General features: G+C 36.7%; 2 protein-coding genes across 4 annotated transcripts in view; one reads left to right on the forward strand and one right to left on the reverse strand.

The window, feature by feature from the left end:
- The first annotated feature begins 7,527 nt into the window (after positions 1-7,527).
- Positions 7,528-58,138, forward strand: srgap1b (SLIT-ROBO Rho GTPase activating protein 1b). 3 transcript variants are annotated; one of them, XM_048154905.1, is made up of 22 exons: positions 7,528-8,198; positions 25,541-25,736; positions 29,589-29,751; positions 32,475-32,537; positions 35,732-35,911; positions 37,217-37,345; positions 40,267-40,488; positions 42,932-43,033; positions 46,130-46,327; positions 46,628-46,712; positions 47,089-47,116; positions 47,275-47,305; positions 47,414-47,474; positions 47,565-47,642; positions 49,921-50,055; positions 50,316-50,421; positions 52,662-52,886; positions 52,972-53,051; positions 53,135-53,312; positions 53,496-53,630; positions 53,731-54,079; positions 55,871-58,138. In XM_048154905.1, exons 1-22 carry the CDS (start codon positions 8,132-8,134, stop codon positions 56,285-56,287), a joined length of 3,228 nt encoding a protein of 1,075 aa, XP_048010862.1. In that variant the 5' UTR covers positions 7,528-8,131; the 3' UTR covers positions 56,288-58,138. The 3 variants fall into 3 exon arrangements, with proteins under 3 accessions (XP_048010862.1, XP_048010864.1, XP_048010863.1); XM_048154907.1 differs by having other exon boundaries at positions 55,851-56,068; XM_048154906.1 differs by lacking the exon at positions 37,217-37,345.
- A 6,826-nt stretch (positions 58,139-64,964) lies between these two features.
- kics2 (KICSTOR subunit 2) overlaps positions 64,965-72,089 on the reverse strand; it is an 8,581-nt gene continuing 1,456 nt past the window's right edge. The window contains exons 2-3 of the mRNA XM_048156252.1: positions 71,064-71,352; positions 64,965-66,212 (exon numbers count right to left, since the gene is read on the reverse strand). Of these exons, the coding sequence (XP_048012209.1) occupies positions 65,393-66,212; positions 71,064-71,352 (1,109 nt within the window). The 3' untranslated portion in view covers positions 64,965-65,392. The remainder of the gene's footprint in view (positions 66,213-71,063; positions 71,353-72,089) is intronic.

A 72,089-nucleotide genomic window follows, 5' to 3' on the forward strand; every position in this document is an offset into this window, starting at 1 on the left:
GACGAGGCACAGCCAGAGGCCAGGAAGTCCATGACGGAGGCAGAGCAACAACTGACCAAGGCAGAGCCGGAGATACGAGGGAACCCGGTGGAGCCAGAAGGACAACGATCCCAGAGGGATCAAGGACACAAGGTGGAGTCAATGGGCCGAGGTGGAGTAATGGACTCGGAGGCCCAAGGTTGAGCCAGGGGATCAAAGCACCAATTGGAGCTTGGGACTGGGAAGCTCAAGATGGATCTGAGCAGCTGGGTGAAGCCACTGAAGGACGTGAGGGGCTGAAGGGAGTCAGAGGAACTGGATGGAGTCAATAGAGTAGGAGGGAGTGGGAGGCTGGGTGGGAGGCAGGAGACTTCTAAGTCCCGCCTTCTAAATAAGAGCCAATCGCCGACTGGTAAAGTCATCGCGTCACTGCAGCGGCCGTTAGAAGCTCCGGTTCCTAAAGAAACAGTAAGACGCGCGTCTCCGAAATGAGGCACAAGAGACGTGCACATGCGCACTAGCTTGATCTAGCCTAAAACATAGTTTTTTTGTCATGATTCAAGCATTTGGAAACAAAAATTATGAGACAGTTGTTGTCAGATTTCATTGGTGATTTCAAATATGAAATTTAATCGAAAGCTTGGCAAACAGCTTTGGAGAATTTGATGTTTCCTCATTCAAAGAGATAGGAACTGCACTTGGATGCCGAGAGGCGTTTCAAAGATGGCCGCCGAGTGAAATGACTTGTCTTGGTCTGAACCAGTGGGGATGAAGGACATTTGGAGCTGGGCGGAACTAGAGGCAACGAAGGAGACTTTGGCTCTGGGTCTGTGGTGGGCTCTGGCTTTAGGTCCTTAGTGGGCTTTGGCACTGGCTCTGGGTTTGAGGTGGGCATATGGAGATGTTGGCTGGGTTCAGGTTCCGGTTCTGGGTCAGCAGGGCAAAGACATCGACAATGGATATGCATATTCCAGACAAGAATGCCTTGCTGCCAAGTAAAATTCTCCATCTCTGGCAAGTCCATCGGGCCATAATGAGCTCCTATCCAGTACATTGATCTTAAGGTGCTTTTTTGTTTGTTTGCTTTTTTTTTCAAAATTATTTTGGTGGTGATTAATATTATTATTTTACAAATACTGTTGATTGATCTCATATTGAACCAGGAATATTTATTTTATTTATTCCCAAATGAGTAGTGTCTGATATAGAGACATAAACCAAAATAGCGTAAATGATATTGCTGTGTAGCCAGCTTTTCTGTGCCACTGACATAAGTAATGTTTCAAAAGTACTATTCATTTCTTTGATTTTTTTTTTCAGTCAAAAATGTAAAAAAATTGCCTTTAAAATGAGGCCATATCTTATCACTTATTTAACGTGAAAGCGCACCAATTTTCTGTTGTAAATTGGACCGTCTTGTTGAGGAGAGATTTGAGTCTCTCTCAATTTCTACCTGTTATTTTAACACTAGTCCAATCTTGACCCTGGCCCCCAACTTTATCCCTCTTTTCCACTTTAATTTCCTGCTCAGCAGCTCTTTCAGTGAAAGATTATGTAAAAATCTTAAATCCATAGCTAAGGTTTATTTTCTCACCTTTTATAAGATGTTTTGCTTTTCTACAGAATAATCTGAAAGACACAAGACCAGATTCAATCATCCTTCTGGGTGAATGACTTTGTGTGGAGCACTAAAGTGAAAAATGTACATTTATAATCAAATATTGATCCTATTTATGCTCTAATTGTATTTTTGTAATAGTAATATTTTATTGCATTTCATCCCTTTTGCTTTATCAACAGTTATTATACTAGTGTTGAGTGATGCTCTAAATTTCCTTGTCATGACGAACAATACCAGACTCATCTATGTGGGTGATCTTCATTTTTCCACATTCACTTAATGCAATTATTTAAAGGTTTTTTATTTATTTTAATGGGTTCCTTTGAGTGCAAGTGTTCATGCTGAAAATGTCCTGGCACCCTCTGCTGGTAAATGACAAAGTGCACATTCAGTGCACTGTGAACTTCATTATATTATTGTGTTTGCACTGTTCTTATGTAATTCATTAAAGCCACATGACATCAAAATGGACAACTCTTGTTTTTATTCTTTTTTATTTATTCTTTCTTTTTTATTGCATTATTTATTATGAATTATTTATCCATGCAATCATTTTTTCAGTTCATGTGCCCTCATAATCTTTAAACAAAATAACTTCCCCTCCCTCTTGGAGCGACATCTCTTCTCTGCTGACGTGTTTACTGGTGCAAGGGCGTGGCAAACTGTCACTCACATGACATCACAGCAATAGCAAACCGGTAAAATCAAGTCCCGCCCCACATTTTTTCTTGTTCGAGAAGCTCTTTCACTGATATGCCTTAAGAAGAGACTATCGAAACTTCCATTTCATGCCGATTATAAACTGTCTTTCATGACATCAACCACCAATATCTTTACACAGTGACGAGAACAGCGATACGAGGTGGCCCCTTCCCGCTGAGCTATATAGGATTTCTTAACCCCCCAATGTCACGGCAGGTCCACAGGTTTTAATTCTCGTCAACCCACCAGGAAAGGGGATATTGAGGTTACACAGCTTGAAATGGTTGTGTGGGTGAAAGAAGGATATGGACCGACTGCCAGTCAGGGCTGATGATATTAATCTGACCTTTATAAAACTGTACTGAGGGGCAGATCAAACAGAACGACATTATTCATTCTTTCAAGAGTCACAGAGGTCAGAGGACACCATAGACTGAGGGACGTGAGTGAGAGCTCAATGCAGGACTTCTGGTTTAGACTCCTACTGTGGATTTAATAACTACAGGAAGTATCAAATACAGTGTTTAATTGACCTGAATAGCTCTTCCAGTCATCTGTCTGAGAGGAGGCCACGTCGCCTGTAGCTATTGCACTGTCTGAATTTAATTCAATATACACTAAAAGTATTTGCATTACACCATTTGCATAGAGAGTTATTAATATAGAGTTAGTTATTAGAACAGCTTTCACTCTCATGGAAAGACATTTTGGAGTGTTTTGTGGGAATATTTGCCCATTCATTCAGCAGAGCATTTGTGAGGTCAGGCACTGATGTTGACACACAATGCCGCTGGTGTCATTGACATCAAACATGGTTTATGCCCCAAATGTGAATATCCACCAGTGAATAATAACTTAAATTAAAATTTAATAAACATATGACTTCAAAAGACTGGGCGTTTAGCGCTCAAGTTGAATGGACTACATTTATGGTGTTCGTATTGTCCTTTTTATATTTTGATGTCCGCGGAAAGATGGTAATAAAAAAGCTAGTAAACAAACAAATGTAACGCCACATTTAGCTACCTCAGAACAAACATACTGACCATAAACTCAATAGCCAGAAAAAATGAACTCTAGGGAGGAGCGTTTAGCTAAATATATGCACCATATTACATATCAATTATAAATGTTCTTCAATAGCCTATGCATGTTTGAATAAATCCATAAAGTTGACAGCCACCATTTCAATGTTTATATTTTAAAAAACGAATCAGAGTAGAAAGAAAAAGTTAGTAGGCCTATTATAACTTTATTATTATAAACATTTTCTTTAGTGTAATTTAAGTTTGTATACAAATTTGGTTCATTTTAAGCTTAAATATTAATGTAGTACCAACTGATTCCCATGTGTATTATACAGCATTAGTTTCTTGAGAAAATTTGCCATGTAGGCTACTGTCACCTACCTGATATACAGTATATCCAAAATAACTGACATTGACTCGAATTGCAAGCTTGTGAATCGAAATGCATAACTATGATGACAGACTGGCAGGAAATGGTGCAAACAGGGTGATATTGTGACATACTGATAAGCCTCATCTTTCCATTATTGTTAATAATAGTTGCAACTTGCACTCTTAAAAGTGCATTGAAAATTGGCAGCTGATAAAACCTATGATTCAGGGACCATATTCATATCATATCTAAGACTAAATGTACATCTTAACTGGCTGAGTTAGATGGTGATTAACACTAAACAGTAGAAAATCAGTCCAGTCTCTCCAGCTGTAAATGTCATTGGCTGTTAATGTCTTACGTTGCTTATAATAAATTGACATGTTGACAACACACACATAAGCATTGTTTCAGAATGCTCTCAATTACATGTAGCTTAGATCAGATGCAAACTATATGCATTAGTGAGTGTGATGGTGCTTATGGGGTGTCTCTCTGGGACTAGAGTATGAGGCTGGGAGGGAAAAAAGGAAAATTCACAGTATACTCACTACAGACCCCTCAAATCCCCCCTGACTGTATAGAAAAGAAGAATGGATATTCCACATCATTTCTCTTTTGAGGTTCAGCGGAAGAAAGTTTGTAATGATACAAGGATGAGTTAATGACAGTATTTTAAAACGAGTATTTGAAAATGAGGTCATCTCTTCTCTGTTTTGTTCACAGAATTGCAGATGTCAGACATTTGACAGCACTCAAAGCAGTAACATGATTGTCAGGTTTGCCAGTGCGTGGGTGACCAAATAAAAGCGGCAAAAAGAACATCACATCATCGGCGTCATAATTTTAGAGCCTCCGGCTCTGTCTGACAGAAACAGAACATTCAGGAGAGAAATAAAAACGGATTGAAGAGGAGAACAGATTGCGGGAAAGCCAGTACTGAAGGAAACGTTTATGCATGTTTAAGTCTGACTGTAATGAGAGCGGTGTAATTACTGACTGGATGCTTCAGATGTTTTCCCATGTCCAAACACAGTGTTTAAGTTTGAGAACATTTTGCTTTAGCAGGAAACTTCATGATTACCAGATAACTGATTTAGTCTGCTCCCTTTATGTTCGACCTCCATGCGGACCACAGGTTTGGAGTTTTCTGGAATGGGAATCCCGAGACACACTCGAACTTCACTTAAAGTCAGAATGAAATCAAAATTCTTTTGAAATACTATAGACCTTATGTAGCCCCGCCCCTTTTTAGCGCTGCGCTCGTTGTCTTTTGACTTCCGGTTTGTATTTCCACAGCGATCTTACGTATTTATGAATGAACTGCTCATTTTAAAATCTTACCGGTCTACTGACATTTGTTAAGACATCTGCTTTAAACATAACAATGCTCATGATAACTTTCATTAACTCAACAACAGGTAAATCCACTTCACCAGCTAATTATTCTTCAACAGCGATGCCATAGAAGCTACCGCAAAAACGGAAGTTCAAAGGCAATTTTCTAAAGATGGCGGCGCGCTTGTTTCTCTGGTAAATAAGGTCTATAGTGGTGCGAGGACGAGACAACCTGTCACTCACATGACATCACACCAATAGAAAACAACAATGAATTCCTGATGTACAAAATGAAGTCCCGCCTTCATTTTTTCTTGTTCGAGAAGCCGATTCACTCAGATAAACTTCCATTTAAAATGTATGCATTTCATTGATTTAGGGCATAATATATCAAAACAGAGTGAGAAATAACTCTCAGTTATGTAGTGTAGTTCATCAAATTAATTAAACACGTGTTTCACCAACATTTATTAACAAGAATGTCTGGTTTGATGACGAGAACATATTTTGAAATGTAACTTATGTGGCCGTTTTACATGCTGAACATGTACAGCTGCTTAGTTCTGTCCTGAGGCTTGTGCTGGATTGAAGGTTGATGTCACTTACATCCCTAAAGAAACTCCAGAACCCCACTAAATATGGGCAGAAGCTTTACTAGCCCTTAAATGGTATAGAAAGTACAAATATTAATTCAGCAAGGATCATAGAGTACCAGACACCTTTTATGTCCTGTTTATGTAGAGCCGAGCATTTCGTATAATAACCAGTTATAGTCATAAATAGTATAAAAGCGTCATCCACGTCATATAGAGTCCGTTAAATCATCTAAAATGACCCTCAGAAGTCTAAAAATACACTTAAGTGGCCATAAATGCATCGTTAGAGTGAGGGTGTGCTCAGTGATTGGAACAGATATACATTTCCTGTACTTACAGTACGCGTGTGTGTGTGTGTCACTAGCTTGTTCCCGACCCTAGTTATGTCAAATAATCCACAATAATTCATAAATGAGCAGATATGCAGTCTGCTAAGGATGTTAACATTGCATCAGTGTCACATAATGAGAAATATCCTCATAGTCAATGTTACTACACACACACACACACACACTGAACACTTTATCTTATGTAACCGACACATGACCTGTTGATTTATGTGAAACGGTAATGAGATTGTTGTTATACAAGAAGGTATTTTTTTCTTTTTTCTTTTTTTTGAAAGAGAGCAAGCAAATTCTGTTCCCAAGCATTGCAGTCAGATTCTAATTCAAATGCTCAGTTTTTATACAATAATTCTATTTAAATTAACATTTTATAACTTGTTATTAAATTATCTTATACATGTCTGGGCCATATTTTATGATTGAAATGGAAAAAATAGAACCATTTTAAGCACCATGTCTTTAAAAAAATGATAGAAAAATATTTATTGATATCAATATCAAATCAATATAAGTATATACTTAAAGTGTGAAATATTTATACATCATGGTACTATTTGTGGTACCGGTTTATGCTGAGTGTGTTCTTGACAGGAAAATCTCAAACCTAAAAAACGATAATGAGAATTCGTGATTGTGCTTGACTGTAACAAAAAATAATGTCACAATGCAAACATTTAGAAATTTATAATGACAGGCTTTGCTATTTGTATACATTCTCTCTCTATCTAATTATTTTAACCTGATTTTACCCTGTAGACAAATCAAACTAGACATGTGACAAATTAATGTCAAAACTATCTTTTTGTCAAAGTATTCCTATAGACACAATATAGCCATTCTCTATTTGCTCATTGAACTGACATGAGATCAGTGTCACGCAGAATTTGTTCCACTGATTTTCTATTCTCTGTCTCCCCCTGCTGACTCTGCGCTGTTATCGTGTGTGAGGGTGAATAAGTGACCCATAAAGCGCCTCCTACACCATTCAACCACTTATGTCTAAGTGAAGAATGGGGGAGTCATTGAGAAGCCTTTCCATTGTGTAAATTGTTACTCTGTTTTGTAGTTGCACAGTCGCACCAGCAGAAGTCAGACCGGTGCTTTCCACAGCTGCTGCGTGGAAAGGTTACATTCAACCTGGTGTAAACCTGGCAATATGTATATATTTTTATAGATATACCTCCTTTGAGTGGTAAACTAGACCAATTGCGTTTTTAAAACAACAACAATAACAAAGTTTTATCAGACTTTAATGGTTCCACAGAATTTTATTTATTTATTTATTTATTTTTACTGCAATTTCACTTTAGAATAGAATGTTAGAATCATATTTCCTGTTTTCATCAACAAATGCCACCTTATCAACCCTATTGGTAAGCAGCCTATGAAATCTAATCCAGTGTTTCTCTTGAGGTACTCCAGCATCAGCATTCTGGATTTCTCCGTCATCTGACACACCCAGTTCAGGTCTTGTAGCATCTACTAATAAGCCGATAATACAAATCAGGTGTGTTAAATGAGTGAACCATCCAAAATGTTCTCAAGGTCCAGTGTACTGAAGGTCTTGGACTGGAAACAACTGGAATAGAGCTTTCCTAAAAATAGAGTGACTGTCAATTTTATATGTATTGCACACATACTTGCACTCACGCCCCAACCCGCCCACCAATTGGCAGTAGCGTGGAGAGCGCGCGCATGAGAAACACGCACACCTACAAAAAATTTTTTGCATACACAATCAGATACTCTCACACCTCAGAGTGAGTTTAGATGAGTTACAGTGTCTGTCACCTACAGACGCGCGTGTGTTTCTTGTTAATCGCGTGCGCACTCAACCTGTGCGTAATATTGATGCGGCCACTTGCATCTCCAATCCTTCTTGCGCGTCTGGCGATGCGGCTGTAACGACGCGCCCCTGTGGTTCACGTGCCACTTTTCAGGGGTCTTTTGTCTGTGCAGGTTTAATAATCATTGATGTGCATGGTTGAATGTCATCGCTTTGCTTTACGGACTACAGTTTCCTGCTGCTGGATCACTCACTGAACCTGTGGTTAGATATGACGCATCGGGCACAGTAGGGACGCGTCTCGGAGCAGCAGAAAGGTTTCAGACAGAAGGGACCAGCGGATCTGGACTAAACAGGCGTCATGTCTAACACGACGAAAAGCAAAAAGGAAAAGGAAATCATTACGGAGTATGAGAGCCAAGTGAAAGGTAAGAACACTCTCGCACCTGATGGGTACCTGGAGACGGTCTCTCATCTAATGCATCTAATACGAACCTTGTGCATGCGTTACATTTACAACGTATTGGCAATGTAATATTTCAAAATGCCTTTGAATTGCATTATTGTTTCTCATTTAATTTGAATTGCATTTCAAAGCATATTACACCACTTAATTTTGCTGGGAAATCCATGTTAAGCTGGTGGTTGTGTTTTAAAACTGGTTAATAGCATTCTTTCACTGGTTAAAACTGGTAAACCGTCTTTGACCAGATGGTTTTTAGAACATGGTTAGTGGTCAAACAGATAATAAACATCTTGGATTACCCTAACTAGAAACCAGCTGTCAGCTGCCTTTACCAACTAAAGGGGGTTGAGATGGTTTTTGAAACATGGTAGCTGGTCAGTCAGATTATTACTAGCTAGACACCAAATGTGGTAAAGATTATTATTGAAACATGGCAGTTGGTCTACCAGTTTATAACTAGCTAGACACCAAATGTGGTTAAGATTGTTTAAAACATGGTAGCTGGTCGACCAGATTATAACTAGCTAGACACCAAATGTGGTTAAGATGATTTTTTGAAACATGGTAGTTGGTCAACCAGATTATAACTAGCTAGACAGCAAAGGTGGTTAAGATGATTTTGAAACATGGTAGTTGGTCAACCAGATTATAACTAGCTAGACACCAAATGCTGGTCAACCAGATTATAACTAGCTAGACACCAAATGCTGGTCAACCAGATTATAACTAACTAGACACCAAATGCTGGTCAACCAGATTATAACTAGCTAGACACCAAATGCTGGTCAACCAGATTATAACTAGCTAGACACCAAATGCTGGTCAACCAGATTATAACTAGCTAGACACCAAATGCGGGTCAACCAGATTATAACTAACTAGACACCGAATGTGGTTAAGATGATTTTGAAACATGGTAGTTGGTCAACCAGATTATAACTAGCTAGACACCAAATGCTGGTCAACCAGATTATAACTAGCTAGACACCAAATGCTGGTCAACCAGATTATAACTAACTAGACACCAAATGCTGGTCAACCAGATTATAACTAGCTAGACACCAAAGGTGGTTAAGATGATTTTGAAACATGGTAGTTGGTCAACCAGATTATAACTAACTAGACACCAAATGCTGGTCAACCAGATTATAACTAGCTAGACATCAAATGCTGGTCAACCAGATTATAACTAACTAGACACCAAATGCTGGTCAACCAGATTATAACTAGTTAGACACCAAATGCTGGTCAACCAGATTATAACTAGCTAGACACCAAAGGTGGTTAAGATGATTTTGAAACATGGTAATTGGTCAACCAGATTATAACTAGCTAGACACCAAATGCTGGTCAACCAGATTATAACTAACTAGACACCAAATGCTGGTCAACCAGATTATAACTAGCTAGACACCAAATGCTGGTCAACCAGATTATAACTAGCTAGACACCAAAGGTGGTTAAGATGATTTTGAAACATGGTAATTGGTCAACCAGATTATAACTAGCTAGACACCAAATGCTGGTCAACCAGATTATAACTAACTAGACACCAAATGCTGGTCAACCAGATTATAACTAGCTAGACACCAAATGCTGGTCAACCAGATTATAACTAGCTAGACACCAAATGCTGGTCAACCAGATTATAACTAACTAGACACCAAATGCTGGTCAACCAGATTATAACTAACTAGACACCAAATGCTGGTCAACCAGATTATAACTAGCTAGACACCAAAGGTGGTTAAGATGATTTTTGAAACATGGTAGTTGGTCAACCAGATTATAACTAGCTAGACACCAAATGCTGGTCAACCAGATTATAACTAACTAGACACCAAATGCTGGTCAACCAGATTATAACCAGCTGGACACCAAATGCTGGTCAACCAGATTATAACTAACTAGACACCAAATGCTGGTCAACCAGATTATAACCAGCTGGACACCAAATGCTGGTCAACCAGATTATAACCAGCTGGACACCAAATGCTGGTCAACCAGATTATAACTAACTAGACACCAAATGCTGGTCAACCAGATTATAACTAACTAGACACCAAATGCTGGTCAACCAGATTATAACTAACTAGACACCAAATGCTGGTCAACCACATTATAACTAGCTAGACACCAAAGGTGGTTAAGATGATTTTTGAAACATGGTAGTTGGTCAACCAGATTATAACTAGCTAGACACCAAATGCTGGTCAACCAGATTATAACTAACTAGACACCAAATGCTGGTCAACCAGATTATAACTAACTAGACACCAAATGCTGGTCAACCAGATTATAACTAACTAGACACCAAATGCTGGTCAACCAGATTATAACTAGCTAGACACCAAAGGTGGTTAAGATGATTTTTGAAACATGGTAGTTGGTCAACCAGATTATAACTAGCTAGACACCAAATGCTGGTCAACCAGATTATAACTAGCTAGACACCAAATGCTGGTCAACCAGATTATAACTAACTAGACACCAAATGCTGGTCAACCAGATTATAACTAGCTAGACACCAAAGGTGGTTAAGATGATTTTTGAAACATGGTAGTTGGTCAACCAGATTATAACTAGCTAGACACCAAATGCTGGTCAACCAGATTATAACTAACTAGACACCAAATGCAGGTCAACCAGATTATAACTAACTAGACACCGAATGTGGTTAAGATGATTTTTGAAGCATGGTAGCTGCTAGTTGACCAGTTAATAAGAAACCAGCTGTTCATACAAGCTCAAGATGGCCTAGATGATGCATGAAATGTGGCTGCTGGTCAGCCAGCTAAAAAAACATCTGAAGGTGATCAACATGGTTTTTGAACCAGATTAGATGGTTGACTACCAATTTAAAAAAAAAAAAAAAAAAAAACAGCTAACAGGCTTTAGGTGGCTGTTTCATCAGCTGATAACCACCTTGTACTATCTAGAAACCAGCTACCATGTTCCAAAACAACAAACATTTCCAGCAGGGAGTAGGAGGTGTAAGGGAGGGAGTTACAAAACATGCAGGCTTCTTTTCATTCAAGATATGCATTATCAACATAATAGTATATACAATGCACCCTGCATCATTTGTTTGCCCTTACAGCAGGGCGGCCGTTTGTGCACGCGCACTCGTTTAACAGTGTGTAATCGATGAAATGAATAGGGAGGGGGGCAGCATCGCACAGGCTCCATGGCAACCCCTGTCTCCAGCGCTCCAACTGGTGAAGGTGTATGGCTCATTTAGACCATAAAATGGGAAAATGTTTTAGAAAAAAGGTGGAAAAGGACATCTGAAGCACCATATTTAAATGTAAGGGGCAGAGTTGTCGTCTCAGCTACTATTGGCCAATGGTGGTGAGAGTGAGGGTGGTCTCTAGGCAACTCAAGGCATGCTGATAGATTGGTGTAGTATCAGGGACGCTGCATTAGTGCTCGCATGGCCAAGATGGATGAACATATGGACGTCAAATGCGCGCCTAGGTACACTCCTTCTTCAACAGGCTCTTGCTGCATTGTACATGTTTCCATGGATACTCAACCACCAGTCTGTGTGTGAATGTCCAATGGGGAAGCGATGGGTATCTGGCTCTGTGTGTGTGTGTCAGGGAGCAAGATCAGGGAATCCTCCTGCCGCAGCAGTGCTGTTTAGTATGGACCGCACGTACGGCAGTGTGTGTGGCATACAGTAGTGTGGCTAAGGATGGATTGAGACAGATGAGTGATTTATGGTCATAAGGGACAGCGCTGCTGTTCTCTGATATAACAGACACACACTTATTTGCCATTCAGACATGCTTAATTTTCTTTTAATGTTTAAAAAGTGTCATGTTTAAATGCGCATATTAAGAGAAATGGTTCGCATTTATGTTTTTGAAGGTCAAAATGAGCAAAAATGGACATTGTGAGCCCTTTACAATGTTAAAAGGAAAAAGTGATATAAAGGCTTGGTAGCTATAATGTTTTTTATGACTGGGTATGTTTATGCATAAAGTAATTTTAAAAAAATCTAATATGGATCATAAATTCAATATCTCTGTTACTTCGTGGAGAAGATAAGTATCCTCGACTGAACAGAGCTGCTCACACTTACATGTTCTGTTAAACTAAAAAGAGAAAAAGTACTGAAACCAGTAACAACTTGAAAGTTAAAATTTATAGGCATTTTAAGAAAGAAATAATTTACCTGTTGACAGTCTGTGTAATTAGATCGCTGCTGAGCTCCAGAAAATCAGAAATGAGGTGGCTTTGACAGTTACAGATTTGAAAAACAAAAAGGCGGGAAAAAAGAAAAGTTTAGGGTTCTTTTTTCCCGCCTTTTTGTTTTTCAAATCTGTAACTGTCAAAGTCACCTCATTACTCATTACAGCCATCCATAAAAAGTGTTCTTCAAGACGAGAGAGTTCTAAATAGAACTGTTACTACATGTAAAGATCCTTTAAAGAACCTTTTATTTATTTATTTATTTTTAAAGAGTGTACTCTCTAAGAATGCTGGGTTTTTTCAAACCCATGTTTGGGTCAAATATGGACAAACCCAACCATTGGGTTTAAAAATTTAATTTAAAATGTAAAATTTTGTCCATATTTGACCCAAACATGGGTATTTATTACTATGTGTAAAAACGTTGTAAAAATTTGATTATTGGAGTATATTGGAGATTTTAGCAAGATTATAGTACTATTTCAGTCTTTCTACATCAGAATTTCTCTTCTAATTTAATGTTACTTACTGTTTCTTTGGAATTCATTTTGAAATTTACGACTACACATTTTTTTCAGTGTATGATTGCTTTGAAATTTCATGTCGCTCAAAAAAAATAGTTTCTTTAAAAAAAATTTCCTGCTGGAGATTGTCAGCGTCCGCACAGGAAATGGTTTTCTCTGAGGGAGGAAGTTAGAAGGAAAGCAAGGCACATGACCTTGACTGTACCTGCAGATACACTCACACACACACACATACACACAAATTGATCTACACATTTATGGTGATTCAAAGCGAGTCAGTTTAATGTGGAAAACACTGGTGTGTGTGTGTGTGTGTGTATGTGTGTGCGCGCATTACACAAAATATTTTTGCTTCATCAGCAAGAAACGGCACTCGAGCGAGTGGCTTTTTCTGTCCTGTTGGGAGCTTGTGTTGTACAAAAGCTTTGCACATGCATCTAGAAACTACTGTAAGCCCCACCCTCATTTCATCTAGTGATAGCGATAGTGTATCAGCATGTGCACAGTGTGTTATCATTCAAGGCTTAGTCTTTTCCAAAGAAAATGCACAAAGATGGAGAAAATGAATTGATGTCTTACAGTGTGACATTGCCATAATGCTGCGTTTTAGTCTGTTATTCTCATGAGATTTGATGTCAGGCTGCACTTCTGGCTGCCGTCCAGTCCAAAGCCACAAACACACACACACATCATCATTGTCCGAGGCCGCAGACTGACTCGCTGGTGTACTTCCTCTGCCTAGAGTGACTGTATGAATCAGATTTATTGCAGCTCAGGGGATCCACACTGCTACAAGGCATTTCATCTGTTCGTTTAGAGTCACACAGCAGGAGAGTCCAAACATCTCACAATAAATGTTCAGAGTGAATGCAAAGTGACATAAAACGGGTTGCACAGATTAAAGAAGCATTTTTAGTGGTTTGTCATGTATTATAGCTACTTCAGATTTTCCAAAATTCATCATCCGTTCACAGGAACAGTTTTGGGGTTTTGAGCGCCCACATCCTCTCGCTACATCATATTTTAAATTACGACATTTTGGGTTTTTACAGTATGAAATAATGAGAAATGTCCTGCTCCTTGTATTATGTTCGAATTCTGGGTATGATTTTTATGTTGTGGGTCAAATTTACCCTATTTGGATTCAGTACAACTCACGAAGAACACTGACAACAAAATATCAGGTAAAATCAGTATTAACACATTACAAGAAAAATAAACAATTTAAACAAATAAACTATTTTTTAACCATTTGTTATGAATACAAATGTGAATATTATAAACAGTATTGTAACTTTTTTATTTAAAATGTTGAATTTTTATTTTTATTTAAAAAAATGTTTTTCCTGAAGCACAAATAGTAGAGCATGACGCTAGCAATGCCAAAATCATGCATTCGATTCCCAGTGAAATTAACATCAAATTGACCTGCACATTATACAAGGGTTAAGAGATAAATATTGTTCTTGGCATTTGATTACGTGAACTGGCTCTGTTGAGATGGACCTGCAACTGAACTGTGTTGTACACACACAATGCTGGGTCATTTCGTGTCAAATCAACGAAATTTCGGAAAATTTCCTGGCTCAAATTGTTGCTTAAAGGGTTAGTTCACCCAAAAATAAAAATTCTGCCATTAATTACTCGCCCTCATGTCGTTCCACACCTGTAAGTCCTTCGTTCATCTTCGGAACACAAAAATTAAGATATTTTTGATGAAATCCGAGAGGTATACGTCCATAGACGGCAATATAACCAGAAAGATACTAAAGACATTGTTAAAACAGTCGACGTGACTGCAGTGGTTCAGCCTTAACCGTTATGCAGTTGGCGCAGTGAACGTATTCCAGAGCTTCCATGTTTACGTCCGAACGCCGACTCATTATTGGCCGGCTCCCGCATCAGCATCACACGCTTGCATCGTGGTGCTCACGTGAACACAGCCTCGGCCAATACTAAGCCAACGTTTGAACGTAAACATGGAAGCTCTGTAATGCGTTCACTGCGCCAACTGCATAACAGACTGACAGGGATGAGGAAAAATTGTTGAATAAAGTAGTTACTTTGTTTTGTTTTTGCGCACAAAAAGTATTCTCGTCGCTTCATAACATTAAGGTTGTACCACTGCAGTCACATCGGCTGTTTTAACCATGTCTTTAGTACCTTTCTGGACCTTGAAGGTGTTGGTGATTTCATCAACAAAATCTTAATTTGTGTTCTAAAGATGAACGAAGGTCTTACGGGTGTAAAACGACATGAGGGTGAGTAATTAATGAAAGAATTTTTCATTTTTGGGTGAAGAAACCCTTTAAGATTATATTTTCTCTGAAGAAAGACAAACATAAATTGTGATGAAAGCCAAAATATTAAATGTCACGGAGTAATTCTCTGTTTTGTAGAGGGGGATCAAAATGACAATTTTTGGCAGCATAATTATTTTATTTTTACACAGAGATTGGTAGGTCTATTAGTAAAATCTGTTGACTTTAGAAATCTTTCTTGCATTATATGCCAACGGGGACAGTTCAAAAATGCTAAAAAGCACTTAATTTAAAGATACACAGATTATTACTCAATGTGGCTCCATGAGTAAATTGTTAAATTGTACACATTTTCAAGGGTTAAACGCCCGGTTTACACATGGTATTATGATGCATTTTGGTCGATGGGATCACAAGTGGACGACGCTAAATACAGGTGTGTCCACAGCTTGTCCACTTTCGACCATTTCCAGAGGTAGTCGAAGACGCGTTTGATCCGGTCAAATGCATTTGACCAGATTCATAGTGTAGATGCTCATGTGGTCGAATGTGTTCAAACAGCCACTAAAGACCGCCTTCTCTCCGCCTACTGACCTAACACGTAAACAATATGGAAAGCGCGCTAGCCAGACAGGATTTAAACTTTGTCGGCTGAAGACCCAAGTTTGGTTTGAAGATGAAAAACGTACCATGCACAATGTTCTCTCACCATTCCTGATTTCTAACACACACTCACAGCGTTCGGCCGGTCTTGAGGCGGTCAGAGCAGAAACTAAAGCTGATGCTCTCTGTATGTTTTTCTGTCGTCTCCTTTTGCATTCATATGTAAATTGCGTGAGCTTATTTCATCCATTAGATTGAAAGATCTGAAAAAAGCCCATACATTTACCCACCCATAGACCCTGCCCTCGAAGAAATCAGGACTGAAGTGGTTGAAATAGAAAGTGGACAAAATAGACGGATTAAAACACCAGGTGTAAACGGGAATGTGTCTCCCTCGTCTACTTGTGATCCGATCGACCAAAATGCATCTTAATACCAGGTGTAAACACGACCAAAAATCAAATGTGGGTCACTTTGCATACACTTTTCAAATAAAAAGGCTCCAAATCAGAGAAAACCAATTGTGATGTCAGTTTAGCAAAAAACTTTTCTTGGTTTCAATGTTGACCTAGTTTGAAAAAAGCAGTACATTCTAATTAGTAGCTCGTCCAAATATGCAATATTCATAAAACAGTAGGCAAAAACCCTTTAGATAGTGAAATAAATGCGCATGTGGTATTGTAACACAAGTAAGATGATGGCAAAAGCTGAGAGGTGGACAGGGACCAGATGTCCACTTTGTGAGTGTACTTGTAGAAGTGTGTTATTGTGAGTTGTGTGTGTGTAACATCGTCAGCCCTGCTCATGTTTCAAAATAATGATTGGAAACAGCATATGGCCTCACTTCCTCTGTTCAAGAATAGACAGCGAACAAATAGCTAATTTGGTCAAAACCGAATTCTTTGTATCAGACTCGAGACCAGACAGATTTCTCAGCCACCCACTGCATGTATTTATAACAGCAGCCCTGTAAGTCTCATTAATCAAGTATAGATATCGATCCAGTAATCTATTTAAGACCACAGCGTAGAGGACCACATATACTGCAGTACTTACAATAAGGATTGTGGGTCTTAAAGCCTGTCTTTGCCTTTACTCTTGGGTTTAAAGCTAAAAGCTTAGTTAGCCAGGCTTGTTTTTCAGATTATCTCAAGACTTATTTCCGTTTAAAGTAATAGAGATGAGCTAACGGAGCTTAATCAGGGTAGATGTTGTATTTAAAATAAACATTTTAATGTTTTGCATGTCTAGCCCTCATAACCTAATTTTCATTTGTGTCGAATTAAATATTGCGTGACTAAGGTCAATTACAGTAGGTCTGGTCTGGTGTTGAGTCATTGTCTGTCTGTTTAGTCCTTACACATAGCTGTTCGTATCTCCTGTCCTTGGATCCGTAAGCGCTTGATTACATTTGTTGTGTCTTGTGTACTGGATGAAGCCTCACCTAATGTTGACTTCTCCTTGACACTTTTTATTAAAAAACAAAAAAACATTCACTCCATCTGTGTGTAAATATATGTATGTGGATATGTGTACAGATTCAGCTATAGTTGTGAGGGACAAATGTCTTCACTTATATAGTTAAATATTATGACAACAGACTACTGAGGACATTTTCCTGGTTCTCACTAGTTAAAAAAGACAAAAACAAAAAAAACAAATATATATATATATATATATATATATATATATATATATATATATATATGTATATATATGTTATTGTAAGTTTGTATGTATATATACATGCATATTATATTTTTATATAATATGAATGATATATGTGTATATATATATATATATTTAAATATACAAAATAAATATACACAGTACACACACATATTATGTAAACACAAACTTTTATTTTGAATGTGATTAATCGCGACTAATCATGTGTATGTGTGTATATATATAATATTTATATATATATATATATATATATATATATATATATATATATATATATATATATATATATATATATATATATATATATATATACGTTTATGATTAAGCAAACCAGCAATGTTTTAGATAAACTGGAGAGGGATGAGAGGAGAAGATACCAATTAGAAGTCTAAGCAGAAATGGAAAATAAATGGGAAGTGGCAGAATAGTGTTTCACATGGTGACGTATGTTTTTTAGGGAATAAAACTCTGAGTTCCCTTTCTTGCTCATAAATAGGATATTTTTATTTTTGTTGAGGGCATACATGTGTATTTTGGTGCCATTGTGGTTTGAGTTCCCATTTTTATAAATCATGTGAGTGTGTGTGTGTGTGTGTGTGTGTGTGTGTGTGGTGCTGCTGTACAGCATGCCTGCACACTCCTCACGCTCTCAGGTTGCTGAGCAGAAGCCTTGTTGCCATGGAGACAGTCTGGGTCGGGCGCATGCCGCAGGGTATCAGACATGCTCACCGCGGTCACAAGTTCAAAGGTCAAATATGAGATAGACAACGACTTGTGAAGACAAAAATGGGAAAAATTATAAATGCCAATTATTTTTATAGTAGTGAGTGGAACAAAGTGTGAACATTACACCAGTTTATTTTTTGTGAACCAGCAAGTTTGTTATAGTTTAGTTTTTCATCTTGCTAAATGTCCATATTAAAGGATTAGTTCACTTTCAAAAAAAAAAAAAAAAAAATGTTTTCCTGATAATTTACTCACCCCCATGTCATCAAAGATGTTCATATCTTTCTTTCTTCAGTTGAAAAGAAATTAAGGTTTTTGATGAAAACATTCCAGGATTATTCTCCATATAGTGGACTTCACTGGAGCCCAAACGGTTGAAGGTCAAAATTACAGTTTCAGTGCAGCTTCAAAGAGCTTTAAACGATACCATACGAGGAATAAGGGTCTTATCTAGAGAAACGATTGCTCATTTTCGGAAAAAAATGTAAATGTATATGCTTTATAAACACAAATGATCGCCATGCACGTGCTTCCGCCAAAACCGCACTTTCGTATTCTTCAAAAAGCTTACGCTGTATGTCCTATCACCATTGAAGTCCACTATATGGAGAATAATCCTGGAATGTTTTCATCAAAAACCTTAATTTCTTTTTGACTGACGAAAGAAAGACATGAACATCTTGGATGACATGGGGGTGAGTAAATTATCAGGAAAATTTTATTTGAAAGTGAACTAATCCTTTAACATCCTTGCAAACACCAACCTTGGGTATTTTATATTTTTCCACTCCATCCACATGGACAAACATGTTTCAGATGCTTTTAAGTTGTTTTAATTAACATTGTCTGCCTGTTTTGTGCTTCAAAGGATTGTGGAAATGAGTCACTGTCTATTTATTTGTAGTTTTGGTGCCGTTTTAATTCACTTCCAGTTCTGCAGTTGTTTCAAGCTGGTTTTTGCCAGTCAGCTGTTCATAACTGGTTAGAAACCTGCATGGATACTCTGAATGCACATTGTCCAGATGACAGATGAGCGTGTTTCCAGCATCAACATGAGTGGAGGCAGGGGACGGCCCATGTGAGGATGCGCTCTGTTGCAGTCGGATGTTTTCTCCCATGAGATTTTCTTGAGAACAGCATTGTTGACATCTGGACTAGTAAAAGACTGCATGCAATTGTCTATTTTAAGATTAGGATCTCTGCTCAGGTTAGACACATACATACACACATATATACTGTATGTATATGTGCAGTGGTGTTCTGAAATGAGGAGGCAAAGTCCTCATTTATTTAATGTTTTTAACAAATCAAATGTAAATTCATGTCCCAGTTACACTTAATGTTGTCACATTTTCCTGGTTGAATAAACATTACTTTACATTACATCAAAAAATAAAAGAAACTGAAGAAACGAAATACAATTCTATTTTGTATTTTTACATTAACATTGTTATTAATGTTATATAAACACATTATTTTTGAACTGATGCTCAGCTGTTCTTTTTAATATTAAACTTATTTTCGGATCATCAGTCAACAAGCTCAGTAAACAGACATGTAGACGTACCTTTAATTTCACCAAGCTGAAACCAGTCATGTTTTTGAAGTTTGATTTGGGCGTTACATAAAGCGGTGATATCTAAGTGGCTGAGCTGTTAATTTACTTTTTAATTAGTCTTCCTATTAACACCATCATTTTGTTCATTCAGACTGATTCGCAAACGCGGAATACGCATGAAGAAAACAAGAGGCAGGATTGATCGCGTGAACCAGTCATAGCCAACCATATCCAATCACATCCACTGGAGGCATTTACCCCCAATCCCCCCCCCCCCCACCAAACCCACCGCAAGCAAAAATGAGTCATTTTCTGAGCTTGGTTTCAATAAAAGCCGTTTTTGTACTAACAAAGGAGTTCTGAAACTTACAGGATTTTTTTTTTATATTACAATGACCTCTTATATGTCAAAAGATCAAGGAATATTTGATTTCTCTATTCAACCTTTAAGGTTCTACATTTAAAGCGCCTGACAGAACCCTTTAAGGTTCTTTATAGAACCTTTTCTTCTAAGAGTGTAATTGTCTCTGCATATAAAAATAAAGTGCTTAAAAAATGTACACTTTAGCTTTAACAGGGACCTATTTTTCACAAGATGTAATATAAGTCTCTGGTGTCTCCAGAATGTGTCTGTGAAGTTTCAGCTCAAAATACCCCACAGATCATTTATTATACACTCTAAAAAATGCTGGGTTAAGAACAACCCAAGTTGGGTTAAATATGGACAAACCCAGTGATTGGGTTGTTTTAACTCAGCGGTTGGGTTAAATGTTTGCCCAATGTGCTGGGTAGTTTTATTTAACTCAACTATTGTTTAAAAATGACTATATGGCTGGCTTAAAATGTAGGTTGGAAATTAAAAATCAGACACATAATTACTAGAGGCAACAATAATAATCAAAAGGTGAACATTCATTAAAAAGCAATTTAATACATGTTTATTATTTAATTATTATTAATTAAACATATTAATAAATTTTATTTTCCAACCTATTTTGGGTTCATTTTTAAGTGATCAATAAAGTAATTTTTAAACATCAGTTGAGTTAAATAAAACTACCCAGCAGGTTGGGTTAAAGATTCAACCTGACAGCTGGGTCAAAACAACCCAATCGCTGGGTTTGTCCATTTTTAACTCGACTTGGGTTGTTTTTAACCCAGCATTTTTTAGAGTGTAGCTTGTCAAATTTGCCCCTATTTGGGTGTGAGCAAAAACACACAGTTTTTGTGTGTGTCCCTTTAAATGCAAATGAGCTGCTGCTCCGGCCCACTTTCCAGAAGAGGGCGGAGCTTTAACAGCTCTCGCTTCGGTTGCTCAACAACAACAAAGCTGGATAATCTCACGCAGACAAAATGAGGATTGTCAGTAACGGTGTTCAGCCTTACATTGTTCAAACTGGAGTCGACACTGATGGAGAGACTCAGGAAGAAGTTACAACTTTTAGAATGAAACTGGACGTTTCTAAATGTTTAGTGGATGAATTTATGTAGTTGCTGTGGAGTTGATTCAGTTCATCAACTAGCATGTGCCGTCATGTTAATCTTTTGTGCAAATCCAGCATTGAATTGATCGTCGTTTGTGAATCAGTCCGGCGTAAAATGACGGCAACAACACTCTACTACAACACTTCCTCTTCTCTAAAGCAGCCCAACATGGCCTCACCCCCTTTGTTGCATGTTCCCAGGGGCAGGGTTTATGTAAATTTTGGGGTTTGTAAACATACTTTGCTCGAACTTTTGCCATGGCATTAGAACTGGTACACTGTTGTCGCGCTGTGGGTGGAAACATGCAGATTAAGGGGCGGTAATATTATAATAAGATCTTCTTTCTACATCACTTGTGCGGCGAAATCTGAGCAGCTTGTTTTTTTACATGCTTGCAGAGAAAGGCTTACCAAAACAAAGTTACCGGGTTGTCCTGTTTCACGTTTTCTGGGTTTCAATTATAGCACTTAAACATGGAAAAAGTTATTTTTCATGATATGCATCACACATGCATCACTTGCAGCAAGCAGTGCCACACACATATATATATATATATATATATATATATATATATATATATATATATATATATATATATATATATATATATATATATATATATATATATATATATATATATAGCACCTCTGATTCTCTGCTGCATTTCAGGCGTTTCTTATATTGTATCAAAAGAGTCACCTTGCTCACCATGCCACCATCACTGATGCAGAACACGCAAACACACACACACACACACACACACACACACACACACACACACACACACACACACACACACACACACACGTTACATGTCTCCAATTCTCACAGTCCCTCCCACCCTCCTACACACACACTCACACCCACACAGAGCTCACGCCAAGCCTGCTGTCTCATCTGTTATTTCGAGCTGGAGAGGCAGTGTGACATTAAACAGTTGGTCTGTGGAGAGAGAAAGAGAGGGGGAAAAGTGTGAGGGAGAAGAAAAGGAGGGAGCGAGCGAGCTGGTGAAGGGGAACAAGGGAGTGTTGTTATTAAAAGCAGTTATTAAAGGAATAATTCTTCTCAAAATGAAAATTCTGTCATTATTTACTCATCCTCATGGTGTTTAAAAACCAAGGCAGTTTCAGGATTGCGGGTACAAAATGTAAGAATCAAAAAGCCATATCGCCCTGAATATTTTGGAAGGATTGTCCTACGGGACAATATTGTTGTGGCCCTGTTTCAAAACCGTATGGCTGTTTTACACACTCATTTCCATGCAATTACAGTTAACGGGCACTGAATCTTTTTAAGCTTCAAAAAGGGTGCAAAACACTGTAGAAGTATCTTAAAAGTTGTCCTTATGACTTCTGCACTTATATTTCAGTTAGTATAATCCGCTTTTTGGCGGTGTTCCCCTGGTAAAATTCACATTCCAGGGGCTAAATATCATGTCCGTGGGTTGAAGCAACTCCAAATAACATGGAAAAACAACCTGCAGCAACAGTGTTAAAGTAGCCCAATTCTGCGGGAAAACCGTGGACTTGGCAACACTGCTTGAGATGTAAACTAATCATTTCTGTTGCCTGTCCAGAACCTATAGGATGTTGCACATGTGAGGTCAAAACAAAATGAACGACTCACTCTCTGAGACAACTCGTTATTCCTGAATCATATTAAAGATTTAAATAATTTATGATTGACCGATCACTAATCCGTGGGAACCGACGCAACAGAGTGCGGCACGGACTCGGAGTTTTCAGTTGCTGAATGCGGGAAGCGGGAGAATGTCCCACAGAATATAATTATCTAATAAAAACAGCAAGCAGAAATCTGTAAATGGAGATCTGAAGTACCGTGTGTGTGGAAATTGGAAAAAATAGCCTATAGACACTGGAACAAGACAAAATCTAATGGACTGGGAATGAAAAATCAGCGTTTTGGTTGATCGGATCAAGTGGACGATGCTAAATAGGCGTAAACGGTCTAAAACATTTTGAGGTTGTCCATTTTCAACCATTTCCAGAGGTAGTCGAAAAATGCATTTGTCCGGATTGCTTTTGTAGTGTAAATGCTCATGTGGGTGAATGTGTTCGAACAGCCACAAAAGACCACCTACTCTCCGCCTACTGACTTAATGCGTAAACAGTATGGGAAGCTCGCCAACCAGACGGGATTTGTCGACTGAAACTTTGTCGGCTGAAGACCCAAGTTTGGTTTAAAGACGAAAAACGTACCGAGCACAATGTTTTCTCACCATTCCTGATTTCTAACACACGTTCACAGCGTTTGGCTGGTTTTGTGGCTGTCAGAGCAGAAACGAAAGCTGATGCTCTCTGTATGTTTTTCCATTGTCTCCGGGTGCGTTCATATGTTAATTGCGTGAGCTTGTTTTGTCCATTAGATTGAAAGATCTGAAAAAGGCCATACATTTACCTTCCCATAGATGCTCCCCTAGAAGAAATCAGGACAGAAGTGGTTGAAAGTGGACAAAAGAGACAGATTAAAACACCAGGTGTAAACGGGAACGTGTCTCCCTCGTCTACTTGTGATCTGATCGACCAAAACCCATCTTAATACCAGGTGTAAACAGGGCCGTACATTATCAGTGAATAAAGGCTTAAATTTCAGACTGTTCCTCACACAAAGCTATCGTATGTCTTCAGAACAGGGTTATTATCATTAACTAAAACTGATGCTTTTGTTAATTGAAATAAAAGTAAAATACAATATAAATATTAGATTTAAGTGAAAATTAAAAATGTTACCCTGGCAACTAAATGAAATAAGTTTAAGATAAAGCACAAAAAGTAACTAAAATAACTGAAAATAAAAATAAAAGCTAATTCAAAACTTTAATAGTATATAAATAATACTAAAATAACACCACTAAAGAAGAATTTACGGAAGAGGATTAGGGCCAAGCAATAATAAAAAAATAAAGCCATCTCAAGATTAAAGTTGTTAAATTTCAAGAAAAAACTCGTTAAATTTCGAGAAAAAAGTCGAAATAAAATGTTGAGAATAAACTTATTAAATAACGAGAAAAAACTCGTTAAATTTCGAGAAAAAAGTTGATAAAATGTTGAGAATAAAGTCATTAAATTACGAGAAAAAAGTTGTTAAATTACGAGAACAAATTCATTAAATTATGAGAAAAATGTCATTAAATTACAAGAAAAAAGTCGAGATAAAATGTTGAGAATAAACTCGTTAAATTACGAGAAAAAACTTGTTAAATTTCGAGAAAAAAGTCTAAATAAAATGTTGAGAATAAACTCGTTAAATTATAAGAAAAAACTCGTTCAATTTTGAGAAAAAAGTCGAGATAAAATGTTGAGAATAAAGTCATTAAATTACGAGAAAAAAGTTGTTAAATTTTGAGAACAAATTTGTTAAATTATGAGAAAAATGTTGTTAAATTTTGAGAAAGTTGAGATAAAATTTTGAGAATAAACACTAAATTATGAGAATAAAGTCATTAAATTACAAGAAAAAAGTCGTTAAATTATGAGAACAAATTTGTAATTTAACGAATTTGTTCTCGTAACTTAACGACTTTTTTCTCGTAATTTAATGATTTTATTCTCAACATTTTATTTCGACTTTTTTCTCGAAATTTAACGAGTTTTTTCTCGAAATTTAACAACTTTAATCTCGAGATGGTTTTATTTTTTTATTATTGCTTGGCCCTAATCCTCTTCCGTAAGAATTACATAAGCACATGACTACTTTTATGATACATTTGCTTCTGTTTTGAAATGAGTCAAAAAGCAAGTCACTATCCACTGCATTTTTATGGAAAGAAGAGATGGTTTGGAAGGACGTGAGGGTGAGTAAATGAATGCAGGTTATTAATTCTGAGTGAACTATTCCTTTAAGGAAAAGGAGGAGTTTGAGAAGAAGTGGAGATGAGAACTAGGATGGAGAATACTGAATACCTCTTTCCATTTAAACACGCACACTAATCCCATGGGATACTCCACTCCACTACCTGTTGTCTTGGCAACGGCAGTGAGTGTGATAACCAGTGTGTTGTTAAGGAAGAATCCAGACAGCCTTATTAGGAGGAAAACCTCTAGTTCAGAGAGCACAACTTCACCCATCAGTGCCCACATTGTGTTCAAGTCACTCCCGAACGTGTCATGTGATGTCAGTTACACAGCAGCTGTCATTAAGCATGAAACACTGTCGTTTTGAATGGCCGTTGTTAATTAGTTAACATCATTTTGTGTCTGTGTGTGTGTGTGTGTGTGTGTGTGTGTGTGTGTGTGAGCAGAGATACGGTCTCAGTTAGTGGAGCAGCAGAAATGTCTGGAGCAGCAGACGGATATGCGGGTTCAGCTCCTCCAGGACCTGCAGGATTTCTTCAGGAAGAAAGCCGAGATCGAGAGCGAATATTCACGCAACTTGGAGAAGCTCGCCGAACGCTTCATGGCCAAAACCCGCAGCACCAAGGACCACCAACAATACAAGTGAGTGGAGATTGTGTGTGTGCCACGCTGTGAATGCACATGAATGATTGAAGATTCGTTTTCAGTGGCGAATCATTTTGGTTCAGGTGCCTTTCGTTCACCTTCAAATGATTTCTCCCTCCCCGTTTTGTTTGACTGTGGTTTGTGGTGGATTAGGGCGACGTCTGGAATATTTTACCCATGATGCTCCGCGGGTTCATGCTTGAAAAATCAGAGATGGCAGAGGAGAGGCGATTGCTGTGTCTGCTGTAGTTATTGTTTGTGTGTGTGTGTGTGTGTGTGTGTGTACAGGCATCTGTGTATTTGCTGTCTCATTAATGCGGATAACATTCTGCTGGGAAAATAGAGTGATGAGGGATAAGTGAGAAAGAGAGAGAGAGAGTGTTTCACAGTTTCTCTTCTGTTACATTTTTTCCCCTTCTTGCTGGGCACTGTTAGTGTGCTGGTCCTCATGGGGCTGTCCCATCAGATGCCTGCTGAGCTTTGTGATTAGTCACTGGCTGCTGAAGACATTCGCCTCTTTGCTCCAAAATGGCTTCCCATTGTCTTTTCGCAACAGCCATTACTAATATAGAAGATCAAGTGTGTGAAACAAAATGGCGTCTTTTACCTCACCTCGGCAGGTGGTTAAAGCATCTTCACTCTCTAAAATAAATGAGCGGTTTGCACTGATATAAATGCAATGTGATAGTTATACATGCGGTATATACTACCGTTCCAAAGTTTGGGGTCAGTAAGATTTTTTTAAATTAATGAAATTAATACATTTATTCTGCAAGGACACATTAATCAAAAGTGACAGTAAAGACATTTATAATGTTACAAAAGATTTCAGTTTTAAATAAATGATGTTATATTGAACTTTGTTCATCAAAGAATTCTGGGGAAAAAAATGCATTGTGGTTTCCACAAAAATATGAAGCAGCACAACTGTTTTTTACCGTTGATAAATGATAATAATAAGAAATGTTTCTTGAGACGCAAATCATCATATTAGAATGATATCTGAAGGATCATGTGACACTGTCCACGATGTTTGAAAGCATATTTATGCATGTGTACTCTAAAAAAAAAAAAAAAAAGCTAGGTTAAAAACAACCCAAGTTGGGTTGAAAATGGGCAATCCCAGCAGTTGGGTTAAATGTTTGACCCATTGGGTTAAATGTTTAAAAATTACTGTATGGTTTGCTTGAAATGAACTCAAAATATGTTGGAAATGAACATTTATTAATGTTTAATAAATGAACATTTATTAAGTTTAAAGGATTAGTCCACTTTTAAATACAATTTTCCTGATAAATTTACTCACCCCATGCCATCCAAGATGTTCATGTCTTTCTTTCGTCAATCGAAAAGAAATTAAGGTTTTTTAAGAAAACATTCCAGGATTTTTCTCTATATAGTGCATTTCAATGGCTACCAACAGATTGAAGGTCAAAATTACAGTTTCAGTGCAGCTTCAAGGGCTTTAAACGATACCAGATGAGTAATAAGGGTCTTATCTAGCGAATCGATCGGTCATTTTCGAAAAAAAATACAACCGTTTATGCTTTATAAACAAAATATCGCCTTGAAGGTACTTTCCGCTTCCGCATTCTTCATAACGCTTACGCTGAATGTTCTACGCTTTCCCTATTCTACTTACGGAACGAACGCGGCGCCAGTTTCGTTTTTTTCTGTAACTTGAAGAGGGAAGGCGTAGAACATTCAGCGTAAGCGTTATGAAGAATGCGGAAGCGGAAAGTACGTTCAAGGCGATATTTTCTTTATAAAGCATAAACGGTTGTATTTTTTTTTCGAAAATGACCGATCGATTCGCTAGATAAGACCCTTATTACTCATCTGGTATCGTTTAAAGCTTTTTGAAGCTGCACTGAAACTGCAGTTTGGACCTTCAATCTGTTGGTAGCCATTGAAATGCACTATATGGAGAAAAATACTGGAATGTTTTCCTCAAAAACCTTCATTTCTTTTCGACTGACGAAAGAAAGACATGAACATCTTGGATGGCATTGGGGTGAGTAAATTTATCAGGAAAAGTGTATTTAAAAGTGAACTAATCCTTTAATTAATAATTAAACAATAAACATTTATTATATTGTTTAATAAATGTTCACCTTTCGTTTAATATTGTTGCCTCTAGTAATTATGTGTCTGATTTTTAATTTCCAACCTATTTTGGGTTCATTTTAAGCAATCATATAGTAATTTTTGAACAATAGTTGAGTTAAATAAAACTACTCAGCACGTTGGGCAAACATTTAACCCAACCGCTGGGTTTGTACATTTTCAACCCAACTTGGGCTGTTTTTAACCCAGCATTTTTTTAGAGTGTCATTTTTTTTGTTTAGTCTTAAATTATATTTCTTTATCTAATGCAAATACATTTAGACATTTTCAGTATGCCTTAAGCGTACTTTTAGAGGCTGTTATATGTTATTCAGTTTGTGATCTCAAGTATCAAATATATTATGGAAAAATGATTAATATAATTGAATAAAATGCCGACATGGAATGAGATTCTGAGCACTAACTTGATATATTCACTAATGAGTCATTCATAATGAAGATTTTGAGTGTGTTCAGCTGGAACTCATCTGTATGGATTTTAAGGGTTGCGATACATTTGCTTAACGCCCTGATTCTTGGAAAGAATCATCCTACCAAGCGCAAGTCAATTCAGTGAACTGCAGTTGCAATCATCACCAAAGCCTAAACATTACTTAAGAATAAATAAGAAATGGTTCATTAGTGGATCTGGATGACTACTTGAAAAAAGCCACGGAGAAGCACTCACAAAAACAGCGTGTACAGCAAATCCCCGCGCCACCCAGAGAGTCCTACAGCGGAGATAAAGATATTCACTTTTAATATCACCAAGAGCTTGTGATTTAAGAGCTTGACATAATATTTCAAGTCACTCAATGTATGAATCCGGTGTATCACCTGTCAAGTTCCCGAAAATATGTTAGAGTCAGTTATGTATTATGTATGTTATGGTCTTTGACAGACAGCATGTTGAAGTTTTCTCTCTCTTCTCGGAAAGCGATGACGTAGTCAAAACATCCAATATTTTGGGTTTTCCAGGAAATGCGTGACTCGCTGGACCTCTGCTTCTCATAAATACTACTGTGTATTGTGCATGTTATTTTTTGACAGACATCAATGTTGTGATATTCAAATAATGTGGATTTGAAAACGGATGGATCGTGAGGTAATAATTATTTATTCAGTGAATTAATTGATTGTTTTTAGTTCTAATATTCTAACCTACGAAAGTGTTTAACAGACGTAATAACATGCATGAGGGGTGAACTGTTTGATTTTTTTTTTTTTTTTTTTTGTGCCTAATTATAAAATGTGCTGGAGATTATATTACATTATTATATTACATATATTACATATTATATGACTATATACATTATACATGCATTTTGCATAGTTCATTATACTTATTTTACTGAATGAAGTTTATTTCATGGCTTACTTACAGAGACTGACGTGTGGCTTGTCAAAAATGTTACATTCAGCTGTCGCAAATTTATTGACTTTTGAAAATCAAGTTCATGTTTTACCAGGAAAGGAGTGGTTTTGATGCACAAAGTTGTTTTTATTGTCTCTTATAAAAAAAAAATATTTTATTTAAACCCATAAAAATGCAGATTCTGTTGTTAATAATTATTTGTACAACTTTTCCCCTAATAAATATGAAAAAAAAAATTAATTCAAATGCAGATGATAAGCACTTGATAACAGATCTGAGTTTTATTTTCTAGTATTTGTATTTTCATGTGCTATGTTTGAATATTTTTCCTCTTACATCTTAAAACCGCACATTTCCACTGGTTGCAGGAAGGACCAGAACCTCCTTTCTCCCGTGAACTGCTGGTATCTGCTGCTGAACCAGGTGAGGAGGGAGAGTAAGGACCACGCCACACTCAGCGACCTTTACCTCAACAACGTCATCACGCGCTTCACGCATGTCAGCGAGGACAACATGCGCCTGCTCAAGAAGGTGAGGTCAAACACAGGTCAGCGTGGAAGGTCGTTCCCGTCAGTGCTGTAATGTGATGGGAAGCACAGCAAAATGAAAGGTGGAAAAAATATGCATTCATTAAGAGTGCTGAAAATCTCTTGATAATTAAAGTATTACTTCTTGTTCCTCTTTAGTAATTCTGGTGTTAGCAAATGGAGTTTGCTTCTAGCAGTGTGTTTTAATTCTGTCAGTATATTTACCACAATCTGAAACTCACAGCTGTCTCAGATTGTGTGCATGACTGTGGAATTATTCACCATTCATTATTCAGTCTTTGTCTCTGTAGTGGTGGTTTATTTATAGGAAGTGAATTTCTTTTTCTGCAAAACACTTTAGTGGACCGGCACTATTGAGATTTGTATGGTCAATGACAAAAAGGGCTACGTTCACACTGTCAGTTCATATCCCATTATTTGTGCATCAGACTGGAATCTGATCTAAAATTGACTGTCCACATAACTGATTCGATTCGTGTTTTCCATGCTGCTCTTTCGTTTTCTGGAATATCTGCATTGCTTTCTATGGTAGTGACATTGAGTTGGTAGGTATACGCCAACAACCGCAACATGGAGGGGTTTGAAATAGAGATGTTTTGTCTTATATCAACATGACAATATGTAGCTGCTGGACTACTGTGTCTTCTGAGACAGCGGCAGAACCGAAGGAGGCTGGTATGAGCAACTTTATTCTGTGCTGACGTCTCTGCCATTTTCAAAACATGTCATTTTCTGCTCGACCCGCACTTTGCAATAACACAAGCATGTTTCTGCAGTGACTTCCAGCATGTTTCCTATAACAATGTCTGACGTTTATGTTTTACGTGTCGTGAGAGTCGTATGAAAGTCGTGTGAAATCTGATCAGAGCGGTCAGACTGAAATGTATTTCCAGAAATGCGATTTACATATGAATTTTAGCTCAAGACGGATTTGTAAAAATTGCATTTCATGTTTTTTTTTGTTTTTGCTTTTTTGTCGTTCACACTTGCTAAATCTGATCAGATTTCAATCAGTCTGAACGAGGTTTAAGATTATCCAAGATGCATCAAAGAAAATATGTGCCAAGTTGTCAATGTAAAAAAACAACAACAAAAAAAACAACTTTATACCATTTTGGGTTCTATTGAACTTGTCTCTTGCTTCTTAAAACAGCTTTACTGCTTTTTCCCTACACTGAAAAAAACAGGAAAATACATATTGTCTAATTTACTCAGTCTACGCAACAAAATTGTGTTTCCAGATTAATGTAATTCTTTAAAATGTGATTTAATCTACTAGATTAAATTATTTAGGGCAAATGTGAACTAATCAAGTACTCAAAAATGTATTGGTTCCCAGCATGATTCGCTTAGGACTTAATAAGAAGAGTAAAAATGTTCAAATGAAGTGTTTTTGAGCATGAGAAAATTTAATAGGTTTAATGTTCAATTATGTTGGATTAGAATCATTTAAAGGTGCTACAGAGGATGTTTTGTTTTATACATTTTTGCAATATTACTTGAAACTGTCTTTACTAACTGATAAACGATATTAGGTGCACTGAAAGGAATAATATTAATATACATCATCTGTGCATGAGGTAGGGCCTTAAAAACATCAGCCAATCGTTTACGCGATCATCGCGTAAACGATTGGCCCTCTGGCTTGTCAATCACTGCCATGACGATCCTTGTGAGAGACGAGCGCAGTTGCGCGCTCCAGTAACTTTCCACACTCCACAGGCGCTGCATGCAATGTTTTTGTCCGGAGACAGGAGTAACAACTGCAGATTATGAGTTACCTGCGGTGAGTCCGACATAATGAATCCACTAACACGACACAGCAAATGCCGGTGGTAAACACTCATGTTCCAATACTCGTGCACGAGTTTTGAGAGGCGTTCCTTTGAAATGAGCTGTGAAGGAGGGGGGCTGTTCTTACGCATGCGCTCATTTCAAAAACTCACTAACAGTCTTTGGTTTCTCAGTCGACGAAAAGATCCTCTTTAGCACCTTTAAATTACACTGGGTTAACATTGTGGATCATTAGCTTAGGATGTGGACCAGTACAATCTTATGATTAAGTCATGTGACTTAAAAATATAAGATAACGAATGCATTAATCCTGTCAGGAAACCGTATAAAATCACTTTGATACTACTTTATTGGGTCACTTAAAAATGACTTCATTCTGAGATGTTGAAATTACATGAACAAATTGTGTTTTTGTAACTTAATTGGTTCATATACGTGATTAAATCATGTAAATCCAACACACATTTTTAAATGAATAATAATAAATAATAATAATAATAAAATTTGTACCAAACTACTTTCGGTTTTCAATAAACTTTTCATTTCAAGAATTTCTCCCTTCATCAGGATAGAACGGTATCATCATCCTGGTATTTCTGAACAATGAGCATTACACCACATTACAGCTCTTCTAAAACCCATTAATGACACACAAAAAGAAAAACGACTTGGTCAGTGCATCTGATGGACCCTAAAGGTAGAGTAGAAAAGGTACTGCATGACACGACTGACCCAAGAGAAGTAAAGCAACACATAAGTGGACATTTGAGTTGTTTTGATCTATTGTGTTAGTTCAGAATTGACAAAGCGAGAACAGCAATTGCTTGGCTGTGTGTCTGATTTTGACCCAGCTCGGCCCTTACTCTCTATTCATTATAACACACCTTGTCTGTTTTCTTTTTTGGCCCACAGAGCAAAGAGATCATTTTCCAGCTGCAAGAAGACCTGATGAAGATTCTTAACGAACTCTACACGGTGAGCTTGTCTCATTCGCTCTCATCATCTCTCTCATCTCTTTTTGGATTACTTGTTCATCCCATCACATTTCTGGCGCTTTTCTCTCTCTCATTTTATCATTCCATCAATACGCAGCTCGCCTCTTCCATCACTCACTCTCTCTGTCTCTCACTCGCCTTCTTCCAGAGCTCGACCGCATCGGTTTCATCTTACATTTACTCAATCTAACATTTTGTCTGTGCAGCTGTTTTGTTTTACCCAATTCTGTAGTTGCTGAAAAGACCAGCATGAATTTCCAAATTCTGCCTTTGAAGTGATAGTATTACAGGAACGCATACAGTTCGTCAGTATCATCCCATACCAGTAGACGGCAAATTTGAAAGCACAGGCCATATTATGCTCTTTTACAAAGTATTGATTTTGTTTTGGGCTCGACTAGAATAATTTTAAAGTAGGGTAGGCAATTTCAGAGAGGCTAGCAATAGATCCCACCCTCCCTTCAGAGCGTCTCCAAAGCCACGCCTCCTAAAAATGTTATTTGTCTGTAGTTGTTGTGAATATTTGACCTGAATGTGAGCTTGTCTGACAGGCCTGAAGTCTTAAAAGCCAGTAGCTCTTGCATAAATAACCTCGATAAAACAAAAACACGCAGCACACATTAAGTCTGTCAGCTGAGCTTACCACTAACGTCAGTAGTGCCGCTAAAAATGAGATGAATTCTCTGAACCAAAGTACTCAAAGTTCAGGAAGTTTCCACCCCACTGCAGCCCTCATGTAAGCAGTTTTGCATCCTTGTTGAGAAGGATTTACATCAGAGTATGAGAGCGGAGCAGGGAGCATGTAGCAAGGAGTGTTTTTTGACAGTTTTGGCGTTCTCTCCAAAAATCACTTTCCACCACGGCCCAAAATACAATTAAATGTCTGCAAGAATTCCCCAAATGTTAACACAGTGTTTATAGACTATTAGCAGTCAGAATTGAAGAGAGATGCAATTTGTGAAGTATTATGTGTCAAATATTCTGGAAGTGTTTTTTCCATTCATTTCGCCAATAGGGATTTGAAAGAAAGAAAAAAAAAGGTCTTTGTTAGTGTTATAATCCATGAACCAAATCAATCAGCTATGAGGTGAATCATAACAATAAGCAAAAAAGTATTTTGAAAATCTGACAAAAATATAAAGGTGTACTTAACAGCTTTAGTGAGGGAAAGAACTACAATCCCATGAAGCATTGCAAAGAGCATAATCAAATTAAAAACGATGGAGAATATAAAAAAATATGAATTATTTTTAATATATTCAAAATATGCATACAAATATTTAAGTATTTTAGAGTGTAATTTACAGTGCTTCATGAGAGTTGGTGGAGCTAAAGAATAATCAAATTAAAAACGACGGAGGAACGTAAAACTACTCATTTAAAAATATTGTGTTTTTTATATATATATATATATATATATATATATATATATATATATAATATATACAGTACAGTTCAAAAGTTTGGAACCACTAAGATTTTTAATGTTTTTAAAAGAAGTTTCGTCTGCCACCAAGGCTACATTTATTTAATTAAAAATACAGTAAAAAACAGTAATATTGTGAAATATTATTACAATTTAAAATAACTGTGTATTATTTAAATATATTTGACAAAGTAATTTATTCCTGTGATGCAAAGCTGAATTTTCAGCATCGTTACTCCAGTCTTCAGTGTCACATGATCCTTCAGAAATCATTCTAATATGCTGATTTGCTGCTCAGTAAACATTTATGATTATTTTCAATGTTGAAAACAGTTGTGTACTTTTTTTTTCAGGATTCCTTGATGAATAGAAAGTTCAAAAGAACAGCATTTATCTGAAATACAAAGCTTCTGTAGCATTATACACTACCGTTCAAAAGTTTGGGGTCAGTAAGAATTTTTATTTTTATTTTTTTGAAAAGAAATGAAAGAAATGAATACTTTTATTCAGCAAGGATGCATTAAATCAATCAAAAGTGGCAGTAAAGACATTTATAATGTTACAAAAGATTAGATTTCAGATAAACACTGTTCTTTTGAACTTTCTATTCATCAAATAATCCTGAAAAAAAATATTGTACACAAATATTTTGTACAATTGTACACATTAAATGTTTCTTGAGCAGCAGATCAGCATATTAGAATGATTTCTGAAGGATCATGTGACACTGAAGACTGGAGTAATGATGCTGAAAATTCAGCTTTGCATCACAGGAATAAATTACTTTGTCAAATATATTCAAATAGAAAACAGTTATTTTAAATTGTAATGATATTTCACAATATTACTGTTTTTTACTGTATTTTTAATTAAATAAATGTAGCCTTGGTGAGCAGACGAAACTTCTTTTAAAAACATTAAAAATCTTAGTGGTTCCAAACTTTTGGACTGTACTGTGTGTGTATATATATATATATATATATATATATATATATATATATATATATATATATATATATATATATATATATATATATATATATATATATATATATATATAATATACAAAAACAATAGACTTTAAGTTTGTTGCAAGTATTTTATGGGAGTGAGCGGAGCTGCATCATGGGTAATGTAGTTTTTTACCACAAATTCTGCTTTTAAACATGATTATTAGTTAAAATAATGTGAGCTAACGGTTTCAACAGAAACAAATACCATCTATTTACACCCTTGTAGCTCACAGTAGGTCTGTCTTTAAAGGATTAGTTCACTTTCAAATTAAAATTTCCTGATAATTTACTTACCCCCATGTCATCCAAGATGTTACTGTCTTTCTTTCTTCAGTTGAAAACAAATTAAGGTTTTTGATGAAAACATTCCAGGATTATTCTCCTTATAGTGGACTTCAACGGACCCCAAACGGTTGAACGTCAAAATTACAGTTTCAGTGCAGCTTCAAAGCATTCTACACGATCCCATGGTCTTATCTAGAGAAACGATCGGTCATTTAAAAAAAATAAAATAAAATAAAAAAAAATATATATATATATAACATATATATTATAGCTGGGAAGTATATAACAATTAGTTCAAACTTTGACCTTTTAAAGGTTTATAAGTTAAAAATCAGTTTCCCAATGGAGTTTTTACTTCAAGAACCTGATTGTTGCACTCTATAGGAAGGATTTTGGGCTTGCATGGGGATTGTGGGTAATGTAGTTCCCTGGCTGCTCTGCCCCCTCCAGGTGATGAAGACGTATCACATGTATCACACTGAGACACTAAGTGCAGAGAATAAGCTGAAGGAGGCAGAGAGGCAGGGCGAACGACAAGGCCGGGGCGGAGAGGCCGTCTTCAGTCTGCGCACCGAAGATCGCCACCAACGGCGCAACGCTGCTCGCAAGATTCAGAAGATGAAAGAGAAGGTGAGTTTTGAATCTTTTGCTTTTTAGATTTTGTTCTTTATGTGTTATACTTTGTGAGTTTTGTTGTTTGCAATCCAAGAGTGTATTATCCACTATGCAAATTGGATTCGTTGAATTTTAATGTGCCAGATGTGTTTCCAGAAATAGAGTGCAAAGTTCATTTGTCTTGATGAAATACTGTGAACTGGAGTTCTGGAGTAATTTGGTGGACATTATGAGGGAATATTTTCTGATTTATGCATAACCAACGTAAAAATGAGCCTATTTTGTTGATTTAGATGATTTGATGCTTCATTATAATGTTGTTCTGAAGATTTACTGGGGGGTTTTGTTTTTGACTATTTGGATGCTTGGTTTATTTAACTCCATATTGATGTTTTTTTATGTGTTTGAGCTGAAATACTTTAATGCTTTAATCTATAATATTTAAATCATACTGTAGTACAGCTACAACATGTACAGCCAGAACATATTTATAGAAATGTTCACTGGGGAGGGAAAAATAGCAAAGAAGAGCGGCCATTTTGCACACCATTCTGTAACTGAAAACCATGTGTTTAGAGCACGATATTGCACAGTTTCTACATCAGTATAAACCCAGGAGACTATAATGTCAGATATAATGTTATAAATAAAGCAAGAGTCTCTCTTCAGAGCATTAATTTTCCAGTACATACACCCCTGTGGCACACCGTGTGTTCACTACAGTTTGATACTGCATCCATTTTTCTCTTATTTCATAAGCGGGAGGAGAGGTTAGAATGAGCAACGGTTACAGTATTGGACAGAATAGGCAGACGGGATAATCCCGATGGACAGAGTCATCAGTGTACGGCAAGCATTTTTCCAAGGCATAGCAGGAGCATAAAACAGTTTGGTTCACATATGTCATAATGTTTATACACTGAGATATTTAAATATATTATATTTAAGGATGCATTAAATTGCTCCAAAGTGACAGTAAAAATACCAGATAAAGAAACAAATTTTTGCATACAAAATAAATAAACTTCAATGATCAAGATCCTTCCTTGATTTAACGATAATGTTGCTTTAAAATATCTGTGGGTTTTACCGGCAGACAGGGACTTTAATTAAAGGAGCAATTACAATCACAGAGACGCAGACGTCAGCCAAGCCTCACTGTGAAAACACTGGCATTAGAAACAAGTTAGTCGATAGGCAGCCCGTCAATAAAAACATTTTATCTTCTTGCCTTGATGGAGATATAGCACTTACTCAACACTTTGTCCTTCTCTCTCTCCTTCAACCTCTCCATCTTTCTCTTTTTTTTTTTTTCCCCAGCGCCAAGCCAAGTACTCCGAGAACAAACTGAAGGTTATGAAAGCTCGGAACGAGTATCTGTTGACTCTGGAGGCCACGAACGCTTCTCTGTTTAAATATTACATCCACGATCTGTCGCATTTGATCGACGTGAGTATCTGATTATATATCGCCGCTCGCGCAGACGGCGAATCCACGGCAGGAAATTGCCACTGCATGAAGGGCATGGTGTTATGGTTGCGTTTATTTGCTTTTTCACCAAGCACAGTAATGAATTATAGTCCTGATTAATAATCACTAATTAAGGCAGCCTCCACTGCCTTTAATTAGAGACAAACGCACCCTGTAACAGGCAGGACGGGATGGAGATTAAGCCTTTAATTACAAGCACACATTAGCACATTCTGTAACAGGCCACATTTGGAATGGAGCTACTGCAGAATAAGGCCAGTTCACACAGACACAGACCAACACTGACAGTCACCTGATTACAGACACTCTCATTCCCATTCAGAATGTTCAGCTCCGACAGACGACAGCAGACTCCGACAGGGATAACGCACCGATCCCGCAAAACCCGACGAAGTGTCTGTTGCCGTCTGTTGGTGTCGGTGAATTGGCCTATATACTGTCCTGAAATTATTTTAAATATAGTATGCAGTGATAGACATGATAAACAGTAGGATGCTACATTGTCACATGACTTCGTTCTATCGTTCTATCTATCGTTCTGTATAGTTCTGTATTGTTCTGTCTCGTTCTATCTATCTATCTATCGATCTATCGTTCTATCTGTCATTCTGTCTACAAGTCAGTCCATCTATCTATCGTTCTATTGTTCGTTCTATGTATTGTTCTGTATCGTTCTGTCTCTATCTATCTATCTATCTATCGTTCTATTGTTCTATCGTTCTATCTGTCGTTCTATCATTCTATCTATCTATCGTTCTATCTATCTATCGTTCTATCTGTCGTTCTGTCTACCAGTCAATCCATCTATCTATCTTTCTATATATCTTTCTATCGTTCGTTCTATCGCTCGTTCTATCTGTCGTTCTATCGTTCTATCTATCTATCTATCTATCTATCTATCTATCTATCTGTCTATCTATCTATCTATCGTTCTATCGTTCTGTCCCTATCTATCTATCGTTCTATCTATCGTTCTATCTATCGTTCTATCATTCTATCGTTCTATCTGTCATTCTGTCTACAAGTCAGTCCATCTATCTATCTTTCTATCGTTCGTTCTATCTATTGTTCTGTATCGTTCTGTCTCTCTCTATCTATCTATCTATCTATCTATCTATCTATCTATCTATCTATCTATCTATCTATCTATCTATCTATCTATCCATCTATCTATCTATCGTTCTATCTGTCGTTCTATCATTCTATCTATCTATCGTTCTATCTATCATTCTATCTGTCGTTCTATCGTTCTATCTATCGTTCTATCGTTCTGTCTCCTATCTATCTATCTATCTATCGTTCTATCTATCTATCTATCGTTCTATCTGTCGATCTGTCTACCAGTCTATCCATCTATCTATCTTTCTATATATCTTTCTATCGTTCATTCTATCGCTCGTTCTATCTGTCGTTCTGTATTGTTCTATCTATCGTTCTATCTATCGTTCTGTCTCTATCTATCTATCTATCGTTCTATCTATCATTCTATCTATCATTCTATCTATATATTGTTCTATCTATCTATCGTTCTATCTGTCGTTCTGTCTACCAGTCAATCCATCTATCTATCTTTCTATATATCTTTCTATCTTTCGTTCTATCCATCATTCTGTATTGTTCTATCTATCTATCTATCTATCTATCTATCAGTCATTCTACTGTTCTATCTGTCTATCTATCGTTCGATCATTCTATTGTTCTATCGTTCGTTCTATCATTCTGTATCTATCTATCTATTGTTCTGTATCATTCTGTATCTATCGTTCTATCTATCGTTCTATCTGTCGTTCTGTCTACCAGTCAGTCCATCTATCAATCGTTCTATCTATCTATCTATCTATCTATCTATCTATCTATCTATCTATCTATCTATCTATCTATCTATCTATCTATCTATCTATCTATCTATCTATCAGTCATTCTACTGTTCTATCTATCTATCTGTCTATCTATCTATCTATCTATCTATTCTCTCATTCTATCTATCGTTCTATCATTCTATTGTTCTATTGTTTGTTCTATCTATCATTCTGTATCTATCTATCTATCTATCTATCTATCTATCTATCTATCTATCTACACAGTGTATTTTTATAAGAGACTTCAACATATGCCACACTGTATATATTTACCATATTAAATACTATATGTCATACTATATATGCACACACAGTATATTCTGTAGTATACATTGATATTGCAGTTGATTTCGATTTAATTCATCACACTGAAAATGGAAGGTCAATTTGTGTGCATTGCATTGTGGGATAGAGAGTCCCATGTAGTGTGCTCTAGTTGTATACCGGTTATTTTCGCAGCTGTAGCAGTTCATCAGCAAATCTGCAAACTGTACACCTAATGCATACTATTCTATAGTATCCTACTGAGTATCCTGCACACTCAATCTAGTGAACAGTGAGGCCAGGAGATCCCTCAACGGCACAGAGAGCAGCCATTTCTCACACGGGCCGTCCCTGCTCCTCGGTTTGCTGTGTCTGTTGTTTTGCTCATTAGAGTTTGCAGCGGGCTGATCGTGGTCAGCAGTATCTGGCTGATCGGAGCGCTGTGTCTTTTTGACCTTCACAGAGGTCAAACCTGCTCACACTGAGATAAAGACAGCAGGAGAATTTGTGTACGTGGGTGGCTAAAAGAGAGAGAGATTGTGTGGGGGTGGTAAGTGAGATACGGTAAAAGCCTGTATGAAAAACCCTTCAAATTAACCCTGAGAACAGAAGCCGAGGAGGATAATTTCTAGATAAACGTTTTAAGGGAATGTTTTATCCATCATAATCGGTTTTGAGTGACAGCTCTATACAAATCCACACTGTTCATGTTCTTTTCTCTTTGAAAGTCGATTGCATGTATCTGTGTTTTAACAGTGTTGTGACCTCGGTTATCATGCGGGCCTGAGCCGGGCGTTGCGGACCTACTTGTCGGCTGAATACAGCCTGGAAACCTCTCGCCACGAGGGCCTGGATATTTTGGAGGGGGCCGTGGAGGGGCTGGACCCCGGTAGTGACCGGCAACGCTTTATGGAGACTCACCCCACAGCGTTCACCCCTCCTGCACGCTTCAACTTTCAGCCACACATGGGAGACCAGGTCACACGCCACCTAGTGTCCAAACTACATATATGCATTCATGAAACAAATCATAATACCCTTCTGTGTAGGAAAGGAATTCATTTGTGCTACTGCAGTGCCTTTTACTGTCTTATATCTTCATAATTTGGCTGAACAAAAAAGGATTATATCTACAAACACAAAATTGTTTTTTCAAATTCTGACACTGTCCTGTGATTGATTGTATCATGAACTGCCTAATATAAAAAGCCTAATATTTTATAAAAAGTATAATATTTTGTAACCAAAAACTAAATTCCTCATCATTTTCTAATTTGAAAAGGTATGGAAGCTCATTTCCACCACAGAATACAAATAATAAAAAAGGTAATTACGACTTATTATCTCGCAATTGCAAGTTTATATCTCGCAATTCTGAACTGTGTGATATATACGGAAGAGGATTAGGGCCAAGCAATAATAAAAATTCATCTCGAGATTAAAGTTGTTAAATTTCGAGAAAAAGGTCGAGATAAAATGTTGAGAATAAAGTCATTAAATTACGAGAACAAACTCGTTAAATTACGAGAACAAATTCATTAAATTATTAGAAAAAAGTTGAGATAAAATGTTGAGAATAAACTCATTAAATTACGAGAACAAATTTGTTAAATTATGAGAAAAATGTCGTTAAATTTCGAGAAAAAAGTCGAGATAAATGTTGAGAATAAAGTCATTAAATTACGAGAAAAAAGTTGTTAAATTACGAGAACAAATTTGTTAAATTACGAGAACAAATTTGTTAAATTACGAGAACAAATTAGTTAAATTATGAGAAAAATGTCGTTAAATTTCGAGAAAAAAGTCGAGATAAATGTTGAGAATAAAGTCATTTAAATTACGAGAAAAAAGTTGTTAAATTACAAGAACAAATTTGTTAAATTACGAGAACAAATTCGTTAAATTATGAGAACAAATTCGTTAAATTATGAGAAAAATGTCGTTAAATTTTGAGAAAAAGTCGAGATAAAATGTTGAGAATAAAGTCATTAAATTACGAGAACAAATTCGTTAAATTATGAGAAAAATGACGTTAAATTTCGAGAAAAAAGTCAAGATAAATGTTGAGAATAAAGTCATTAAATTACGAGAAAAAAGTCGTTAAATTACGAGAACAAATTTGTTAAATTATGAGAACAATTTCGTTAAATTATGAGAAAAATGACGTTAAATTTCGAGAAAAAAGTCGAGATAAATGTTGAGAATAAAGTCATTAAATTACGAGAAAAAAGTCGTTAAATTACGAGAACAAATTTGTTAAATTACGAGAACAAATTCGTTAAATTATGAGAACAAATTCGTTAAATTATGAGAAAAATGTCGTTAAATTTTGAGAAAAAGTCGAGATAAAATGTTGAGAATAAAGTCATTAAATTACGAGAACAAATTCGTTAAATTATGAGAAAAAAGTCGTTAAATTACGAGAACAAATTTGTTAAATTATGAGAACAATTTCGTTAAATTACAAATTTGTTAATGTTTATTCTCAACCTTTTTTTAATCGACTTTTTTTCTCGAAATTTAACGACTTTTTTTCTCATAATTTAACGAATTTGTTCTCATAATCTAACAACTTTTTTCTCGTAATTTAATGACTTTATTCTCAACATTTTATCTCGACTTTTTTCTCGAAATTTAACAAGTTTTTTCTCGTAATTTAACAAGTTTATTCTCAACATTTTATCTCGACTTTTTTCTCAAAATTGAACGAGTTTTTTCTCGAAATTTAACGACTTTAATCTCGAGATGGTTTTATTTTTTTATTATTGCTTGGCCCTAATCCTCTTCCGTAGATATAAACTCGCAACTGCGAGAAAAATCTGAATTGCAAGAGATAAGTTTGAAATTCTGAGAAAAAAATTGTGAGAATTGTGAGAGAAAAAAATCGCAATTACATTTTATATATATATTTTTTTTATTCCGTAGTGGAAACAAGCTTCTATAAAGACCATTTCTAAAAATAAATAAACAAATAAATAAATAAAAATCGTTTCTAATTGGGAATTATGACCTCAGAAAAGGTAATTATGACATTAAGTTAGGAAGATGGACATTTTTGCCCCATACTATTAACTGAACATGCAATGTTTATGTGGAATAAATTATATTGTATATTTTTCACAAATCATATGGGTCTATTTTATTATATTTTTTAAAATTATTATATAAAATTCCAAGTTAAAAAAATAACATATTAGGCTTAAAAAATACAGAATTAATTTGATAATCGCAGTTATTTGTATGACAGTTAATCTTCAGCAGAAGAATTCATGATCATGATCGACCGCCCTCATTTCCTTTCCTTTCTTTACTATCCATGTCCTTGAAAATGTCCAAAAGGCCAAGTTAAAAGATCAAATGATTTGTTTGTTCTGCTGAGCGGTTTCTGTAATGTGTGTATTTATGCATGTTGATATTTCAGGTGAGTCAAATCACAGCACTGCCGCAGGTGCAAGCCGAACTCCTCCTCCGATTCCAGCAGCTGCAGTCGCGCCTCTCTACACTGAAGATCGAAAATGAGGAGGTGAGACACACACACACACACACACACACACACAATCCCTTCCTCTCGAATGAGCACCTCGGCAGCTGCGGTTCCCCCACTGAGGATAAAGAATGGGATGACAGGCGCGCACACCTTCTCCATTTCTCCTCTCCCCTCTCTCGCTCCTTCTCTCTTTGTCGTCAGGCACTATATATGCACCCCAGCACACCGCATTCATACATATTGTTTCCATCTTCTCCGTCTCTGTTGGAGTGTGTGGTTGTTTATCGCAGGTTGTTGGCAGGCCAGCTGTTTCCTGCAGCTCTCAGCATGTGAAGGACAGAGCAGAAGTGCTGATGAACGCTGTATTACTGCAGTGAGTTTAGACTGTAGAGACCGAGGGCTGTACAAATGTGTGTGTGTGTGTGTGTGATATTTCTCTATCCCTGCTTCTCTAGATGGCTACAGACCAATTCCTGATTGTCACAAAACAATTGTACTATTAGCTTGGTTGGTTGGACGTGATAATGCTAATTTATTTGATCAAAAATAACAGTAATTATTACAATTTAAAATAACTGTTCTTTCAAATGACTGACATCAAACATTATTGCTTCTAAATACTGTAGATTTACAAACTGTAATCTCACTGCAAATTATTTTGTATATTCACTGAAAAAAATTTACCTATATTTGGTATCATCTAAATTAATTGGCAAAATTATTTAACAACACTAAATAAACATTCTGTAATCGGAAAATGCTGGGTTAAAAACAACCCAAGTTGGGTTAAATATGGACAAACCCAGTGATTGGGTTGTTTTAACCCAGCAGTTGTGTTTGACCAGCATGCTGGGTAGTTTTATTTAACCCAACTATTGTTTAAAATGACTGTTTTGCTGGCTTAAAATGAACCCAAAATAGGTTGGAAATTAGAAATCAGACACAAATAATTACTAGAGGCAACAATAATAATCAAAAGGTGAACATTTATTAATGAGCCATTTAATAAATGTTTATTATTTAATTATTATTTATTAAACTTATGAGGGTCAGTAATATGACGGGTCCTTTTTTTGACCAAAGGCCTTTGATATGACATCCAAAGTATGTAAGGTAGTACAACTAGATCTCTTATTGAATCCAAAAGGTTTTTAATTATATTTTGCACATATAAAGGTATTTTAAAGATTTTTAAGTGTCAAAAGGTAATTCGGTTTAAGCGTCCAAAGGCCAATACAGCCATTTCATTTGTGATTAAAATATCTTAAACTGTAATAAATGTATATATTTTTTTATTCTGGCATGATTTTATAACATCATATATCAACATAGTGCAAAATGGTATTAAAATTATGTGTAGAAGCCGTTGCTTTGTTATGAGAAAGATTGTCCGGGAAATGAATATCATTGATGTCATTTGCATTTGGAGTAACCAATATAAAGGGACTATTTTGGATCAAGTCATGCAGTCAATATCATGTGACAGGATGTGACATCATTCAGACACCTGCAAAGGACCACATGGTCATGAAGCATAGTAACATTCTCTTAACTATTTTAAAAATTAATGTTTTCACTTGCTCATACGCATGTCCCGAAACATCAGGTCATTCGGTACAACCGCTATAAAACTTGTACTAAATATTAAATGTTTGATTGTTCTTTTGCTAGCTAGCTAGATATCAGCCTGTTAGCATTGTTTGAAAATATCGTCATTCTGTAAAACCGACATTTTGGTCACAAATTTTGTCCATCTTGTAAAAATCCATCTTGTCCATCTTGACCCATTTACAAATGTTAATTTCTTAAACATATTAATAAATTTTAATTTCCAACCTATTTTGGGTTCATTTTAAGCAATACAGTAATTTTTAAACAATAGTTGCTGGGTTTGTCCATATTTAACCCAACTTGGGTTATTTTTAACCCAGCTTTTTTTAGAGTGTACATTAGCTTACATAAATTTAAGGGTAGAAAATGCTCCTTATAGTGTATGTAAAAACTTTTGGACCCCATTTACACCTGTATTTTGCTCTGACCACTGCTGAAATATGAAAATAAGGTGTAAACAGGGCAGTGTATTAAAGGTGCCCTAGAATCAAAAATTTAATTTACCTTTGCATAGTTGAATAACGAGAGTTCAGTACATGGAAATGACATACAGTGAGTCTCAAACTCCATTGTTTCCTCCTTCTTATATAAATCTCATTTGTTTAAAAGACCTCCGAAGAACAGGCGAATCTCAACATAACACCGACTGTTACGTAACAGTCGGGATCATTAATATGTACGCCCCCAATATTTGCATATGCCAGCCCATGTTCAAGGCATTACACAAGGGCAGCCAGTATTAACATCTGGATCTGTGCACAGCTGAATCATCAGACAAGGTAAGCAAGCAAGAACAATAGCGAAAAATGGCAGATGGAGCGGTAATAACTGACATGATCCATGATATCATGATATTTTTAGTGATTTTTGTAAATTGTCTTTATAAATGTTTCGTTAGCATGTTGCTAATGTACTGTTAAATGTGGTTAAAGTTACCATCGTTTCCTACTGTATTCACGGAGAGAAGAGCCGTTGCTATTTTCATTTTTAAACACTTGCAGTCTGTGTAATGCACAAACACAACTTCATTCTTTATAAATCTCTCCAACAGTGTGTAATGTTAGCTTTAGCCACAGAGCACAACCTCAAACTCATTCAGAATCAAATGTAAACATCCAAATAAATACTATACTCACGTGATCCGACGCATGCATGCAGTATGCATGACGAACATCTTGTAAAGATCCATTTGAGGGTTATATTAGCTGTGTGAACTTTGTTTATGCACTGTAGTATAGTCGAGAGCTCAGGGAGGGCAGGGAGCGCGAGATTTAAAGGGGCCGCAGCCTGAATCGGTGCATAGTTAATGATGCCCCAAAATAGGCAGTTAAAAAAATTAATTAAAAAAAAATCTATGGGGTATTTTGAGCTGAAACTTCACAGACACATTCAGGGGACACCTTAGACTTATATTACAGTAAAAACTGGTTCTAGGGCACCTTTAAGATGAACGTGTGCTGGTCATTCACTACAGTAGTATATATGGAACCACTTCTATAGCTCTCTATATTCCCTCTGAAGGTGAAAAAGACGTCGGAGGCCACTCTCAGCACTGTCCAGGACATGGTGAACATGGAGGACTACGACGTGTCCGAGAGCTTCCAGCACAGCCGCTCCACTGAGTCAGTCAAATCCAGCGTATCAGACACTTACCTCAGCAAACCCAGCCTGGCCAAGAGACGCGCCAACCAGCAGGAAACGGAGCTCTTCTATTTCACAGTAAATGCTGGCTCACACGCAATCCCTCAGACAGAGCCTGTTTTGGAAATAGTGTTTAATAAGACATATCAGACACAGGAAAGAGCACAGACACAGCATCACACTTTACAGTCGATGATCTGTTCACACTGTAGTTTGTAGCATTGTGTCCCCCGGATCAATGGGCTTGTTTTAGCCTAAAGCAACGTCAGTATCTTTAAACTTAGTTTATGGCTACTGAAGGATGACCGGGACTAATTAGATCATTAATTTCCAGTGTAACTGGATTATTATTGACTGTGTGCATTTGTTTGTCTGCAGAAACTGAAGGAGTACCTGGAAGGCAGTAATCTCATCGCTAAACTACAAGCCAAACACGACATGCTGAAGAGAAGCATAGCTGAAGGTGATGTTGCACTTTTCTCAATGTATAATAATATCATTTATATTTATTATTATTGTATACTACTACTACTACAGACATTTTTATTGTTCATCTTGAGCCAAGGATTGCAATGATATAAGACGCTTGAGTCTACAACAAACGGTATATGAGCGAGTTACGGTTTGGTCTGCCCGATCGCTTTTAGGAGAGAATGCTGATCCTTGGAAAGTTTAACAATTACAATAGAGTTTCAGCGCCATGTGCTCGAACCCCTAAATAATCTGTCCAGCATTTTAAATAACATAATGAAGAGGAAGTGACATCTTTTGAGCTTTTATAGGAGTTCAGTTTGTGATGACCAGTGAAATGTCATCTAATATAATATCTATGTCTGCAGGATACAGAGCAGACATCATGACAACCAGGTACATCTCATCATCTTTGTGTCTGACCTTCTTTAATGCCCTTTTTACATATACTACCCTGAATCACAAGATCCTCTTGATATTTGTAAAGGTTCTCATGACCTTTTTGAATGCTAAAACTTGTTTCAGTTGTATTTTATCCTCCTTTTTCCACTCAGCCGTCGACGAAACTCCCACAGCAGGCACCAGGTAACAGCCTTTTAACGTTTCCTTTCCACCTGTACCAGCACGCATGTTTCATGTTAACTTCCATGGGCTTCTTTGTGATTTTGGGGGGATATTTTTATCTGCACACAGGATTCTGGGAAGGCCATCCCTCTGATTGTAGAAAGCTGTATTCGCTTTATTAATCTATACGGTGAGGAATGTATTTAATCTGATTTAATAATACAAATTTTGAATCCATCAAACACACATATATATGCATCCATCCCTTTTTTTTTTTCAGGTCTGCAACACCAGGGTATTTTCAGGGTTTCAGGGTCACAGGTGGAGGTCAATGACATCAAGAACTCTTTCGAAAGAGGTTTGTGAACACAGTCATCTGATCTTCTTTAAATACATAAATTATATTCTGCTATTGAGCACACTGATTGAACATCAGAAATAATAAAATATATACAGTAGGCTTCAAAAGTTGTTACAAAGACAAGTTATGGCATAACATTAAGATGAAATACTAATTAACTATTTTGTTAATTATCAAAACAAAAAAATTGTGACTTTAACCATGTATTTGGTAATGATTTCATACAATTAAATTAGAAAAATGCTAAATTATTTATAAAATATTTTTTATTTTTGAATACAGATTCTCTCTTGATTCAAATTGTGATTGTTTATTAACTCTTTCCTGGCCAGACGTTTTTTTTTTTTTTTTTTTTAAGTTGCCAGCCACCACAAGTTTTTTGTTTTTTTTTGTTTTTTTGTTTTTTGTTAATTTTCACAGAAAATTCAGGGCCCCCAGAATATTTTGTTGTATGAACATCAGAACATGCGATATATCAAAAGAAAGAACAGAGCTTTTAATTAAAAAACATGTTTCATTCTAGCTTCATGCAGTATTTTTATCAACACTTAATTTTATGCGATGAAATTGTGGGAACTTGCAAAAACTGCGGTTTGATGAAAAACAGAAAAAAATAAAAGGTGATTCCCCCAACACCCTGTTCTCAAGAGTAATTTCCTATTACTTCCTATGATAAGCAAGCATACTAAATCACAGAATATTTAAGTTCTCATTCTGTTTTATTTCAGACCTTAATTAACACATGGCTCAAAACATTGAGTCAAACAAGTTCTGTAGCTTTACAAAAGGAATATGAGTTTGTAGAAAGGCGCTATATAAAATAAACGTATTATTATTAATATCCAACAACTTCTGTAAAAATGAATAAATAAAATATTTTAAAAATGTGTGCTTCTTCCTGCCTGCTTCCGCTGCTGCTTTAACCATCCTTGGCGGTGGCAAAGTGAAAGTGGTTTTCCAGTGTCAACACGCAGTTGCACGGAGTGCAAAATATTTTGCCCCCACTGTCATGTAACACACCGGGAAACTGCTTCGCGCGGTCTTTTGCACTTATTTTTATTTGCAAATGAGAATGATTTGTGTGCTTCATCATGGTTTCATAGTTTGCAGATGATGTTCACGTCGCGTAATTACGTCACTTCACAAGGTTCCCATGGCAATAGGGGGAAAATAATGGCGCTTTACTAGTGTGAAGTAAACGCAACATTTTTCAACTTTCTGCTAAGATATATGTGACTTTTTTGCAACAAAAATGCAGGGATTATGAAATCATGCTAGCCCCGCATATATTTTGCTTGCTGAAATCGGCAATTTATGCGGCGAAAGTGCGGCGTATTTGAAAAAAAATGCGACCCCCGCATAAATATGCGGACATTGGCTGATTATGCATGAAATCAGGCGATCGCATAATCGCGTTTTTCTGGAGGGACTGAAAAGGGACTTTTGTAAGTTTCATAAAAAAAACAACAACAACATTTTGAACAAAAAGCTGAGAAAATTGTGCTTTTATCGCTTGTTTCTGCTTTTTTTTGCTTGTGTTTTGATCCGGAGATTCTTTAGTCTTTCAGAAGATGCGTAATAGCGTCCCCAACCTTATAACAGTGAAAACACGGAAAGCTGGAAAATTCTGTCAATACCGGGGAAAGGGTTAATAAATTCCAATGGCTTTTTGAAAGCTCAGCTCTGTATTAAAGGGATAGTTCACCCAAAAATGTCAATTCTGTCATCATTTACTCACCCTCATGTCATTCCAAATCCATAAGACTTTCGTTCATCTTCAGAACAAACCTCTTGCGGTTTCTCAAACGTGATTCGTAACACATGAGAATGAACCTCATTGGTTTTTGCACGTCAAGCAAACATGCTTGAGCTTCTGTTTACCATATCTGACGTGTGATCAATGTTTATAAGTGAATAAAAGCCTAAATTCAATCTGTTCATCATATAAAGCGATCGAGTCTCTTCAGAATATTTGGACTAAACCGCTCTATTCATATGGATTAGTTTTACGATCTCTTTATGAACTTTTTAAAGTGGTAGTTGCGTGGACTGTCAGTGGAGGGACATCAAAAGATCTTAATTTGTGTCCCAAAGATGAACGAAAGTCTTACGGGTTTGGAACGACATGAGGGTAATAATGTAATTTTAATAATGTAGTAATTAATGACAGAATTTTCATTTTTGGATGAACTAATCGTTTAAAATGTGAAAATCACAGATTTTAATTTAAAAGGATCTATCACCATGGATACTCTCTCATCTGACTGTTTCCCAGGCAACGATCCCTTGACTGACGAGGAGAATAACCATGACATTAACTCGGTAGCGGGCGTATTGAAAATGTACTTCCGCAACCTGGACAACCCGCTTTTCCCCAAGGAGAAGTTCAATGATCTCATCGCCTGCGTCCGTGAGTGCACGTTTTCCCCTGCTTTCGTATAAGTTGTGCATGTATGTGAATGAAGCAGGATGGAGGAAGGAAAGGTGTGTGTGAGAAATAGTGGCACAAGCATTCGGGAAATGACAGGGTGCTAAGTACTCGGGTTTCCTGGGGAGTTTGGACAGCTGGTGTCTTTTCATGTGTCTATGAAAGAGTCCCTGCCTGTTTGAGCACATGGGACGTCTGATTTTCCTTGTTTATGAACTTGCGTGTTCATGTGCCTTCAACAGGAACTGAGAATCTGTACGAGCGTGCCCTCTCCATCCGTAAGATCTTGACCACAACACCGCGGCCAACACTAGTGCTCATGAGATACCTGTTTGCATTCCTCAACCAGTGAGTATTCATGCACACATTTATGTAGCTATCCAATTGAGGACATGCTGTTATGGAAACTTGTTTTTGTTTTTATTTTACAATTCTTACTTTATTTCTTGAAATTCAGAGTTTATAACTCGCACTTCTGAGAAAAAAGTCAGATTCGTGAGATAAAAAGTTGCATTTACCTTTTTTTTTTCAATTTTGAGTTTATATCTCACAATTTGAAAAAAGTCAGAATTAACTCTCAATTCTGAGAAAAAAGTCAGAATTGACATTAATTATGATGATTATGACAAACTCATTATGAAAAGTCAGAATTATGAAAACTCACAATTCTGAGGAAAAAGTCAGAATTATGATATAAACTCACAATTCTGATTAAAAAAAGTTAGAATTAATTATGAGATATAAACTCACAATTCTGATTTTAAAAAGTTAGAATTAATTATGAGATATAAACTCACAATTCTGATTTTAAAAAGTTAGAATTAATTATGAGATATAAACTCACAATTCTGATTAAAAAAAGTTAGAATTAATTATGAGATATAAACTCGCGATTCTGAGAAAAAAAGTCAGAATTAATTATGAGATATAAACTTGCAATTCTGATTTAAAAAAGTCAGAATTAATTATGAGATATAAACTCGCAATTCTGAGAAAAAAGTCAGAATTATGATATAAACTCGCAATTCTGAGAAAAAGTCAGAATTAATTATGATATAAAATCGCAATTCTGAGAAAAAAGTCAGAATTATGATATAAACTCGCAATTCTGATTAAAAAAAGTCAGAATTAATTATGAGATATAAACTCGCAATTCTGAGAAAAAAGTCAGAATTATGATATAAACTTGCAATTCTGTTTAAAAAAGTCAGAATTATTTATGAGATATAAACACGCAGTTCTGTTTAAAAAAGTCAGAATTATGATATAAACTTGCAATTCTGTTTAAAAAAGTCAGAATTATTTATGAGATATAAACTTGCATATCTGAGAAAAAAGTCAGAATTAATTGATATAAACTCGCAATTCTAAGAAGTCAGAATTAATTATGAGATATAAACTCGCAATTCTGAGAAAAAGTCAATTATGAGATATAAACTCGCAATTCTGAGAAAAAAGTCAGAATTATGATATAAACTTGCAATTCTGTTTAAAAAAAGTCAGAATTATTTATGATATAAACTCGCAATTCTGTTTAAAAAAGTCAGAATTATTTATGAGATATAAACTCGCAATTCTGTTTAAAAAAGTCAGAATTATGATATAAACTTGCAATTCTGTTTAAAAAAGTCAGAATTATTTATGAGATATAAACTCGCAATTCTGTTTAAAAAAGTCAGAATTATGATATAAACTTGCAATTCTGTTTAAAAAAGTCAGAATTATTTATGAGATATAAACTCGCAATTCTGAGAAAAAGTCAATTAATTATGAGATATAAACTTGCAATTCTGAGAAAAAAGTCAGAATTATGATATAAACTTGCAATTCTGTTTAAAAAAAGTCAGAATTAATTATAAGATATAAACTCTCAATTCTGTTTAAAAAAAGTCAGAATTATTTATGAGATATAAACTCGCAATTCTGTTTAAAAAAGTCAGAATTATGATATAAACTTGCAATTCTGTTTAAAAAAAGTCAGAATTAATTATAAGATATAAACTTGCAATTCTGAGGAAAAAAAGGCAGAATTAATTGAGATATAAACTCGCGATTCTGAGTAAAGTCAAAATTCATTATGAAATATAAACTCGCAAATGTGATTTCAATTGCCAGTGAAAATACTACCATGAAACAAAAAATTAAATAAGTCATTTTACAGTTATATCTACTCTGAATCTACTTTTGCCAGATTTAGCTGATTTGTGCAGTCCCTAAAGTGTAGCAAAGTAAACCCACATGCACACTTTTTTCATCTATATACTTAGTATGAAATATTGATCAATATTTGTACTCGCACACGAACACAACTCTCTCAGCTGCAAAGCTCAAGTGTCTCATTGAATAGGAGAAATGCAGCTAAACTAAGCATCCATTTTCACACCGGAAATTAAAACTTCTCCCACCTCCATGCGGTGAGAGGGATATGGCGAGAGACAGACAGAGGGAGGGTGGGAGCGCGTTGTGTAAAGGTGCAAAGAGAAAAGGTGCGATATGGAATTTATGACTCACTCTGATTGAGAACGCATAATTATAGCAATGCGCTCAGGAGACAACACAATGCATCTTGGGTTTATTTCCCATCACAGCTTGTCCCAGTATAGTGACGAGAACATGATGGACCCTGGAAACCTGGCCATATGCTTCGGCCCGACTTTGATGCCCACCCCGGACCTCCTGGACCAGGTTTCATGTCAGGCGCACGTCAACGAGGTCATCAAGACCATCATCATTCACCATGAAACAATCTTCCCTGACACCAAAGAGCTGGAGGGACCTGTTTATGAGAAGTGCATGAGCAATACGGAGTACTGGTGAGAGCTTAACTGATTACCATATTAGTATTGACAACAGTATTCCAGTATGTTGATGATCTTTTTGCATCCTTTATGCTCAAAGTGAAAGTCCCTACAGTGAACCTGGAGCGTTTGAGGAGGGGGAGCAGGATGGAGGGACGGAAACGCAGACGAGCGAGGAGGGTAATTAATATGTGCTTATTATCGCTTGTGAAAAAACTTGTTCTTTTTCCCAAAAATGCGGAATTTCTCTGTCTGTCTTTCAGAGGGTGAGCCTGTGGAGGCGATAGCCAAGTTTGACTATGTGGGACGCTCTGGACGGGAACTCACCTTTAAAAAAGGCGCCACTCTGCTGCTGTTCCAGAGAGCGTCTGAGGACTGGTGGGAGGGACGGCACAACGGCATCGACGGACTCATACCACACCAATACGTCACGCTGCAGGAGTGAGTTCATACACTTCATCTACAAAGGGATGCTGAGAAAATATCATAAATGTATCCTTTTTTGTATTTGCATATAACATACAATGGCAACCAAAGTATTTTATCATGGTAATTTTTTGATTTTAAGTTTGTTCTATTCTGGATAATGGATGGATGGATAAACTTATGAATTATATATTTCAGGGATGAGGCCATGTCAGACACTCTGAGCCAGAAAGCAGACAGTGAGGTCAGCACCACACCTTCAGATGAAGTGAGCTCCAGGCGATCGCTGACGTCCCCTACTGAACCCAGAATCCCTGAGACCTTCATCAGCCGGTGAGCGCACACACACACACACTCACACACACGGCCCTTAGTCTCCTAGTCACTTTTCTCCTTGTGTTTCACTTTATCACTTCCTCTTTCCTCTCTTCAGACACCGGAAGCGGACAGAAGCCCTCCTGCGCCGCGTCCCGGGTCGCCTAAGCGACGGTCACTGCCACGGCAATGGGCTGGAACGTAGCTCGCCCCCCGTAACGGTAACCGTAACGGGGCATTTCAGCCCGCGGGAGCTGTTACGTGGGAACAGCTGTGCCCTGGACAGTCCTGAGCACCACAGACGCACAGGACACAACGGCAACGTCACTGCCAGCATCAGCAGACACGAGTCTCTGCGCAGGGAGAGAGAACGAGAGAGTCCTCCAATACGCCAGTCACCCTCCGCGCTGCATTGTGGGATACCAATTCAACGCTCCCAGACGCTGAACCCGCACACCATGGCACAGGTTTGTTTATGAACAGTCATGAAAACGGGTGAATCTCACAAAAACATGTCATTCTCAAAATTAAAAGGAAAAAAGAAGTTATTTTGCATATTTAAATTGATAACTTTTTATTGGATCATTAAGAATTGACATTATTTTTTGACAATTTCCACTTAAATTCTCATTTAGTTATTAAATCATATATGTATTAAATGTATAATCAATTTATGTTCATTTTGGAAAAAGATTTTATTATTTTTGGAATTTTCTTTTTACATTTAATATAAAAAAAGAATATACAAATTAATAAAAAATAATAAATTATGATCAATTATATTAGACATTATAATATCTATATATAATATTTATATTTTATATAAATTCGATTAGATTTCAATATTTATTAACAATCAGATTATTCATATTAGATATAACATTTCTATAATATGTATTCAGTCATGTATATTAAATAATTGGTTCATTTTGTTTTTACATTTAATATTTAGAAATAATAATCTGTGAATTAATTAAAAAACTATTAGTTACATAATATCTAATGTCTAATATCTATAAATAAATATATTTACTAGATATAATATTTATATTTTATATAAATGAGATTAGATTTCAATATTTATGTATTAAATGTATAATCAATTTATGTTCATTTTGGAATAAGATTAGCTTTTTAAAAAAAAATATTTGATTAATAAAATTAATAATCAGTAAATGATTATATTGGATTCAATCATGTGTATTAAATGTATAATCAGTTCATATTTTATTATTTTTGGAATTTTCTTTTTACATTTAATATAAAAAAAGAATATACAAATTAATTAAAAATAATAAATTATGATCAATTTTATTAGATATAATATCTATATATAATATTTATATTGTATATAAATTCGATTAGATTTCAATATTTATTAACAATCAGATTATTCATATTAGATATAAAATTTATATAATATGTATTCAGTCATGTGTATTAAATAACTGGTTCATTTTTTTAAAAAATTTTTTTAGAATTTGTTTTTACATTTAATATTTAGAAATAATAATCTGTGAATTAATTAAACTATTAGTTATATAATAGTTACATAATATCTAATGTCTATATAATATCTATAAATAAATATTTTTAGTAGATACATCTATATGTAATATTTATATTTTATATAAATATTTATAAATGAGATTAGATTTATAATTGAGATATATTTATAAATGAGATTAGATTTCAATATTTAATTTATGTATTAAATGTATAATCAATTTATGTTCATTTTGGAAATTTGATCAATAAAGTGAATAATCAGTGAATTAACAGTGATATAAATGAGAAAATTATATTAGATATAACATATATTAATTTTTATGTATTTAATCATGTGAATTAAATGTATAATCGTTTCATATTCTATATTATATATTAGATCTACATATGCCTATAATTTGTTTAAATTCCATTATTTGTATATCAAATGTATAATCAATTTATATGAAATAATAAAATTAATAATCAATGAAGTGACAATATTAAAAAATATTAAAATATTATATATATATATATATATATTTATATATAATATTTAATAGGGGAAAAAAAAGAGTGATCCTAATAATAGATTTAATTTCTTTATGCAAAATACAATTCCTTTCTTATTTCCCTTGAGTTTGAATTATGACCCGGATGTGTCCATGACAGGTTTCAAGAGATTCACCCAAATCCACACTCACACAAGCTCAATTGACCCAACATGTCCTGTTAGTAATACCTGTACAGTTAACGCTCTCTCTCTCCAGGATATAGAGGAAACGATGAGTCTGGCGTTGAACGAGCTGCGTGAGCTGGAAAGGCAGAACGGCAAAACCGCGGCTCCTGACCTGGTGCTGGACACCCTGGAGCAGGTGAAGAGCAGCCCGTCCTGCCCGTCCGGCTCCACCCCCTCCAGCTTGTCCAGCCCGTCAGATTCCCCGAGCCCCCTCAGCCCCATCAGCCCCCTTCCACCTCTCCCCCCGTTGCCCGGCCCTTCGTCCCGCCGCTCCAATGACCCCGTTGCCACCTTCAAGCCCATCGCCTCGCCCCGCATGGGCGTGACGCTTCGCCCACCAGCCCTACGCCCCAAACCGCCCATTCTCCCCAAAGCCAACCCTCCACCTTCCCAGCAGCCCCAAAATCCGCCTCCGAGCTTCGGCGGCGACAAATCCGGCACTATGTAAGCCAATGGGTCAAACCGAAGGAAACAGGGTTCAAGACTTGATGATTGCTTGAAGAACGTAAACAGGGTTAATCTCTTAATAATGACATGATTGTAAGGCCGATAGCTAGTTTACGTGCAGAACGGTCTGATAGCGTTAGTCTACGATATTATATCCATAAATGTGTTGTCAGGGTGGTGTGTGTGTGTGTGTATTCTCAAAGTGAATAGGACTTTACCGTGTCTGTGTGTAGATACATTTACGAGGAACGCATTCAGAGACAGCGGAGAGAGACTGCCTGTACAGGAAGTACTGTTGTTGTTTTTTTGGGAAATGTCGTTCCATTGAGTTGGTGCAATGCATTTTGAGTGCTTTGATTTGTTAGGCCTTACCACAAGAGGGATGCGTTCGCGCCGTCAATATAAGTTGCTGCTGCTTTCTTTGACGCTTCGATTCGAGTTACAGGAGTACCGGTGCCTCTTGGGAAAACGGTTATTTTCACTTGTTGGAAGTTGATGGGGAATGTAATTTCGTTTTTTTTTTTTTTTTTTTTTTTTGAGCCACGCACCTAGCCTTTTCCGGCAACTGAAGAAAACAGAATGTATTCCATGAATGTTCCATTTGTTTTCCACTCGGAAAAATACCACACTAAGCCTTGATCACCAGATAAACCTCCCCCTGTACCGTGGAAACCAAACCCTGAAGCCTGATTGGACGACGTGGGAGGGACGGAACTGGTAACATTTCGAGGGCAAACGTGAACTAAGCTTTAATGAAATATCCTGCTGAAACTGCAAAAGAGATTTAATTGCATCTGGGGAGGATTGTGGCAAAAATGGCGGGAAAATGGTGACTTCTTTCTCTAGGTCTTGCCCTCCCTCAGATCGTCCGAGTACAATTTCCACTGCTGCTCCTCTGACGGACCATAATGGTGTTCGATCCTCGATTTTCAACGTCTCCTGTGCTTCCAGTGTACGTGTGTTTGTAGGATATCGTCAACGGCAGACTCTTTGGAGCACGCTAACCATTCATGGCTCTCCTGTGTGTGTGTGTGCTGTATGTGGGGGGTTTTGCATGATGAATCGTGGTTAGAGTAGTGCAGAGTACTAGATGATGGATAATTCATGCTTGTACATGGCAACTTAAGTGTTTGTGTGTGTGTGTGTGTGTGTGTGTGTGTGTGTGTGAGTGAGTGAAAGAGTTAGAAAGAGTGCACTGCACTTGTAGACAAGATATTGTGGGTGGGTGTGTGTGTGTGTGAGAACAAGGGTGTTTAATCTGGTGTGTAAATATGCATGAAGGTGAGGTGAGTTGTTTTACGAAATGAGCTGTTTATACACTAACAATGATTGTTTTTCCACTTTTTTTGACTGCTGCTCTTACGTTTTTCTATACCTGTTCTATTTTTTTACCTACGAGGATTCATTTCTTACTGGTGCTCTTTCATACGACCGCGTCCGCTTGTCGCCGTATCCAACGCCCACCTTTTATCCTTTTACAAGCGACGTGCATATCTAAGACCATCGCCCCACCCTCCCACACACTCACACACAAACACACACACACTGTGTTCACATGAAAGTGCCTTTCAGGATGCATGTTGAATGCAGGAGCCTGGTCTGCCAAGGGTGTGTGCTCCCATCGCTCTCTGAAGAGTCGTTCCCCAAGTTAAATAATAACAATAATAGAGCTCTTTCCAGATATTTAATAACCTGAACAAATAATAAATATGTACATTTAATCCATTGTGATGTCGCACTTTCATGTATAGGACTGTATTGGCATGTAGCATTAAATCATGTTCCAGTGCATTTTAAAATGTGTCGAAACTGAATGTCTTTGAAATAAAGGAAAGTTGATATGTCTCAAAAATGGCGTGTGGCATGTTTTTTTTTTTTTTTGATATATTTCAGTTTGTAGTGCTGGGATGATATACTAAAACTTATTGGTGAGTAAAGCATCATGCATGTGATATTTAAAGTGATAGTGCACACACAAAAATATCATTATACCAAATCGAATTGTGAATTTTGGTTACACTTTATTTTAGACATTCTACTAACTTTGCAACTTCATGTCAACTAACTCTCATTAGAGTATTAGTAGACAGTTAGGGTTAGGTTTACTGGAATAAGTTGACTTGTACGTGCAAAGTTACCTATAATCTGTGTTTATGTAATCGGATTACTTTTTTCAAGTAACTAGTAAAGTAACATTTTAAATTTACAACAAAATATCTGAGTTACTTTTTCAAATAAGTAATGCAAGTTACTTTATTTTCATTTATTGACTGAAATCGTGAGTAAGGTGTTGTGTGCTCTGTGTGAACATGATGGTTATTGTAGTTCTGGAATAAATGTGATCATGCATTTACTAATCGCACTTGCACAAAAACAGATTCAATATTTCTCAAAATGAATAAAAACAGTGAGATGCAAATATGGATTCATTTCACTTTTGGTGTGAAAGGGCCTTTACATTTGGCAAAATAGAACTATTGTTATTAAAATACAAACAAACAAGCAAGCCCAGTCCCGGGGAGAAAGTAACGCAAAACTAACGTAACGCATTACTTTCCATAAAAAGTAACTAAGCAACTCAATCCCTGTCAGTCTCCTACACTGACATAGTGAACGCAGTACAGCGCTTCTGTGTTTACGTCTGAACGCCGACTCATTATTGGCAGACTCCTGCGTTAGCATCACACGCATGCATCGTGGTGCTCACGTGAACAGCAGTGGCCAACACAGAGCCGGCATTCGGACGTAAACACGGAAGCGCTGTACTGTGTTCACTACGTCAACTGTGTAGGAGACTGACAGGGGAGAGAAGAAATTGTTGAATAAATTCGTTATTTTTTGTTTTTGCACACAAAAAGTATTCTCGTCACTTCATAACATTAAGGTCGAACCACTGTAGTCACATGAACTATTTTAATGATGTCTTTAATACTTTTCTGGACCTCAAAAGGTGCAATGATGTTTTTGTCTATGTGTGGTTCAGAAACCCTTGAATTTGATCAAAAATATCTTGATTTGTGTTACGAAGATGAGCGAAGGTCTTACGACATTGTACTTAATGACAGAAATTTCATTTTTGGGTGAACTAACCCTTTAAGCAGACAGTCTACTAAATCTCTAATCAATGTCTGGTGGTTGACATGTCCAGCCCGTCAGCTGTACATGTAAACCTCACTTCACGTCTGTGGGCGTTACGCACAGCTCAGTGTGGCCCAGGCACGGCGCCAGGATTCCAGTTTTGGATGGGCCAGACCAACTGTGGGTGGGCCTTAAATTAAAAATGTTAAATAATAATAAAAAAACGTTATCCAATCACTGCTTAACCTAATATAGCCTACTGTTATATTATCTGTGCATAATATAGATTTTAATAGCTTGATGCTCTTTAAATATTTTGTTACATTGTTAAAAGTTTCGGTGCATAGGACAGACCTATCCGCGATCGCTCTCCATGGTTCTGACCAAAGAAGAGCGCTTTGGAATCTCCATTACGCATGAAACGCATCATACCTGGGCTGCGTTTCCCGATAACATTGTCTCTTAGCGCGCAACGAAGACTCTTAAGGTATAACTTAACTAAAGGTATACTACCATTAAAGGTATATCATTGCTAGGCGTCTTCAGGGCTATCATCCACTCGCGAGGCATAGGCGCTAAAAGGCAGAGGCGCTGGCGCCCTCCTAGCAACGGCGCTGTTTTTGGTAAAACATGATTTTGACGACTTCATTAAGTTTTGTTTTATATAAAACTCTTTTTAAAAGATATTCGTTTTGTATAAATTGTATCTTAATTTTGATCAATGTTTTATCAATCAATTGCCCGTATTTAATAAATAAGAAGCAAATATATAGCAGACAATGTAACAAGTGTAATTGACAGAATTACTAAAAAATATTTTGCTACCTAAAAGTTAAAGATTTTTTTTTGTGTCACGCATGCATGCATGTCTATTTCCCTCATATTAAATATAAAACGCATGTGGACTGATATTTTTCCAATGTCTGGACTCGTTTATTAATGGAGCATATAAACAGACGTTTCAATATATTGGTATTAAATGCATTTTCTGAGAATTTATATGTCAAGTTTTTACTGCAAATGTCGAAATGCGCGCTCTTTGGTCCATCAGTGCTTGAGTCACTGATCACATTAGAATAAAATATCTCATAATAAAATACAAAATTGACTGATTTATGAATGTATATGCATAGTTCTCATCAGTCGGAAATACAGATAAACGCTTTCATTTGTTATATTTTTGATCCTGAAAGAAAACAGAACAACAAAAGAGCGAATCATAGGCCTACGTGGAGTCTGTACGTGTTAAGCCTCGTTTACACTGCACGCGTGTGCGGCGCATTACGGCTGCGACGCGGCTACCGGAGCTGATTCGCGGCCACTCTAGTCAATGCTCGTGTTTACACCAGCCGCGCCGCGGTGCGTTTGAGAAGCGTCCCAGAAGCTCGCCGCGCCACTTCGCTAAAGATAGGCACCTCGCCTATTTTTGACGGACACCGCGTCAAAGACGCGCAGCTCAAATACAAAATAAAGTCAAAATAATCACTCTGAGTAAACTCCTGGTCATATTTCGCATCACTACGATGCCAGAAACTGACGACAAGAGATTCGAAGTTGAAAAACTTGAAATTTCTTTGTTTTTGTTGTCCATAACTGGAATTTTAAGTGTATTAACTTCATCTGTACGGCTACAGCAAAATAAAGTATGGCATAGCAATAAACATAATAAAACCGGACAAAATATAACAATTTAGCCATTAAAAACACGAAAAAAATCAATGAAAAAAAACGTCAGACATGCAAATCTCGTGGTATCGGGAATCCAGCCGCTTCGCTTCTGAAATGCTTCTGGTGTGAGTTGACACCGCTCAGAAGACGGAACAAAACCTTGCCGGAGCCGTAATGCAACGCACACGCGTGCAGTGTAAACGAGGCTTTATGCTTCTTACGCGGACTTTTGGGACTCAGTTTTGAACTGGTGTCAAGGCACAATGAATGAAATGCACAAATGGTAGGCTAATTAAATAGAACCCCTGAAATGAACGAGGGCGAGCTGTTTTATTTTCACAACATTTTGGAACATGAAAATTCATACCGGTAATATCAAGCCACTGAACGAAAAAAACAGCTGGCTGACCCCTAGAAGGGTGGGGAAAAGGGGTGGGGGGGGGTGGAGGGGGTCGGGCTGGGAGGGGGGGCCCCCTGTTCCAACGTCTATGTGCCAGAAACACCAGTACGAATCCAGCTCGGAGCGGGGTGAATAGAAACAATTGCAGTTGCAGTTTTCAAGTTGCAAAGTTACTTATAGTCAGTAGTATATCTGTTGGGGAGCATCAAAATAAAGTGTTAGCAGAGCAGACAGTCTACTAATATTCTAATCAGTTACTGGTAGTTGACATGTAGTTGCAAAGTTACTTAGTAGAATGTCTAATGTGAAATATCGAAATACTGTTATTATTATTTTTTTAAATGTAAATGATTAAGTTTACCATCCTTTTAATGTCCCTCAGTTTTCCTTGGAATGTTAGAATCCATGTCCTGTACACATGTGCACTAATGTGCACTAACCTATGCTTTTATTTCAGTCTTGCTGTTAAAAATGTAGGAAGATTCGAGGATGCTTTTATGACCCACACAGAAGCGCACAAGTGGAGGACACAGTCTCTGCCTTTTAGCAAGGAATCATTTCCCATCATGCACCTTAACTTGGCTGATGCTGTAGTGGAGGTAAAATGACAGAGGTTAGACAAGTCTGAGAGCACTAGTGAAAATGTTTTGTTTTGCATTATAATTTAATACGACTACTATTTCCAGATATTGAATTGCAAATTTAATGTGAACATTAAGCTGCCTTCACGTGCTATCTGACATTTTATAATACGTTACCCATTTCAGAAATCGTGATTACGAGCTCTTGCATTCAAGTTCTCGGTTGTCGGAATGAATAGTAATCATGGAGAACACCAAGTTTATTCTTGCATGTTTATTGGGACAATCTTTTTAAAGCCAAAGTTAGACATTCACGACGGTATCTGGATAGTTAACGTTAGTCCGCTTGCTGACGATTCTGTAATTCCGGTCAAATGCAGGCGATTTCCGCTGTGTATAAAACATACGATACGCTTAAAATGAATATCATATATGTAATATGCATTACATTAATGACAAGACAAGTATTTGGTTTGTCTCTCTTTTGCTTTAGCAGCTGTATGAACTCCACAATTTGGTGTAAAACCTGATCGTGTTCTCACGCATGATTTAAATGGTTAGTTCACCCAAAAATGAAAATTCTGTCATTTATTACTCACCCTCATAACGTTCCACACCCGTAAGACCTTCATTAATCTTTAGAACACAAATTAAGATATTTTAGTTGAAATCCGATAGCTCCGTGAGGCCTCCATAGGGAACAAAAGACACTTCCTCTCTCAAGATCAATAAAGGTACTAAAATATATTTAAATCGGTTCATGTGAGTACAGTGGTTCAATATTAATATTATAAAGCGACGAGAATATTTTTGGAGCGCCAAAAAAACAAAATAACGACTTATTTGGTGATGGCCGATTTCAAAACACTGCTTCATGAAGCACAAATGAATCAGTGTGTCGAATCATGATTCAGATCGCGTGTCAAACTGCCAACGGCTGAAATCACGTGACTTTGGCGCTCCGAACAGCAGATTCGACACACTGATTCATCTGTGCTCTGATGCTTCCTGAAGCAGTGTTTTGAAATCGGCCATCACTAAATAAGTCGTTATTTTGTGTTTTTGGCGCTCCAAAAATATTCTTGTCGCTTTATAATATTAATATTGAACCACTGTACTCACACGAACCGATTTAAATATGTTTTTAGTACCTTTATGGATCTTGAGAGAGGAAGTGTCCATTGCTCACAGAGCTATCGGATTTCAACTAAAATATCTTAATTTGTGTTCCGAAGATTAACGAAGGTCTTACGGGTGTGGAACGGCATGAGGGTAAGTAATAAATGACAGAATTTTCATTTTTGAGTGAACTAACCCTTTAAGATGATCCAACGAGCAGTCAGCAGTCTATACAGTCACATGATCATGGTCACAAATTGACTTATTTAATTAGTGTTGCTGAATTATTTTTAATTCATTTACATCACAACATTTCAACATTAGATTTTGAGTCCAGATTTTCTGGTCCGTTCCGGTCTCAGACTTTTGGACACTGCTGTGGTTTCCAATTTTGTGGATGGGAGCATGTTTTCTCTGTCTTGTGTTATGGGTATAAAGCTATCAATCTTTAATGTTTTGATTTATATTAATCTTCATCCATTTTTCAAATGCAAGGCAGTACATCCTTTCTGCTGTCCTTGAGTACAGACGTCAACTCTCATATATAGCTGTGACCTATGCACTTCACTGGGTTTGCAGTGAACCATAACAAGAAAATAATGAATCTCAGTTTATAACACACCACAGACTTAAAACGACCTAAGACAATATTCACATTTGAATGGTGCATCAAAAATGTGCATTAAATTACCATGAAGGTCATGGGTTTTCCAGCAGGACAATGACTTTAAACACATTAAAAGGCAACCAGGAATGGTTGAAAAGAAAGGTCAAAAGTGTCAGTGAAGACATTGATAATGTTACAAAAGATTTCTTTCTCAAATAAATGCTGTTCTTTTAGAACTTTCTATTCATCAAAGGATCCTGAAAAAAATGTATCATCAAGTTGTTTTCAACATTGATGAGGATTAGTTCACTAGAATTAAAATTTCCTGATAATTTACTCACCCCCATGTTATCCTTGATGTTTGTCTTTTTTTCTTCAGTCGAAAAGAAATTAAGGTTTTTGAGGAAAACATTCCAGGATTTTTCTCCATATAGTGGACTTCACTGGGGTTCAAAGGGTTGAAGGTCCAAATTGCAGTTTCAATGCAGCTTCAAAGAGCTCTACATGATCCCAGACGAGGAATAAGGGTCTTATCTAGTGAAACGATCGGTCATTTTCTGAAAAAAATAAATAAAAATGTATATACTTTTTAACCACAAATGCTCATCTTGCACTAGCTCTGCGATGTGTCACGCATTACGTAATCATGTTGGGAAGGTCACGCGTCACAGGCGCAAGTACAGAGCAAGTGTTTACAAAGTCAAACAGTTCCAGGATTCCAGGATTTTTCTCCATATAGTGGACTTCAACTGTTTGACTTTGTAAACACTTGCTCTGTGACGCGTGACCTTCCCAACATGATTACGTAATGCGTGACACATCGCAGAGCTAGTGCAAGATGAGCATTTGTGGTTAAAAAGTATATACATTTTTATTTATTTTTTTCAGAAAATGACCGATCGTTTAGCTAGATAAGACCCTTATTCCTCGTCTGGGATCATGTAGAGCCCTTTGAAGCTGCATTGAAACTGCAATTTGGACCTTCAACCCTTTGAACCCCAGTGAAGTCCACTATATGGAGAAAAATCCTGGAATGTTTTCCTCAAAGACCTTAATTTCTTTTCGACTGAAGAAAGAAAGACATGAACATCTTGGATGACATGGGGGTGAGTAAATAATGAGGAAATTTTAATTCTGAAGTGAATTAATTCTAGAAGAAATGTTACTTGAGCACCATAAAAATGCATATGTGGAATTCAAAAAGAATTAGTCAGTACAGTTTTAGTCTGATGCACAATTCCAAACTTTATTTCAGAAGTAAAAATATACACAATAGGAGGAGAAAACAGTCAAAACATTAAAACCAAAGACTCAGCTATTAAAATGTGTTACACATAGCAAATTAACAATAAAAGGGGGAAATCAAAATTCTTTGCCATGGGTCCCTTTTTATATTCAGTAAAGCAAGTCCAATAGCTAAGCCGGAACAGTCATTTGTAAGCACATTAAAAACAAGACAAGCTTTCACAGCTGTGATATTCGTCTTTGGTCTGAACGTGTTTGAAGCTTTTGGACCTCTTTAATAGTTGTTCAAAGCGAAAAGGATAAAACGGTTTATATTCAACAACAGTTTCAGCAGCACAGTGAATAAAAAAGCAACAGCAACCGATATACACCTGAAACATCCTTTTAAAATAAACTATATGATGAAGTTCAGCCCTTGGAGCCAGGTTTGAGTGTAGTGAAGGGTTTGGAGTTCCTCAGCGATCCCGTCAGCTCCTGCAGGAATGCCACGATGTGCGAGTCCCTCTCTGACTTCCTCCCGTCGAAGATCACCACCACGGTGAAGTGTGGCTCGGGCCGCGTGAGGAAGTAGGTGCTCTGGACTTTATCGTCATAGAAGTGGACCACCTTATCCAGAGCGTTGAGCTCCGTGGCGCGGTCGCTCATGATCATGATGACGTTGGGCCAATGCGTGACTGGCCTTTCTCCACCGGGAAGCGACACGACGGCCGGAAATTGATCCACGCCTTTGGGGGCTTCACGGTACGAGTGCGGATGGTGGTATCCGTGTCCCTGGAAGCTCTCGGAGCCACGGTTGTCGAAGACCAAGGAGACATTAGAAGCGTCGTGCTTGCGAATGAAGGCGGAGATCTTGCCGAAGTAATCGAGGGAGGTGCGAGCCGTCAGGGTTTTCATTTCGGACTGTGACGTCTGCCGGCTAAGAGCCTCGTGGAAGTAGAAGCTGAACTTGGCCAGGAGTGTCGCTTGAAGGCGCTGCAGCCACAGATAGAGGTGCGGCGGCTGCACGACCTTCTGGGATTGGCCACCGAAGAGGTGTTTCCTGGTTTCTCGTTGCCGTTCGAACACCTGACCCCATGCCTGAAGTTTGGAATGGGCGCCGTGCAGGTTCAGCAGAGACGGCAGGAAATGCCACTCGGAGATCTGCGCCTGGCATCGCAGCAGCTGCGTCAACACGTCCACCTCCACCTGGAAGCTGTTCTCGAGGCGGCTCAGGATTGGATGGTGGAATCTGAAAGAAACGAAATGGCCATCAGGGATTAGAGATACAACCTCTAATGAATTATAGTAGTGTTGTCACATTTTTTACCTTAAAAAATATCAATATTCAATGCCATTTTTGATACGGCACAGGTAAAACTGTTGTATTTACCGCCATACAGATGATTTATCTCATTTTTTTTTTTTTTATAATTTGGGTAATTTTGTTGTAATAACTTAGCGCATGTTAAGGAATGTTTATTTGTATCGTTGAACTACATTTACAAAAAAGACAAGTAAACAGTCAGTAATAAAATAAGAACAAATAAATCACAAACGATAGCACAAAGTGAGTGGGTGGGTGGATCTAACAGTAGTATTCAAGTAAGAAATACTACAGAATAATGCTTACAATTAAAGCTACAAAAGTTATTCAGTCAAGAGCAGCGAGTGATTTTCCGTCTTTTGTTCTTTGATTAACATGACAGACAGCAGCAGGTTTATTAGGCTGCTGTCGCTTTAAGAGCTTATGCACAGATCCAATAGCCTATACATTCCAAAACCGACTTTATTTACCTGAATACTCAGCAAGACGGGCATTTTGGCATAATTTTGAATGTATTTGAACTTTTAAGTGCACTAAGCCACAAAAAATAAGTCAATTTGATACTATTTATTCGAGTGCCACTTACATAGATCAGTGCGCATGCGCTTTTTGAGCGTGAAACCTGCGTGAATGACTAAAATTAGGCGCAATGCATGCACTATTCCGAGAGAAGAGTGAGTGAGCGTGCAGCTGATATTGGTGTTTCGATACTGCAGAAAATGAGTATTGGAACCGTTTCTGATATTTCAGTATAGATACATATCGAAATATCAATATTTTAGACAACACTAAATTATAGTTCTGCGCAATATATATTGAAACAATATCAATACTGTGATATGGCTTAACGCGATAGTAAAATTGCAAAGCTAAATTATGTAATTTGCTGCCAGTTTCAGAGTGAAACGCAACACTGTTTATTTATACATCATAAAAAAATTATTTTTCGAAGTTTTCGAAGCTAAAACAAAGATTATTGGACTGTTTTTTCACATCCTCAGACTCAGTGTTTCTAAATGTAGCCCCGCCCCTTTTCAGCACTGCGCTCGTTGTCTGTCTTCCGGTTTGTATTTCAACACTTTTGGATTTATGAATGAACCGCTCCTTTTTGTTATGACAACTGTTTCAAACATTACAGTGCTAATGATAACTTTTGTTAACTCTATATTAATTAAATCCACTTCAGCTAATTACTCTTCGACAGCGTTGCCATAGAAATATACAGAGCTACCGCAAAAAAACAAAATTCTAAAGATGGCTGCGCGCTTGTTTCCTTTCTCTAGCAACACTATCTACTGCAAAAATAATCTGCAGTGGTCACGTTGAAGAAGTCAGACTTCAGAGTTTTCAGAGTTTACAAGTTGTAATTAATTATATTAGTTCTGACTTAATTATTTCTACAAGTCAGAATGCACCTTATTTCAGTCTTTCTCCTTAAAAATGTCATGTTTAATTCAACGTGTTGCTACTTTGTAATTTTTTGTGAAATTTACTTTGTTCAAAGTAATTCTGCACCATTTTTGTTTAGTACATGCTGAAACACAATCATGAGCAGTGCCACGCTTCACTCTGAAACTGGCAGAGCATATATTTGCTGGCAAACCACCAAAATAAAAGTGCAGTTCTCAAGGAAATTAAGACGTAAATATTAGTATTTTAATTTTACCTTGTGCAATAAAATTGTACTAGTAAAATGTTATTTTTATTTGTTAAAGTACAGTCATTTTATTGTAATTTATTTCTTATTTTTATTTAATAAATCACACAAAAAAATCATTTTATAGTCGTATTGAATGGGTCAAAAACTGTGTAAATGTGGTTACTGAAAGGGTTTGAGTTGGTTCCTTTGATTTTTCAAGTATTTCCCAAATTGTTTAACCATAAAAGGATGGTTTGCACTCAAAAAAAAAGTTGATCTAAGTAAAATGTAATTTTCCAGATTTTTACAATAATTTTAATTTTGAATGCAAATGCACTCAACAAAATCAACTCATTCAAGAATGATTTTTTCAAAAATAGCTATTCAAAATATATCTCAGAAAATCGAACTAATCGCATTGCCAGTTTTTCTCCCAATATTGTGCAGCCATACGTGTAATGGAACTCTATCAATATGAGACGATGCAAGATGGTGGACGATTGTCAACATCTCTGTAATCCTGCAATCTGTGTGTCCTGTTTGTGTTTGAGCTATCGACGCCGTGCCAGCTCGTTCTCTTTGCTCATTAGCTCTGGAGAAAGTCATGAATACTGCAGGGTGGCATAGAGCTCATTACATCTCCTGCATTCAGCAGCAGCGTGAAAATTCTTCACCCCTGACTGATCATTAATTACATGTCTTAGCAGGCAGCCAGAAAGAGAGCATGAGGAAATGACAGAGAGAGAAAGAAAAGGGAGCTTCTTCATAACAAAAAAAAAGCTGACAGAAGAATACTTTCTATTGCAGTTTAATTCAGAGACAAGCCGTTTGTCATTTGGAAATTATCCTGACCAACCCAACACGGCAACCAATGGTGTGAGTTTGGGGCGGGACTATCTGTTTGGCCAGCCAATGGAAGATGTGTGGGAAACCTGTTTGATCATCATAATCAAGAATTCACATTTAATGCTTTTTCTTTGTAGGCCAGCAGTTCAAAGCCGATTTCTCAAGGTCATCCTCGGGCGACACTCTCAAGCGTCACGCTGCAGGAAAGAGCTGAATCTCTGCTGAGCAGTTGGCTGACTGATTAATTGATCAGATAACGTTTGTGAGATCTTGTCTCTTCTGCTCCAGCGATGACTCAACGTTTGGCATCCTTGTTTCCGTGAAGTGCAGAGTTCACCTTGAGCAGTCAGTGGGAGCGCGCTCAGCTTCAGATATCATTAACCTGGAGCTGGGCTCACGTACGGCTTTATCATACATCATTTTTGCTAGAACTATATTGTTATTTAAAGTTGCAGTTACTTTAAAAGAAATCATGGGTGAACATTTTTTGGCATGATATAAATTACATAGATGTGTGTGTATTATATATTTTCTTTGGATGCCATCATAGACTTTAGGTACTTAAGGGTACAGTAGATAGCCAAGACTTAATTATGTATTAATTCTGAATAATAGTATGTATTTTTTTTTTTTTTTATTTGGCAGATGCTTTTATCAAAAATATCTTTAATGCACCTTTAAATCTAGCACATTTTCAATATAATTTTTTTGGTGTTGCTTTGATGTTTTTCTATGAAAGTGCATTTTTAATTACCTTCATTTTTTTAATTGGAGGTGGAAATGGGCTTTCATAGCTTTTCTATTACACTTGTATAGACCTTATGCAGCAGAGAATGGATGGAAGCTTGTTTCCGCCATGGAATAAAAAAAAAAAAAAAGGATAATTGCGACTTTATCTCCCAATTCTGACTTTTTTTCTCAGAATTGTGTGATATAAACTCACAATTGCATTATAAAGTCAGAATTGCGAGATATAAAGTTGCAACTGCTTTATAAAGTCAGAATTGCATGATCTAAAGTCGCAATTGCTTGTTATAAAGTCAGAATTACGCGATATAAAGTCGCAATTGCATGTTATAAAGTCGGAATTGTCTGATATAAAGTCGCCATTGCGTTATAAATTCAGATTTGCGTGATATAAAGTCGCAATTGCGTGTTATAAAGACAGAATTGCATGATAGAGAGTCGCACCTGTGTTATAACGTCAGAATTGTGATATAAAGTCGCAATTGCATGTTATAAATTCAGAATTGTGTGATATAAAGTCGCAAGTGTTAAAGTCAGAATTGCATGATATAAGGTCGCAGTTGCATTATAAATTCAGATTTGCGTGATAGTCGCAATTGCGTGTTATAAAGACAGAATTGCATGATAGAGAGTCACACCTGTGTTATAACGTCAGAATTGTGATATAAAGTCGCAACTGTGTTATAAATTCAGAATTGTGTGATATAAAGTTGCAGTTGCTTTATAAAGTCAGAATTGCATGATATAAAGTCACAATTGCGTGTTATAAAGTCAGAATTATGTGATATAAAGTCGCAATTGTGTTATAAAGTCAGTTGCGTTATAAAGTCAGAATTGTGAGAAACTCACAATTACAAGTTTATATCACGCAATTCTGAGAAAAAAGGTCAGAATTGCGAGATGTAAACTCGCAATTGCGAAAAAACAAGTCAGAATTGTGAGATAAAAAGTCACAATTACCTTTTATTTTTTATTCAGTGGCGGAAACAAGCTTCCATTCAAGAGAAACAAGTGTGCAGCCATCTTTAGAATTTGTTTGAACTTTCATTTTTGCGGTAGCTCTGTATATTATTAAGGCATCGCTGTAGAGTAATTAGTTGGTGAAATGGCTTTATTTATTGTAAGTTAGTGAAAGTTTGAAGCAGATATAACAAGAGTCAGTAGACCTGGAAGAGTTTAAAAAGAGCAGTTCATTGATAAATCTGTAAGATTTTACCTTCATGCTGTGAAAATACAAACCGAGAGACAGAACACAAGAGCAGTGCTGAAAGGTCATAAGGTCTACAGTGTAAAACCATTTGTTTTGCTAAAAAATAAAGGGTGAATGTGAGCAAGGCAAGCCAAGGCTCCCTCTGGTGGTGTAGATAACACACTACAACACAGACCCACACACAATGATCCTCATAATCTAAATGTTTCATAAACCATTTCAGTAATATATGAAATAAACATTGATTTAATAATTGTTTGTTTTGGTTTTATTACACTGACAGAGTCATAACGAAGGATCAGCTACACCATATACACTACTCTCCGTTTCTCACCTTGAACTGTACTTCTGCAAAATGGTCTCCAGCGTGCTCACGAGCTCCTCAGAGTTCACAGTCTTCTGGTTACCCAGAGAATGCATCTTCTCGTAGAAGTCTGCGATCTCCATCCTGGCCTGTGTGAAGTGACACAGCTGCTCGGACAAATGAGACAGGAGGTCCTCCAGGTTGGGAGTGGAGCCTCCGGATGTGTGGCGGCCCATGGACACCACCTTCTTCAGTTCGTTGTGCAGAGACGTATAGATGGTTCTGATGGAATCCTTACGGCTGAAGAATGACTGACCACCTGCGTGACACACATACATTAATATGATGGCATTAAAACAACACAATGCTGGAATATGAAACCAAACAGATGGTGATGTATTATGTATGGCCACATGGCGCCATCTGCTGTATTTAAATTATACTACTCTCTCATAGACCGTTTCATGACATGTTCAAAAAATATTGGATTAGCCTGATTCAAGTACCATCCAGTGTCTGAATGTACCAGGGTAATGCCACATTTTTGACCATACGATGATATATTACTGAATGATTAGCATAATCATAAAGTACGTAGTGTTAAAATCTGATATCTGTGGAAGATGATTTCCATCACACAAAAAATGCTTTGGTAAATCAGAATTATGACAAAAAGTCATAATGAAATAAAAATGAGGAAATTGAGATAAGTCATAGTTGACAAACTAATATAATTATGCATTATGAAATAATTAAAGTGACGTCACTTTTGACATAACTTTTTGCTATAATTACAACTGTCATAATTTCAACTGTTCGTCAATTGACTGGTCATAATTTCGACTTCTGTCATAATTAACATTTTATCACATAATTCCTACTTTATTATTACATAATTTAGATTTAGGTCATTAGGACTTATCTCAAATTTAGATTTTTCGATTTAATCATAATTAAGACATTTCAACTTTTTAATGTCAATTTCGATTTCATCTAAATTACTTTCTCAATTTTTATTTCATGTCGTCACTTTTTATCTCATTATGACCCTTTTTA

This window comes from Megalobrama amblycephala, linkage group LG14 (genome assembly GCF_018812025.1).
Source record: "Megalobrama amblycephala isolate DHTTF-2021 linkage group LG14, ASM1881202v1, whole genome shotgun sequence".
Classification (NCBI taxonomy): domain Eukaryota; kingdom Metazoa; phylum Chordata; class Actinopteri; order Cypriniformes; family Xenocyprididae; genus Megalobrama; species Megalobrama amblycephala.

Bases quoted from the DNA above. Each gene is read 5' to 3' on its own strand.
- srgap1b (XM_048154905.1), top strand. From the start codon at position 8,132: ATGTCTAACACGACGAAAAGCAAAAAGGAAAAGGAAATCATTACGGAG. The intron at 50,056-50,315 runs GTGAGTGCACGT...TGCCTTCAACAG, and splicing joins TGATCTCATCGCCTGCGTCC to GAACTGAGAATCTGTACGAG. The intron at 54,080-55,870 runs GTTTGTTTATGA...CTCTCTCTCCAG, and splicing joins ACCCGCACACCATGGCACAG to GATATAGAGGAAACGATGAG.